Source organism: Heptranchias perlo, chromosome 2 (assembly GCF_035084215.1).
Source record: "Heptranchias perlo isolate sHepPer1 chromosome 2, sHepPer1.hap1, whole genome shotgun sequence".
Lineage (NCBI taxonomy): Eukaryota > Metazoa > Chordata > Chondrichthyes > Hexanchiformes > Hexanchidae > Heptranchias > Heptranchias perlo.
The window spans coordinates 4,402,402-4,473,015 of record NC_090326.1 but is presented as its reverse complement, the minus strand read 5'-3'; the positions used below and the strand labels follow the sequence as shown (position 1 = coordinate 4,473,015).

The window sequence follows — 70,614 nt, the reverse complement described above, 5'->3', positions numbered from 1 at the left end:
CTCTAACACTCTGCTGCAGTCTCTCCCTGTGAATCCCAGCCTCTCCTCCCATTGCATTGAATCCTCTGTCTCCTCATCCCTTGCTTCATTTTGTCCGCTTTCCCAAACCATCTGCTCCTGACTCCCCTCCAGCTCCTGCATGTCCTTTTCCTTGTCTCCTTTCCAATCTCACTCACTGGCTCAGTCTCCAGCTTTCTTTCCCGTTTGCAGCCTGCCTCGTCAGCTTTCTTAACCCTGAGCAATAAACCAGCTGCACCTCCCCCCGTCCCCTTCCCCCCGTTCTCCGTCCTCTCACGTTCCCTACACTTCGCTCTCTTTCCTCTCCTTCTGGAACTCAAATCCGGCTTTAATTCCGCTGGATTCCGAGTGTGTAAAACCCATTCTCCCTTCCCCACCGGCACTGCGCCCTCACTCAGCCCTTCCAGTGGATCCGGTGCTCACTTTATTCACTTTCTTTATTCATCTTCCAATTCATTATTGATCATTGTGTTTAAAAACATCTCTCTGTCTGAAAGCGCTGCCCAGGTCAATCAATCACTTTCCACCCTTCGACGTAGCAACAAAGCTGGAAATCTGACTGCAGATCCTCGCAAACTGCTGCTTTGTCTCCGGGTCTGATCAGTAATTTCTCTGCTTCATTTTCTCTCTCTTACAGTTAACTTGGTGGCGATTGTGATCCTGTCCCGAGGAAAGTGCGGTCTCTCAAAATGTATCAGTGTCTACCTGGTGGGAATGGCAGTGGCCGATCTCATGGTCGTTATCGTTGATGTGATATTGGTGCGGATTAAGGTGATTTATCTCCCATTGTCATTCCTGGACATTACGCCCGTGTGTAGTTTTATTAAGTTCTTGAGTTATGCAGCCACGGTGGTTTCTGTTTGGCTCACAGTGGCTTTTACCTTTGATCGATTTGTGGCCATTTGTTTTGAGAAGCTGAAAACTAAATATTGCACCGAGAGAACGGCGGCTGTGGTTCTGGGAACAGTGAGTGTGCTGGGCTGTTTCGAGAGTCTCCCCTGGTACTTTACATATAAACCTCGATATGTAATTTATAATGTTCCCTGGCGTTGTGTGACTAAAGCCAGCTTCTTTGCTTCCCCCAAGTGGGCCGCATTTGACATGTTTCATCTCATTTTAACCCCTTGTGTCCCGTTCTGTCTGATTTTGCTGCTCAATATTCTGACGGTCAGGCGTATTTTAGTGTCCAGTCGAGTCCGCAGGGGACTCCGGGGCCGCAGCAATGGAGAGAATCACAAGGACCCAGAGATGGAGAACCGAAAGAAATCCATCATTTTGCTCTTTAGTATATCGGGCAGTTTTATACTGTTATGGATGACACATGTTGCATTCTATATTTATGGACGAATTACAGACATTCAGTATTATTATTCCTACTCTGACCCTCGTTATATCACAGAACAGACATCAGTTATGCTGCAGCTTCTCAGTTCCTGCACAAACACGTGTATTTATGTCCTGACCCAGACCAAATTCAGAGAGGAGCTGAAGAACGCGATGAAATATCCATTCAATCTAATTGTTAAATTAATGAAATCATAGAAAGAGCTGAAGGGTTTCAAGCACTGGAATAAATCCCATTTCATCCTCCATCCCCTACACTTCCCAGGGGACGGAAAGTACATTTTATATTAACAGCACAGAGCCATGACATGACCTAAAATCTGGTTCTGATTTCATATTTATTGATAATCTGACCTATTGAGGCGGGATTTGCTCTGCGGACGACACATGAATTGTTGCTCGAAATGGCGGCATTGAAGAGTTCTGCTGGACTTCATCTCAATGGCCGCCCTGCAAAAAGGGCAAACCTGCCAATCAAAGGAGCTGCTGTGGGCCCGATCAGAATGTGTATGCTCCAGATAAAGGGAGAGAGAGAGGGAGGGTGACAGAGAGAGAGAGACACAGAGAGAGACAGACGCAGAAAGACAGAAACAGCGACAGAGGCGGAGACGGAGGAAGAGACAGAGATAGATCGAGAAAAACGAAGTATGAAAGAGAGCGAAAACCAGAAGGGCAGAGATGGAGACCAAAAGGGAAATTGAAATGTGTAGGTGGTGCCGAATCCTTCCAAGTATAATCAGTGTAATATCCCTCCTATATAGATTTCTCCTTCTATAATGCGGGCTCTAAATTACCCCTGACTAATATCCCGTATGCTTTTCAATGAGCCTTATCAATCTGTCATGCGATCTTTAATGGTTTGTGTACCTAAACCCCGGGTCTCTGTGTTCATACACCCCCATCAAAACTGTACCCTTTAGTTTAGATTGCTTCTCCTCATTCTTCCATCCAAAATGCACCAATTCACAATTATCTGCATTAAATTTCATCTGCCACGTTTCTGCCCATTTCACCAGTCTGTCTATATCCTCCTGAAATCTGCTACTATTCTACATTGTGCAGAAGTATCCCTGTAGGATATTCACCGCTGCTTCTGGAGAGTGTTTAGGTGCCTCTGTTCTTCAGCGTGCTTGGGTGAGAGAGCATGAGAGAGATAGAAAGTGAGTGAACGAGAGAGAGTGAGAGAGGAAGAGTGAGTGACGGAGTGGAAGAGAGAGATTAAGTGAGAGAGAGTTTGAGATTGAGCGAGTCAGTGGAAGATAACGTAGGAACATAAGAGCTTAGAAACAGGAGCAGGTGCAGGTCATACGGTCCCTCGAGCCTGCTCCGTCGTTCAATCAGATTATGGATGATCTTCGAGCTCAACTCCACTTTTATCTCCGATCCCCATATCCCTTGATTCCCTTAGAGTTCAAAACTCTATCGATCTCAGCCTTGAATATATTCAACGACTCAGCATCCACAGCCCTAAGGGGTAGATAATTCCAAAGATTCACAAGCCTCTGAGTGAAGAAATTCCTCCTCATCTTAGTCTTAAATGGACGACACCTTATCCTGCGACTGTGCTTCCTGGTTCTCGATTCTCTAGCCAGGGAATCAACCTCTCAGCATCTACATTGTCAAGCTTCTCATAATTTTATATGCTTCATCGAGATCACCGCTCATTCTTCTAAACCCCAGAGAGTATCCGCCCATTCTATTCAACCTCTCCTCATAATACAATCCTCCCATCCCAGGAATTAATCTAGTGACCCTTCGTTGCACCGCCTCTAAGGCAATTATATCCTTCCTTAGATAAGGAGACCAAAACTGTATATAGTACTCCAAGTGAGGTCTCACCAAAGCCCGCTACAATTGTAGTAAGAGTGAGTGAGTGAGCGAATGAGTGAATTTGATAGGAAGAGAGGCATGGAAAGTAAGAGGCACAGTTACACAAGGAGACAAACATACTAATACAAGCAGACAGAAAGGGTGATTGAGAGAATGGCAGAGTCAAAATCAGAAACCGATATAGAGAGAGAGAGATCAGGGAAGACAGAGATTGAAAGGAGAAGGACGGAAAATACAAAATAATAGAGTGACTGAGGAGGAGAAAGGTAAAGATAGGGAAAAAATATGAGACCACGAGAAAGACATGAAGTCAGATTGAGATATAGATGGACAAACACACAGAGATAGTTAGAAGAAAAGACAGAAAGGGAAAAGAAAGAAGTGAAGAGACAGAGAGAAGACAGAAAGTGGGCCTGAGGAAAGAAGTGAGATGGAGAGAGACAAAAATAAAAATAGAAAGTAAGACACGGAGAGAGAACACAAGGACAAAAGAAATGTAACGATTAAAAAGACAGAGAAAATTAAGACAGATTCACATAAAAGGGAGGGAGTGTGTGTGAGCGAGAGATAGAAACTAAGAGGGGTAGAGACAGTTACTCAGAGACGGAGAGCATTAAAGTGAGTTGTTAAGACAGGAGAGAAAATTAAAGAGAGGAAGAAAGCAGTTATGTAAATATATATAGATATTTATAGATATTAATATCTATATATATTAATTTATATATATACACACAGAGGGAAAGAGCGAGAAAGCAGACATGGATGGAAGGAGAGCGTGACACTGACAAAGAATTACAAAGTCATAGAAGCGGAAAGATAAATAGGCAGAAGAAATCAATTCAAAATATCTAGAGACTGAGAGAGAGGCGGAGCAGGAAAGTGGCAGACATAAAAAGACAATTAGAGAAAGAGAGAAAGAGGAATAGAAAGCCGTGAGAAAAATAGAAAACAGGAGAGAGGGGGAGAAACATAAAGTGTGAAGCAGAGATAGAAAGAAATGGAATGAAATACAGAAACAGATGGAAAGAAGTGTTCGAGAAATCAACTGGAAACAGAAAGAAAGAAGTCGACAGAAGCAGAGTTGGAGAGATCGAGAAAGAAACAGAATGAAACAAAGACAGTTGAAAAGGGGAGGAGGAAGAAAGAGATAGAGAGAAAGAAAAGGGAAAAGTAGAAACAAAGACAGAGATAAACAGAGGCAAACAGAAAGAGAGAGAAGGATACGGAGACAAAGGTGGAAAGACAAAAAGACGGATGAAATTAGGAGAGAGACAGCGAGCGATGGGGCTAGGGAGGCAAATGCAAAATACAGAGAAGGCAGAGATAGAAGACAGGCAGCGACATAGAGACAGAGAGACGCGCGTAGAAAAAAGCCAAGAGTAACAGATAGAAAAATATAGAGACATGAACAGCGACAGCGAGGTGAAAGTTAAAGTAGAAGTGGAAATAACAAAATAGAAAAACATACAGAAAAAAGAAGAGATAAATAATATACACAGAAAACAATGAAAGATGGACAAACATATAAAGTGAAAGGAGGGTAGAGAGGGTGACAATAGAACATAAATAAAAACATTAAATAACCAAACAAGCTGTATAACCTGGAGTGTGTGAGAGTTCTGACTAGCAGAACAGCAGCAGATGGAGCAGGCCAGACAGTTCATGTTTGTTCCGGGGTAACACTCTTGTGGATTTAATTTTGACATTTCTAAAAATGATTCCGGAAGACTGCACAATAAAGCCCCTCAGTCTTGTGTACCTGACCCTGACCATTACTTACTGCAGGAGTGTCCCCACTGCTCTGTGTAGTAAAAATTCTTTTGATAAACGAAAGTCTGATATTAATTCGGCTTCAGCATGTCTGAAGGGAAAAGACTGTCAAAAGATGGAAGGATTGTTAGAAAGATTGTTAACGACACAGTGTAAACAATCACACAGCAGACGATAAATAACCATAGCGACAAGAACGATGCCAGGACGGCTCGATGTCGTTTGAACACCTGCCGACTTAACCTGGTTGCGTTGTGGAAACTGAAAGAAAATAAATGAAGTGTCAATCAATCGTGGGCTGTATTTGTAGAAACCTTTTGTTGACAAGCCACCGTCCCAGAGGTGTGGTTCTGTGTTAAAAAAAAGGTCTTTAAAGGCTGGGCAGAAGTTGAGTGGGGCGAGACACAGATCCACCACGACTGCTTCAACCTCACCCTCGCTTCCTGGCGGCACCACCTCACCTGGGATCTTCCTGACTGCTGGCCACCTCCCAGTTCATGCCTCGATGCAGGTTAACAGATTGTCTTTGAATCAGATGACCTGGTTACAAGAGAGAGCCGTGTTACACTACAATGGTCTCCATCTTCCCGGTAAGCTTGAGCCAACCATAAGGAGATAATTTTCGTTATTGGTTTAGTCTAAGATAGACATTTGATTTCCAAACGGATATGTATTTTGGTAATTCAGAGTGTGTTGTTTTATTGTTGTTAAATCGAATGCTATCGAGCATAAACCCAAGATGTTGTTCAAATTCTAAAGTCAATTTTATAGTGTATTAATGATAAATGATTGTTTTTTTTAATAAAGCTATAGTTTGTGTTTGAAGTTTCTTTAGGATGAAAAGCCCATAACATTAAACCTTGGAGATAAAAAGCATTGCCCCAAATTATAATGTAAATTAACTTTGCCCCTTTTTTCTCCTCCATCTGGACCATATGTAACATTCCCAGTGAGCTGCTGGATTCTGTAATAAATCACAATGTACTCTTACCCCTTCTGCTGTGTTACTAAATTGGACAGGGCCCCGCAGCATTTTCCTGCTGTGTTACTGTTACAAATACGGTTATTGTTTCAGATTGAAGAAAAATATGAATATGGAGAAATTACCAGAATCCTAGATCCGATTGAGATTGAGTCCAATTTTACTCTGATTTATTTAATAGGAGCTAGAATTGCATTCTCTACATGAAATGGCTAATTTGACCTTTCCTCCGAATGTCTGGTCTGTCCTTCTCCATAAGCATTACATGGAAATAACCAAATATTAATTGATTATGTTTTTGGAGAAGTTCACATGGTAGTTTAATTACCACACTGCAAAGCTGTCTTTCTTTTAAACACTGGCTAATGCCATTCTCACTCAGTTTGTATCTTTAATTATAGTGCAACAGTGATTTGACAGGAACAGCAAATGAACCCTCTCTGTGTCTCACCATAACAAGCTTTAACTGAAATGTGTGTTTTGTTCATGTATAATATGAGACAATTTTGCATGGTTATAAACATCATACAGTTGACACGTAAGACATGTTGTCTCCAAACTAGATTTAATGTTTACACAAACCCTTTATTGCTTCATTTAATTGCATTAAACTGACACCTTCTTAATTTTCCTTCTCTGTGGAATCCTAACAACCTCTATCACACAGAATTCATTCTCGTAATACATTAATACTGACTTTTATATTCTTAACGCATTTTTCTTATATTACACACTGTGCTCCACATGGGTACAGAGATTTAAATATAAAACAAATCTCCGCCGGAAGGGAATAGGGGAAACATGGAGAGACGGTCTGAAACTGGGGGACAAACATAAACTTAAAGACAAAAATCACCAAAGGAAGGAAAAAAAGGAAATAACATACAGAGAGAGCCTGAAACTGGTCACGAACACTTCAGGAGAGAGAATGGGAATAACCTGCAGAGAGGGCCTGAAACTGGTCACGGACACCTCAGGAGGGAGAGTGGGAATAACCTGCAGAGAGGGAATGAATTAAGGAATGAACAGAGATTGAGAATGAAAATCACCCAGGAAGAAGAGAGCGAATAAATTAGTATAAGGATCTGATACTTGGAAATGACAAAGATTTAAATCTAAAATTGTGTTCGAGAGTGACACAAGGATAAACACAGCGATAGGGTCTGAAAGTGGGAATACTAATTTCAATAGCAAAATCACGATAGCAGGGAGAGAGGGAAAACATGAAGAAAGGGGCAAATATTGGGAATAAACAAGGACTTAAATATATAAATCACCTCAGGGAGCAGATGTGAAATAACAGAGTGTAGGGGACTGAAAGTGGAGATATGAAGAGAATTATATATAAATATCACCTCGGAAGGGAGAACATACGAACATAAGAATTGCTGGACATAAAATGAGTACGGTCCATCTTGTTCGATACAATGATAACGGAGTTGGTGATTAATCTTAACAATCGATCTCCATCAAAGGTGTAGATTGTGACATGTTGCGATAGTGTAAAACGGGTGAGAGTAAATCGATAGTTCCTGTTACAACTCTCCAATTTTTATTTCATTGAAGTCAATGGAAATAAAATGGGGAGAGATGTAAAACCAGCTGTGGATTCGCTATTACCGTTTTTCACTATCGCACAAGGTCACAATCTACCCCAATGAGTCTACAGCAGACAAAGACATGAGCTGTGGAAAGCTTCGTGAACCTTAGGGCATAAATTGGTCTCCAGCAGACCCAGACATGAACTGTGGAAAACTTTTTGAACCTTAAGGTATAAATTGGTCTTGGGCAGTAGTATAAAACGGACGGCACCAATCAGCAGCCCCTTCTACAATCAGCCCGATGTCCTTTTCCATTGAAGTCAATTGATGGGAAAATCAGACGAACAACAAAACGGGGTGCTGTTGCACTAACGCACATTTTGCACTGTCGCTCATTTTGCAATATCACTCATTTTTCACCATCGCTCATTTTGCACTATCGCTCATTTTGCAATATCACTCATTTTTCACCATCGCTCATGTTGCACTATCACTCATTTTGCACTCTCACTCATTTTACGCCATCACTCATTTTTCACCATCGCTCATTCTGCATCACTGCCGAAGACCGATTTTATCCCCAGTTTTTTTCAGATAGCATTGAATTCTGTAATTCATCCGGAGAAACAGTGTGCGATGGGATATCTTGCGATTGGGTTTACAGTCCGCCAGAGGGAAGCTTGTGATGGAATAATTTCATTCCGAAAGTGCTGTTGATGCCAGGGCTCATTCCAGGAACGGGCGCTCCGAGCGATGAGCGCCACTCTCGGGGAGAGCCGATCTATAAACCGCAAGGCCGCAGCTATTTATTTTCTACCCACTAATTTAAACCGGCTGGACACAGAAGAAACCCGTCTGTGGGCCAGAGATTTATCTACCCCGCTACTCGACTTCGATCAGGGCGCAGCACAGGCGGTAGTGGATGGGCCGCCTATCATACATCCAACTCAATTCTCCTTTCCACTGAATTCACGGGGTGTAAAACGGGCGGCCGATTAGCTACCGCCTGTAATTCCGCCCCGCCGAAGTTATATTCATCCATGATAATCCATAGGGCGCAGCCACCAGCCTCCGATTTGATTCGGGGCACTCAGCAGGATCACTGAACATCTGTCAAGCAGCCCAAAGTTTCAAGTCACTTTCCACATTTCGAATAGTCAGACACTTTATCCCTGTACCAATACACTGTTTATTTCTGGGTTCCTCAAATTGAGTCTGCGGAATATAACATATTACTTTTACCCCTATTATCAATGTAACGCAAACTATCTTCACTCGAGCCATTCCGTGTCAGGTCCAACACAGCAACAGCAATGGAACTTGGGCTGATGGGATGTTGATGCGCTTGCAGGAACTGTTTCTGCTCTCATCTCACTTATCCATGCAATGCCTACTGGGTTTAGTCCAGAAACACACACTGGAACGAAACTAGAAACGACGCCATCAGAAACAGTGAAATCTGCAACGGTTCCATGCAGGTCACTGGTGCTGGGATTGGGCTCGGTTGGGCTAAAGGTCAGAGTGAGACAGATCAAATTGTTACAATGAAGCTGTGAAAGCCCTGGAATAAGCGGTCATGGCTGCCACTCCCCAAGTAACGAACTCCCTTCGATTCTCCATCAGATCCCTTGCGGCTGCATGAATCACCTTGACTGCCATATTGTCCAGGTTGCTCTGCATGGCCTTACATATCTCCTGTGTTGTCTTACAAATGCGGATCTTGAACTCCCCCAAATGAACGGCCATCTCCAGAATGTGGGAGCTGACTGTCTCCACGGCCTGCACATTAGGTCTGTGCTACCAAGCCTTAGTTCTGTTGAAGACTGCGGTCCTGGGATCTGGGGCTTTGGGCTCTTCAGCCAAAGGCAGTTATTTCTCGGCCTCGCCAGGGGATGAACATAGAATTATTTCCAGCTCCTCCTGCTCATTGGTGCTCGGTGCTTCACCCTGTGATATACCCTCAGTCTCACTATAGACATCCTCTCGAGAAGGGGGCATCTGGGCTAGTAATGGAAACGGTGAATCTGGTGCCGCAAAAGATGCTTCGGAGTTACGAAGCTTACTGTCATATCTTTACTTCTTTAAATGGTGTGAGACCTTACAATTAACAACAACTTGCATTTATATCGCGCCTTTAACGTAATGAACCCCCCCAAGTCGCTTCACAGGAGCGTTAGCAGATAAAATCAGAGGACAGCATGTTGGTGACTGGTTGGTGAGTAATACATTTGTTTTGCTCTCTAAGCTAGGGGAGTGGGTTAAGAAGAAATCTATAACTTGCTAATATTGTATTAAATTAATAACTTAAATTAGATAAATAAATTAATTAAAAATAACCAAAAATAAACCGAGTGAATTAATTATATAAAGACTTTAATGAGGCAAATAAATAAAACAAGGTTCTATAGAGATGCCAAGGCAGGTGGTGTGCTATAACTGTAACATGTGGGAGTTTGTGGAAAACAACTTGATTCCAGGCAATACCATCTGCAGTAAATGTCTGCAACTCGCAGAACTTCGGCTCAGACTTGTCCAGCTGGAGTCTGAGCTGCAGTCATTGTGATGCATCAGGGAGCGGGAAGAGTTATGTGGACACTTTTGATTCAGGAAGCAGTCACACCCCTTTGGTTAGGTACTAGTTTAGATTTGGTCAGTGGTCAGGGACAGGTGGATGTGACTGCGAGTCATGGAGGTAAGGGAACCCCAGATGCAGTGCTGGAGGCGCCTCAGCCTTTGCCCTTGTCTAACAGGTGCAAGATACGGATGTGAACGAAAATATGCAGGGAGGATGGACAAATTGACCATGGAACCATGATAGAGGAGGTCATTCAAGTGGGGGGAGCGAAAATGAATGTTGTACTATTAGGGGGTAGTATAGTCAGGGAAATAGATACTGTTCTCTGCAGCTGCGATCGGGAGTCCCTAAGGATGTGTTGCCTGCCTCGTGCCAGGGTTAAGGATATCTATTTGCGGCTGGAGAAGAACGTGAGCAGGATGGGGAGGATCCAGTTGTCGTGGTCCATATAGGAACCAATGACATAGGTCGAACTAGGAATGAGGTTCTGCTGAGGGCATTTGAGGAGCTAGGGTCCGAATTAAAATGCAGAACCTGAAAGGTAATAATCTCTGGAATACTACCTGAACAAATTGCTTCCGGACAAAGAGAATAGATGGTTCAATGTGTGGCTGAAAGAGTGGTGTGGGAAGCAGGGTTTTCAATTCATGGGACACTGGCACTGGTGCTGGGAAGAGAGGGAGCTGTTGAATTGGTACAAGTTCCACTTAAACCAGGCTTGGGACCAGTGTCCTGGCGAAACAAATTGCGAGGTAGGTAGACAGGACTTGCAACACGTAAGGGGGGTGGGGGTGGGGTGGGTGGGGGTTAGGTAAAGGTAAGTTTATAAGTCTAAATAAAACAGTCACGGCTGTGGAGTAGAGTAGCGATTTGGGTAAAAGCATGCAGAGTGTGTCAAGAAGGGACAGAGTGTTTAACAAAGGTTTTCGGGCATTTGTGACTAAGGTCACATCACGGAAAATTTGTAAAAAGTTAGAATTAAAGGCTCTATATCTGAATGCACGACGAATTCGTAACATGATAGATAATTAATGGGGCAAATAGAGATAAATGGGTTTGATCTAGTAGCCATTATTAAGACGTGGTTGCAGGGTGACCAAGGTTTGGAATTAAATATTGCAGGCTACTTGACGTTTAGAAAAGATAGGCAAAATGGAAAAGGAGGAGTGGTAGACTTGATAATAAAGGATGAAATAAGGACAGTAGTGAGAAAGGATCTTAGCTCAGAAATTCAATATGGGTGGAGCTAAGAAATAAAAAGGTGCAGAAAACACAGGTGTCCCCCTCACAGTAGTTATTGTGTTGGACAGAGTATGAACCAGGAAATGAGAGGAGTATATAACAAGGTTAATTCAATAATCATGGGGGACTTTAATCTTCATAAATACTGTGCAAACCAAATTGGCAATGATAGTTTGGATGACGAGTTCATGGAATACATTAAAAGAAAGGCTTAAAATGTTGCCAAAAAAGAGTAGTAAGCGTGAGGATTGGGAGGGTTTTACAAGTCAGCAATGGCCAAGAAATCGATATTGAGAAGTATGTAAAAAGGAAGTGATTAGCGAAAGTAAACGTCGGTCCCTTAGATCCAGAGATAGGAGAAATTATAATGCGGAGTAAGGAAATGGCAGAGACGTTACACAAATATTTTGTATATGTTTTCACAGCAGAAGACACAAAACATACCGGAAATAGTGAGGAACCAAGGGGCTAATGAGTGTGAGGAACTTAAAGTAATTAAGATTAGTAAAGAAAAAGTACTGGAGAAATTAATAAACCTAACAAATCCCCCGGACCTGATGGCCTACAGCCTAGGAGTTTAAAATAGGTGGCTGCAGAGATAGTGGTGTTGATCTTCTAGAATTCCCTAGATTCTAGAACGTTCCCCGTAGATTGGAGAGTATTCAAGAAAGGAGGGAGAGAGAAAACAGTTAACCTAACATCAGTAGTAGGGAAAATGGTAGAATTTATTCTAAAGGACTTAGTAGTAGGGCACTTAAAAATCATAATAAGATTTGGCAGAGTCAACACGGATTTATGAAAGGCAAATCGTATTTGACAAATCTATTAGAGTTCTATGAGGGTGTAACTAGCAGGGTAGATAAGGGGGAACCAGAGGAGTTAGTATATTTGGATTTTCAAAAGACATTCGATAAGGTGTCACACAAGAGGTTGTTATGCAAAATTAGGGCTCAGAGATTGGAAGTAATATATTTGTATGGATTGAGGATTGGTTAATGGGCTGAAAAGAGGGATAAGGAATAAACGGGTTATTTTCGGGTGGCAGGTTATAACTAGTGGGGTGATGCAAGGTTCAGTGTTTGGGCCTCAGCTGTTCACAATCTATATCAATGACTTAGATGAGGGGACCGAGTGTAATGTATCCAAATTTGCTGACGATACAAAGCTAGGTGGGAAGGTAAGCTGTGAGGAGGACGCAAAGACTTTGCAAAGGGATATCGACAGTTTAAGTGAGCGGGCAAGAAGGTGGCAGATGGAGTATACTGTTGGGAAATGTGAGGTTATTCACTTTGGTAGGAAAAATAGTAAAACGGAGTATTTTTTAAATGATGAGAAACTATTAAGTGTTGTCAGAGGGATTTGGGTGGTCCTTGCACACGTAACACAGAAAGTTAACATGCAGTTACAGCAAACAATTACGAAGGCAAATGGTATGTTAGCCTTCATTGCAAGACGGTTGGAGTGTTAGAGTAACAAGGTCTTGCTACAGGAACGTAGAGATGACGTCGAGAGAGAGACAGAGAGAACAGAACGCCTGGCCAGTGTCAGCTCTCCTTTTCGGGTATTATCTTTTATATTCTGTGACCACTCAGGGAGTGTCAGAGAAACCTAGTGTGTGCGTTTAGATCCTATTTTGGGTATAAAACTGTATGATCTGGTGCAAACTGCATGTCTATATTTAACCAGACGTATAAGCTATATGTATATGATCTAACGACGTGAATAAAGCGAATTGAGAGTTAAGAGAGAATTGACTCTGCTCCTCTTTGTACTAAGCCAATAACTGTAACCGGTGACCTCCGGTCAACACCATAATGGGGCCCAAAAATGCACACTATATTCTGGAGCTACGGGCTTTGACAAAAGAGTATAAGTAATAAATGTTGATCCTAGTCACCAGTCCCAGGGAGCAGTAAAATGGGTTATAATCAAAGAGGAAAAAGACAAATAACTGATAAAGCTTCATCCTACTCAGTGTTGCTGGCCTCCTATTAGATAGAGGACTCCCTAAAGCCTGCCTCAGAGTTGTACAAACCTATTTCAGTGCGATGTCTGTACATAAGCCGAGTTATGTGGTTCCAAAAAAGCGGTGTCCACGAATAGTTGACAACGTTAATTTATTTCAACAAGTCCGTCTATGACATAAATCTTTTTCTTGTACAAGAATATGATCCCAGATATTACATTTGCTCATAAAATGGGCAACTAATGAACACGTTCCAATGAAAGTTAACAACAACTTGCACGCACAGATCGCCTTTCATGCAATCAACATTCCCGGGCGATTCATGGAGGAGTGAGGGAAAACAGGCACAAAAGGAATAAGAAGATATCAGGAGGACTGGCGAAAACCTTGGTCAAAGAGTGGGTTGAAGGAGGATTTAAAAGGAGGAAAAATAAATGGGGAGTCGGAGGGGATAGGATTGATATTCAAGAGGAGAATTCAGATGTCTGATGGACAAAAATGGACGCCTGGCCAAAGAAGGAGATATTAGGAGGGATGACAAAAGCTTGAAGCAAGAGATGGGTTTCATAGGAGGTCCGAAAGAAGGAAAGAACTTGCCTTTATATGGAGCCTTTCAAGATCTCAGAACGTCCCAAACAGTCAACGAAGTACATTGCGAAGTGTGGTCAGCGTGATAATGTAGGAAACGCGGCAGCCATTTTGCAAACAGCGAGCTCTCACACACTGCAATGAGATAAATGATCAGAAAATCGGTTTTAATAATTTTGGTTGTGGGAAAATTATTGGCCAGGACACTGGGGAGAACTCCCTGCACTTTTTTGAATAGTGCCATGGGATCTTTTACTTATACCTGAGAGGGGACCTCAGTTAATGTGTCATCCGAAAGTCAGCACCTCCTACAGCGCATCACTGCATTAGTACTACCCCTCCGACAGTGCAGTGCCCCCTCAGTACTGACCCTTCTACAGTACAGTGCTCCCTCAGTACTGACCCTTCTACAGTACAGTGCCCCCTCAGTACTGACCCTCCGATGGTGCAGGTCTCCCTCAATCCTGACGCTCCAACGGTGCAGCACTCCCTCAGCACTGCATTGCAATGTCAGCCGGGACTATGTGTTCAAGCCTGTGGAGTGGAACTTGAACTGACAACTTTCTAACTCAGAGACAAGACTGCTACCACTGAGCCACGGCTGACACCTGAATGTGGGGGAGGGGAATGGAGGGGCTCGTGGTGGGCATCCTGGAGCGTGGATATGGCTGAAGGCATGACTGTGAAATGTAGGGCAAAAGGAACTGCAGATTTACAAGCTCCCAGAGGTGGAGGAACACAGTGTTGGGAGGGGCTGCAGGGCTGCAGGTCGTCAGAGAGGTAGGGAGGGATGAGGCCCTGATAGATTTAAGTGTCAGAAAGAATATAAATAAACTACAGGCTTAGGATACTGGAATTCAATGCAGGTCAGAAAGGGCTTGCGTGATTGGTGAGCCAGGGGTGGGATGGAATCTGCGGCAAGGATTGTGGGACCCAAGTTCATGACTTCCCAATTGTTAACCGTAGGAAATTGTGTCTCATCTCAAACAGAATGTGGTTCTCACAACATAAAGTCATTGGATGGGTCATGAGAGGCGATGGTTTCGTCAGCGTTCATCTGAAAGCTGGTCCATGTCTGTGGACTATGTCACCAAAGGGCAGCATGTTGATGAGGGAGCGGAGGGAGCGAAGAATTGGACCTTTAGAGACATCAGAGATAACGATGATAGGGTGGGAAGAGAAACTCTCCTGGCTCTGTTCAGATATTGAGAGGAACCAAGCGAGTGCAGTCCCACCAAAAGAGGCCAGTGTCCGGTGAATGACGAGTTGACGGGTGGGTTACCTGTAGGAGTGGAGATGGGGAGGGGTGGCCCATGGAGGGATTTAAAACCAAGGATGAGAATTCCAAATTTAAGGGATATTGAATTGGGAGCCAGTGAGGGTCAATGAGGCGGAGCAGGACCTGGTGCTGGTTGGTCACGGACACCAGAGTTTTGGACGAGCTCACATTTATGGAAGGTGGAGTTTGTGTGGCCGATCAGGAGTGTATTGGAGGAGTGGAGTCTGGAGGGGACAGATGCATTGAGGAGAGTTTCAATGGCAATGGGCTGAGGAAGGAATGGAGTCGGTGAGGGAATCACGGGACCTTTGTGATGGAGATAAATTGGACCATGAGCTCAGCTCGGTGTTACAAGGGACCAATTTTACTGGAGCCGTTAACCAATGTTGGACAACGGGTAAACATTTGCAGTGAAATAGCGGAGAGAGGGATGACAATGTGGCACGTTCAGTGTCCGTCCCCTAATATTCCCCACAGGAATTTACAGGCTGCATTCCCCATCCCGCCCTTTAACTATTCTCGTGTCAGAGACTCACAATTCATATTTTAACTGGGAAATAGCAGGAACAGAGTGAAACGGGTCTGCTTGTGTCCCTGGATTCAGTCTACGCCCACGGAGAATCGGTAACATTTATAAGTGAATCACCAGAAGTGAACATGGTCCATAAAATTATATGGAAATTATAAATGAATCCGCTCATTATTATTGGTTCAGTCCTATACGAGCACGTATTTTAACTTTATTCCTGGGAGAGTTCTGATTAAGATAATGTCCTGGACTTTCAGATGTATGTGTTATATTCATAACATTATTTACATCGGAGTCAAAGCTGTGATGTAATGTGTTTGTTCAAGTAACTGTAACTAATAGCAGTGATCAGAAGTATAACCATGTCAGTGGAAACTTATCCTGTGTATAAATCAGGGCTTGTTGGAATGGATCATCTCAGAGTGCCTGCCGGAGCTGTGCTTTCCAGGCCAACAGAAGTCACTGCTTCTCACAGAAATGCATTCTTCGGTAATCGGTCAGATAATATTAATTTATTATCCTGTTCTTTCAGCCATTGGAGTTCCAGGTAAGCCGTTATCTTATCTGTTAATGGTGTAAATCGATGATAACTCTGCTGCTGTAATTGGCAAATTAGTTTTCTCCCTGCATGTTTTACACAGTAACATGTTCTATTCTACTGGCTGAATGATGTAATGTGTTAATTCTCTGCTCTTTCGGTCTTGTAGGAGTTGCATTATATCCGTAATGAACTCTCTGTATGCAACCCTGGCTTTGTTACTGGATTATTCTCCGTACTGAATGTATTGTTGAATAATGGTATCTCTTTAACGTCTAAACGTTCGGTCTTGTAGGAGCTGCAACATATTTGTAGTGACCTTTGTATATCCAAACCTGGCATTGTTACTAGATTATTCTCTGTAGTGAATGCAATGTTGAATAATGGTGTTCCCTTGGCTTCTAGACGTCCGGTATTGTAGGAGTTGCATTATATCTGTAATGACCTTTGCATATCCATTGTTACTGGATTATCCTCTGTACTGAATATATTGGAATCAAGCATTTGAGCTAAGAGCTGGTATCAGACCATCAGGAGTTGTTAACAGTTTCATATAGTGGAACTAACTCATCCTGGAATATGTTTTTATCAGTGTGTTTTCAGTGATTGATAATGAGACAGCTCACGGTCTCAGTGCTACAAGGAGGAGGCACAATATCCTCCCTCCCCAAATAACATGTTTCCCTTTAACTGGGATTGCAATGTATTTATTGGTTATCACAGTTATGAAATATTATTCCATTAGGTTTGTATCTGACGCCGCTTCAGATGTCTGGCCACTGAGCTGAGTTTGCTGCTGACTCTTGCACATCTCCTGCTCTGCTTCACTGTTGCTGAATTCACTGACGATCATTGGAATTCATTGTAAAACTGAAATGTTTTGATGTCATGTTGTCTCAGTTTGCACTGTATCTGTTGCAATCAGGAGCCCTTCTCTTTATTTGTAGATTATAAGTATGATGTTGGCGTTTTGTTAATTGAACAATCCCGCCATCTATCGCTTTACTGTATAATTACAGGAATCTCAATTATTTTGTGATCTATCTGAAAGAGGCTTTTGATGCTATTTATTCCATGATTTGTAGATGAAGTGAACAGTGTAGGTGAACAGGTGGAGACCCGAATGATCTGTAGAAACATGAAACTATTCCACAGAGGCTTCACTATTTAACAAACTGACAGTGAGAATAGGATCGGTGGAACATGGGACTGGTGAACAGAATGCAGGCACAGGATGATAGAATTTAATTAGATAAGAAAATGGACTTGAGAAAGAGAGTAGAGTGAGAGATAAAGAGGCTGTGGTGTGAATAATTCATCAGAATGAACTGCTGAATCTTCCAGTACAATTCAACATAAAAGAGGTGATTTGAAGGAGTTATTATGATGTGGTCAGATTGGGTGAGTTTTTATTGTGGGACTCGCTCCTCATGTTTATATCTCTGTCAGGTCCTCAGTCTGTTTCTATGAACGTTCCTTGTTTTCCAACTTAACACTAAAGGTAATTAAAGTTAACTTCAAGAATGGAATCAATAATTTCTTGATCATAAGAATTAATAGGATATTGTATTTTCAAAGCTTGGCTGATATCAATAAACAACGAGCTTGATTTAATTAATACTTCTAAATTTAATTTTAATTGAATGTACAAAGTAAATTTATTGAACACATTTTATACCCAACACAGGCTCACTGACACCAATAACCACAGAAGTGAACTGTTGAGTGTATCAGTTGAATTGTGTTAGTGGGGCCTATAGATTAAATTTCCTCTAACACTCTGCTGCAGTCTCTCCCTGTGAATCCCAGCCTCTCCTCCCAATGCAATGAATCCTCTGTCTCCTCATCCCTTGTTTCAGTTGATCCTCTTTCGCAAACCATCTGCTCCTGACTCCCCTCCAGCTCCGACATGTCCTTTTCCTTGTCATACGCCCAATCTCACTCACTGGCTGAGTCCCCAGCTGCCTTTCCCGATTTGCGTCAGCCCCTTTCGGCCCTCATGACCCAGTGCAACAAAACAACTGCACCTCCCCCTGTCCACTCACATTCCCGACACTTCGCTCTCATTCCCTTCCACCTGGAGCCCGAATCCGGCTTTAATCCGATGGATTCCCGGCGTGTAAAAGCCAATATCATTTCCCCACCGGCACTGCGCCCTCACTCAGCCCTTCCAGTGGATCCGCTGCTCACATTAATCGTTTTCTGTATCGATCGCCCAATTCATTATTGATCTTTGTGTTTAAAAATATCTCTCTGCCCAAAAACGCAGCCCAGATCAGTGAACCACTTTCCACCGTTTGATGATGAAACAAAACTGGAAATTTTCCCCCAGATCGTCTCAAACTGCTGCTCTGGCTCCGGGTCTGATCAGTAATTTCTCTGCTTCATTTTCTCTCTCTTCCAGTTAACTTGGTGGCGATTGTGATCCTGTCCCGAGGAAAGTGCGGTCTCTCCAAATGTATCAGTGTCTACCTGGTGGGAATGGCAGTGGCCGATCTCATGGTCGTTATCGCTGATGTGATATTGGTGCGGATTAAGGTGATTTATCTCCCATTGTCATTCCTGGACATTACGCCCGTGTGTAGTTTTATTAAGTTCTTGGGTTATGCAGCCACGGTGGTTTCTGTCTGGCTCACAGTCGCGTTCACCTTTGATCGATTTGTGGCCATTTGTTGTGAGAAACTGAAAACTAAATATTGCATCGAGAGAACGGCGGCTGTGGTTCTGGGAACAGTGAGTGTGCTGGGCTGTTTAGAGAACGTCCCTTGCAACTTTACATATGAACCTCGATATATAAGTTATAATGTTCCCTGGCGTCGTGTGACTAAAGCCAGCTTCTTTACTTCCCCCACGTGGGCCGCATTTGACATGTTTCACCTCATTTTAACACCTTGTGTCCCGTTCTGTCTGATTTTGCTGCTCAATATTCTGACGGTCAGACGTATTTTAGTGTCCAGTCGAGTTCGCAAGGGATTCCGGGGCCGCAGCAATGGAGAGAATCACAAGGATCCAGAGATGGAAAACCGAAAGAAATCCATCATTTTACTCTTCAGTATATCGGGCAGTTTTATACTGTTATGGATGACACATGTTGCATTTTATATTTATGCACGAATTACAGACATTCAGTATTATTACTCCTACTCAGACCCTCGTTATATCACAGAACAGGCATCAGTTATGCTGCAGCTTCTCAGTTCCTGCACAAATACGTGTATTTATGCCCTGACCCAGGCTGAATTCAGAGAGGAGCTGAAGAACGCGGTGAAATACCCATTCAATCTAATTGTTAAATTAGTGAAATCATAGAGAAAGTTAAAGGGTTTCAAGCAATAGAATTAAATCCCATTTCATACACCATCCCCTGGAGACTGAAAGTTCATTTTATGTTAGCAGCACAGAGCCATGAAATGACCTTAAATCTGGTTCTGATATATTTTATTGATTATCTGACCTATTGAGGCAGGATTTGCTCTGCAGGCAGCACATGAATTGTAGCTTAAAATGGCTGCACCGAAGAGCTCAGCTGACTTCATCTAAATGGCCGCCCTGCAAAATGGGCAAACCTGCCAATGAAAGTAGCTGATGTGGGGCTGATCAGAATGGGTGCACTCCACATAAAGGGAGGGAGAGAGGGAGAGAGACAGAGAGACAGAGAGCGAGAGAAAGAGGGAGGCAGAGACAGATAGACAGAGAGAGACTGAGAGACAGGGTGAGACAGAGACAGAGTGAGACGCAGAGAGACAGACAGAGAGAGAAACAGAGTGAGAGACAGAGACAGAGAGAGACAGAGAAAGAGAAAAAGAGAGATGGGGGAGAGAAAGAGAATGAGAAAGAGAGAAACAGCCACACACATAGAGAAAGGGATGGACACAGAGAAAGAGGCAGTGAAACAAAAAGAGAAAAATAGAGGAAAAGAGAGCCCGAATGAGAGAAAGAGAAAACGAGCGATAAACAGAGAGATAGTGAGAGAGGTGGGAGAGAAAGAACGAGGTAAACCGAGAGAGAAAAATAAAGTATGCAAAAGAGAAGGAGAGAGAAGTCCAGAGCAGTGGAGACGGAGACCAAAAGAGAAATGGAGTGTTGCAGGTGGTGCCTATTCCTTACAGTTATAATCACTTTTATATTCACCCTATATTGAACTCCCCTTCGATAATTCCCGCTCTAAATTTCCCCTGACCAATCTTTATAAAGTCAAGGATCCTGTATGTTTTTCTTGAGCATTATCAATCTGTCCTTTCATCTTCAATGATTTGTGTACCTAAATCCCGAGATCGATTTGTCCCTGCATCCCCTTTAAAATTGTACCATTTAGTTCATATTGCCTGTCCTCATGCTTCCATCCAAAATGCATCACTTCACACTTCTCTGCATTAAATTTCATCTGCCACTTGTCGGTCCAATTCACCAGTCTGTCTATGTCCTCTTGAAGTCTACTACTATCCTGTAACTGCATTGTGTAGTACAACAGCTGCAGGATATTCATCACTGCTTCTGGCGATTGAATGGGTGCGTCTGTTCTTGAGTGTGTGTGAGTGAGAGAGAGCGACTGCTAGAGCGAGAGAGAGAAAGTGTTAGAGAGAGCGTGAGGGAGTGTATGATAGAGAGAGCGAGAGAAAGTGAGTGAGAGAGAGAGTGAGAGAGCGAGAGAGTTAGAGTGAGAGAGGTTGACAGAGAGTGAGAGAGTGAGACGTGAGATAGTGAGTGAGAGAGAGTGAGAGAGTGAGTGAGTGAGTGAGAGCGAGTGATAGGGAGAGCGGCATGTAACGTAAGAGACATAGTTACACAAGTAGACAACATACCAATGCAGGCAGACAGAAAGGGAGAGTGAGAGAATGGCAGATTTAAAGTCAGAAACAGATATAGAGATTTAGAGAGGGAGATCAGGAAAGAGAGAGATAGAAATGAGGAGGGAGGGAAATGCAAGATAGTAGACAGTGACTGAGGAGGAGAAAGGTAAAGATAAGAAAAAAACACGAGAACACTAGAAAGACGTAAAGACAGACAAAGATCGAGACGGAGAAAGAAACACAGATAGTCAGAAAAAAGAAAGAAAGGGAAAAGAATGAAGTGAAGAGACATAGAGAAGACAGAAAGTGGGCCAGAGAAAAGAAGTGATATGAAGAGAGACAAAAATAAAAATAGAAAGATAGACACGGAGAGAGAACAAAAGGACAAAAGAAATGGAACGATTAAGAACGCAAAGAAAATTAAGAACGATTCACGTAAAAGGGTGGGAGTGTGTGCGTATGACAGAGATAGAATCAAAGAGGGGAAGGGACAGAGTTGCTCAGAGACGGAGATAAATAGAGTTAATAAGACAGGAGAGAAAAATAAAGACATGAAAAATGCATATATATATATATATCTATATTTATATATATATATATATATATGTATATCGAGAGAGAGAGAGAGAGAGCGAGGAAGGAGACATCGATGTTTCGAGAGCGAGACACTGACAAAGAATTACAAAGTGTTAGAAACGGAGGCTTAAATAGTCAACAAATCAAACCAAAATAATTAGAGACTGAGAGGGAGGCAGGGCAGGATAGCGTCCGGCGTAAAATAAATAGTAAGAGAAAGAGAGAAAGAGGAATAGAAAGCAAGGAGAAAAATAGGAAGCAGGAGAGGGGGATTATAATGATTAAAACTGAGATTGACAGAAATGGAATGAAATACTGATACAGATGCAAAGAAGAGTTCGAGAAATCAACTAGAAACAGAGAGAAAGAAGTGGACAGAAGCAGAGTTGGAGAGATTGAGAAACAAACAGTATGAAACAAAGGGGAGGAGGACGAAAGAGATGGAGAGAAAGAAAAGGCACACACAGAGAAACAAAGACAGAGATAAACAGAAGCAAACAGAAAGAGAGTGATGGATATGGAGACAGAGGTGGAAAGACAAAAAGACGGATTAAATCAGGAGGGAGAGAGAGAGAGAGAGAGGGGCACAGGGAGACAGATGTAAAAAAGGCAGAATCATAGAAAGTTACCGCAGAGAAGGAGGCCATTCGGCCCGTCGTGTCCGTGCCGGCCGAAAAACAGCTGTCCAGTTTAATCCCACTTTCCAGCACTTGGTCCATAGCCCTGTAGGCTACAGAACTTTGAGCGCACATCCAAGTACTTTTTAAATGACTTGAGGGTTTCTGCCTCTGCCACCCTTTCAGGCAGTGATTTCCAGACCCCCACCACCCTCTGGTTGAAAAAAATTCTCCTCAGCTCCCCTCTAATCCCCTTACAATCACTTTAAATCTATGCCCCATGTTCACTGGCACCTCTGCTAAGCGAAATAGGTCATCTCTCTTCACTCTATCTAGTCCTGTTATAATTTTACATACCTTAACATCACCCCTCAACCTCCTTTGTTCCAAAGAAAACAACCCCATCCTATCCAATTTTTTCTCATAACTAAAATTCTCTAGCCCTGGCAGCATCCTCGTAAATCTCCTCTGTACCCTCTCTAGTGCAATCACGTTTTTCCTGTAATGTGGTGACCAGAAGTGTACGCAGTACTCAAGCTGTGGCCTAACCAGTATTTTATACAGTTCTGTCATAACCTCCCTGCTCTTATATTGTATGCCTCGGCTAGTAAGGAAGGTATCCCTTATGCCTTTTTAACCACTTTATCTACCAGTCCTGCTACCTTCATGGATCTGTGGACGTGCACTCCAAGGTCGCTTTTGATCCTCTACACCTCGAATTATCCTCCCATTTACTGTGTACTGCTTTGTCTTATTTGCCCTCTCCAAATGCATTAACTCACACTTCCTTGGATTGAATTCCATTTTCTCTGCCCACCTGTCCGGTCCATTGATATCTTCCTGCAGTCTACAGCTTTACTCTTCACTATCAACTACACAGCCAATTTTTGTATCATCTGCAAACTTCTTGATCAAGCCCCCCACATTCAAGTCCAAATCATTAAAATATACCACAAAAAGCAAGGGACCTTGTATCACAGGGAACAGCCTTCCAGTCACAAAAACACTTGTCAACCATTACACTTTGCTTCCTGCCACTGCGATAATTTTGGATCCAATTAGCCACTTTCCCTTTCATCCCACGGGCTTTTACTTTTTTGACCAGTCTGCCATGTGGGACCTTGTCAAAAGCCTTGGTAAATCCATGAACACTACCTCAAATGCGTTACCCTCATGGCCCCTTCTTGTTACCTCCTCAAACAAATCAATCAAGTTAGTCAGACATGACCTTCCCTTAACAAATCCATGCTGACTATCCTTGATTAACCCGTTCCTTTTTAAATGACGATTGATGCTGTCCTTCAGAATCGATTCCAATAATTTGCCCACCATCGAGGTTAGACTGACTGGAATATAATTACTCGGTCTATCACTTTCTCCCTTTTTAAACAACGGTACGATGTTAGCAGTCCTCCAATCCTCCGGCACCATGCCTGTGTCCATGGGAGATTGGAATATGATTTTAGAGCCTCTGTTATTTTCTCCCTTGCTTCTCTTAGCAGCTGGGGATATATTTCCTCTGTGTCTGGCGATTTATCGACTTTCATAGATGCTAAACATCTTTACCTCATTCAATATTTCATAATCCTCCTCCTTAACTACATTCTCTGCATCGTCCCTCTCTTTTCTGAAGAAAGACGCAATGTATTCATTAAATAACATACACACATCTTCAGACTCCACACATAGGTTAACTGTACTTTCTTTAGTTATCTTTTTACTCTTTATGTATTTTCAAACATTTTTGGGTATTCCTTAATTTTAGTTGCAGGATTTCTTAATGCCCCCCCCCCCAACTTTGCTTTCCTAATTTCCTTTTTAATATCACCCCTGCACGTTCTATACTTGTCTTGGCTTTCTGCAGTATTGAGATCTCGCTGTCTGACATAAGATTCACTTTTTGACTTATCTTATCCTGTATGCTTCTTGTCATTCACGGGGCTTTAGATTTGGCAGTCCCGCCCTTTTTCTTTGTGGGAACATGTTTCCTCTGAACCCCTTGAATCTCCCTCTTGAATGCCTCCCACTGCTCTGACACTGATTTACCTTCAAGTAGCTGTTTCTGTCCACTTTTGCTAAATCACTTCTCAGCTTAGTAAAATTGGCCTTTCCCCAATTTAGAACAGTAATCCTGTTCTATTTCTGTCCTTTTCCATAACTATACTAAATCCAACTGAATTATGATCACTACCAGCAAAATGCTCTCCCACTGATACTCCTTCCACGTGCCCAGCTTCATTCCCCAAAACTAAGTCCAGAACTGCCCCTACTTGTTGGGCTTGCTTCGTACTGGCTAAAAAAGTTTTCCTGAATGCACTTTAAGAATTCTGTGCTCTCTATACCTTTTGCACCGATTCGATCCCAGTTAATATTAGGGTAGTTGACATCCCCTACTATTATTGCTCTATTGTTTTAGCACTTCTCAGAAATTTGCTTACATATTTGCTCTGCTATCTCCCTCTGAATGTTTGGTGGTCTATAGTACACTTCCAGCAGTGTGGCTGCCCCTTTTTTGTTCTCCAGCTCAACCCATGTGGCCTAATTTGATGATCCTTTTAACATATAATTCCTCCTCACAGCCATAATTGTTTTTTTGTCACCAATATTGCAACTCCCCCTATTTCTTTATCTCCCTCTCCATCTCGTCTGAAAACTCTGTAACCAGGAAGGTTGAGCTGCTATTCCTGCCCCTGTTTAAGCCATGCTTCTGTACTAGCTAAGATATCGTACTTCCACGTATCGATCTGTGCCTTTAGCTCATCTGCCTTATATTCACTATAATCCTTGCATTGAGGTATATACCATTAAGCATGGCCAAATACTTTTGTTGTCTAGTTTCTAACCTTTGTTTGCTCTGCCTTTAAAACTAATTTTCTGCCTTCCATTTCCAGCTCTGCTTCTCGCCCTTCTGAATCTATGCTCAGGTTCCCATCCCCCTGCCAAGCTCATTTGAACCCTCCCCAACATCACGAGCAAACCACACCACAAGGATATTGGTCCCGGCCCTGTTGAGGTGCAACCTGTCCGACTTGTACAGGTCTCACCTCCCCCTGAAGTGAACCCAATGCCCCAGGAATCTAAAGCCCCCCCCCTCCTTCCCCATCTCTCCAGCCACGCGTTCATCTGCTTTATCCTCCTATTTCTACAACCGATAGTGCATGGCACTGGGAGTAATCAGAGATTACTTCCTTTGAGGTCCTGCTTATTAATCTCTTTCCTAACTCCTTAAAATCTGTCTACAGGACCTCATCCCCCTTTCTATCTATGTCATTGGTACCAATATGGGCCATGACCTCTGGCTGTTCACCCTCCCCCTTCAGAATGTACTGCATCTGCTCGATAACATCTTTGACCCTGGCACAAGGGAGGCAATATACCATCCCGGAATCATGTCTGCAGCCGCAGAAACGCCTATCTGTCCCACTAACTATAGAATCCCCGATCACTATCGCTCTCCTGACCATGCTCATCCTCCCCTTACAGCTGAGCCACCCATGGTGCTGTGGACTTGGATCTGGCTGCACTCCCCAGAGGAACCCTCTCCCCCACCAGTATTTATATTTGAATACTGGCTAGAGAGTGAGATGCCCTCAGTGGAGATCTGCTCTACCTGCCTCGTCCTCCTTCTCTGTCAGGCGGTCACCGAGTCCCTCTCTGCCTGCACTCTCTTAAACTGTGGGGTAACCACCTTCTGAAACGTGCTATCCATGAAACTTTCAGCCTCGCGGCTGCACTGCAGTGACACCAGCCGCTGCTCAAGCTCCGAAAACCGGAGCTCAAGCTCCTCCAGTTGATGACACTTCCTGCACTCCAGGAGAGGGAAAGTTTCCTGGAGTTCCCACATGGCACAGGCCGTGCATTCAACTGGTCTGAGGTGCCCTGTATGACTCGATTTATTATATTATTAACTAAACTTAAAAAAACGAAAAAACTTTTAAAAAAACTCACCAGAAAAAATACTCACCAGCTACTCACCAATCAGCTCCTTCCCTTGTGCTGAATTCACTTCAGGTGTTTTTTTTTAACCTCTCTTCCCGCCGGTGCTCCGCTCTCCGTCCCTTCTCTTGTATTATCCATGATCCGGCGCTCCGCTCTCTCGCTCCTCCTTTTATCGCTGATCCCGCGTTCCGCTCTCTCTCTCCTCTCTCGCTCCTCCTTTTATCGCTGAACACGCGCTCATCTCCCTCTCCTCTCTCGCTCCTCTTATCGCTGATCCCGCCTTCCGCTTTCTCTCTCCTCTCTCGCTCCTCCTTTTATCTCTGATCCCGTGCTCCGTTCTCTCTGCCTGCAGAGAAGGCAGAGAGAGAAGACAGGCAGCGACATAGAAACAGAGAGAGAGAGATGAGTAGAAAAGAAGCCAAGAGTAACAGATAGAAAAGGTTGAGACATAAACAGCGGCAGAGAGATGGAAATTAAATAGAAGTAGAAATAACAAGATAGAAAAACAAACAGAAAATAAAAAAAGGATCAACGATATTACACAGAGAACAAACACAATAAAAGATGGACAACCATATATATTGACAGAAGGGTAGAAACAGGAATGAGAATAGAACACAGAAAGCATGCAATAACCAAACACACTGTGTAATCAGCCTGGAGTGTGTGAGAATGCTGACTAGCAGAACAGCAGCAGATGAAGCAGGCCAGACAGTTCATGTTTGTTCCGGGGTAATGCTCTTGTTTATATAATGTTGAGAGTTCTAAAGGTGATGCCTCGAGGCTGCAAAATAAAGTCACCCAGTCTTGTTCAACTGACCCTGACCATTACTTATTGCAGGAGTTTCCCCAGAGCATTTTTGTAGTAAAAATTCACCTGATAAACGAAAGCCTGATATTAAATCGGCTCCAGTATGTCTGAACAAAAAGGATTCTTAAAAAGTGAAAGGACTGTTAAAAGGAGTGTTAAGGACACATTGTAAAAGATCACACAACAGAGGATGGATCGCCAGAGCATCAAGAACGATTCCAGAAGGGCTAGAGGTCGTTTGAACACCAGCCTGCTTAATGTGGTTACGTTGTGGCCGCTAAGACAAAACAAGTGAAGTGTCAATCAATCGTGGGTTGTATTTGTAGCAACCTGTTGTGGAAAAGCCACCGCCCCAGAGGTGTGGTTCTGTGTTAAAAAGGTCTTTGAAAGCTGGCAGAAGTTGAGTGGGAAGAGACACAGATCCACCAGGACTGCTCCAATCTCGCCCTTCGCTTCCTGGCAGCGCCACCACACTTCAATCTTCAAGGCTGCTCCCTGCCTCCCAGTTTGATGCCTCCATGCAGGTTTAGAGACTGCCTGTGAATCAGATGAACTGGTTGCAAGAGAAAGCCATGCGACCCTACAACGGTATCCATCAAAATACCTGGAATCTTTCCGGCAATCTTGAGCCAACTATAAGGATATGACTTTCCTTATGGGGTTAGTCTAAGATAAACATTTGATTTCCAAACTGTTATGCATTTTGAGAATTCAGAATGTGTTGTTTTGCTGTTGTTAAAGCAATTCTAAATCGGGCACCAACCCAATATTTTGTTTAAAATCTAATGTCAATTTTCTAGTGTATTAATAATAAATGATTGTTTTTTTTTTATAAAACCCTGGTTTGTGCCTGAAGTTTCTTTAGAAAAAAGACTCCATAAAATTAAATCTTGTGGAGATAAAAAGACATTGCCCCAAATTAAAATGTAAAATCACTTTGCACCTTTTTGCTCCAACATCTGTACCATGTGTAACTTTCCCAGAGACCTGTTGGATTCTATAATAAATCACAATGTACTCTTACCCCCTCTGCAGTGTTAGTAAACTGGACAGAGTCCCGCAGCTCTCTTCTGCAATGCTACTGTTACAAATACTGTTATTGCATCAGATTAAATTGAAATATCAATAATGGAGAACGCAAACCTAGATCCGAACTACTTTAACGTTGAGTTCAATTTTACTTTGATTTATTTACTAGAAGCTGGAATTGCATTCTCTACACAAAATGGCTAATTTGACCTTCCCTCCGAATGTCTGGTCTCTCCATCTCTGTAAGCATTATGTCGAAATAACCAAATGTTAATCGATTTTATTTGCAGAAGTTCACGTTTTAGTGTTTAATTCACTCACTGCACCACTGTCTTTGTCTTAAACACCAGATAGTGCCATTCTCACTCAGTTTGTATCTTTAATTATAGTGCAACAGTGATTTAACAGGAACAGCAAATGACCCCTCTCCGTGGCTCTCACCATAACAAGTTTTGACTGGAATGTGTGTTTTGTTCATGACGAAGATGAAACAATTTTGCACGGTTATAATCATCACACTTTAATAGAATAGTAACGGTTGAAACATAAGATATGTTGTCTCCAAACCAGCTATGATTTTTACACAAAGCCTTTGATTCTTCATTAAATTTCATTAAACTGACACCTTCATCCTTACTTTGCCTACCCCGGCAGAATCCTAACGACCTAATCTAAAACAAGTGTAGCCTCTATTAAAATAATACATTCTCATAATACATTAATACTGACTTTTGTATTCATATTATTTTTTTACTATATTATACACATGGATATAGAGATTTAAATATAAACTAAATCTGCTCCGGAAGGAGAGAGTGTAAACATGGAGAAACGGTCTGAAATTTGGGAACGACATAAAATTAAAGACATAAATCACCAAAGGAAGGGAAAAAATGAAATTACAAACAGAGAATGGCCTGTAACTGTTCACGAACACTTCAGCAGTGAGACTGGGAATAAGCTGCGAAGAGGGCCTTAAACTGATCACAGGCACGTCAGGAGAGAGACTGGGAATAACCTGCAGAGAGGGAATGAAATTAGGAATGAACAGAGATTAAACATGGAAATCACATCAGGAAGAAGAGAGCGAATAAATTAGTGGAAGGATCTGATGCCAAGAATCAGCAAAGATTTCAATCTAAAAATGACTTCTGGCAGAGACACAAGGAAAAACACAGAGATAGGATCCGGAAGTAGGAATACAGATTTAGCAGCAAAATCATGATAGCAGGGAGAGAGGGAAAACATGAAGATAGGGGCAAATATTGGGAAGAAACAAGGACCTAAATATAAAAATCACCTCAGGGAGCAGATGTGGAATAAAAATGTGTAGGGGACTTGCGAAAAATAGAGAATTAACCGTAAATATCACCCCGGAAGGGGGGAATTAAACACATAATAATCGCTGGACAAAAGATGAGCAAGGTCCAGCTAGTCCGATACAATGATAATGAAGTTGGTGATTAATCATAGCACTCGATCACCATCAATGGGCTCGATTGTGACACATTGTGATCGTGTAAAAGGGGTGAGAATGAATTGACAGTCCCTTTTACATCTCTCCAATTTTTATTTCATTCAGATGTAAAACCTGCTGCGGATTCCCTGTCACCCGTTTTACACGACCGCACAAAGTCCCAATCTACCCCAATGAGTCGACAACAGACCCAGATATGAGCTATGGAAAGCTTTGTGAACCATAGGGCATGAATTGATTTCCGGCCGTAGTGTGAAACGTTCGGTAACGAATCAGCAGCCCCTTCTACAATCCGCCCGATTTCCTTTAACATTGAAATCAATTGTTTGGAAAATCGGACCAACAATAAAACGGGCTGCTGGTGCTCTATCGCTCATTTTACACTGTCGCTCATTTTGCGCTTTCGCTCATTTTGCACTACTGCCGGAGACCAATTTCAACCCCAGTTTTTTTTCAGAGAGCATTGAATTTTGTAAGTCATCTGGGGAAGTAGTGTGCGATGGGATACTCTGCGATTGTGTGTACAGTCTGCCAGAGAACAGTTTGTGATGGAAAGATTTCATTCTGCAAGTGCTGTTGATGTCAGGGCTGATTCCACGAATGGGCGCTCCCAGCGATGAGCGCCACTCTCGGGGAGAGCCGAGCTCTCAAACACAAGGCCGCAGCGCTTTATTTCCACCCACTAATTTAAACCGACTGGAGTCAGACGCAACCCGTCTGTGGGCCCGAGATTTCCCCATCCCGCCACTCCACCAGTTGTGTCAGACCTTTAGTTTCTAAAGAAGCAGATTCTAAACGTGCAAAGACAGAAAACCCTGGTGAAAGCAACTCAGAAACAAGGAGGGTAAAATTCAACTTCGACCAGGGCACAACACAGACGGTAATGGATGGGCCGCCCATTATACATCCCACTCAATTCTCCTTTCCATTGAAGTCATGGGGTGCAAAACGAGCGGCCGATGCACTGCGGCCTATAATTCCGCCCCGCCGAAGTTACATTTCATCCCTGATAATCCACAGGGTGCAGCCACCAGCCTCCGACCTGATCCGGGGCACTCAGCCGATTGACTCCAGACTGAAATCATTGAACACCTGTCAAGCAGCCCATATCTTTCCACATCTCTGATAGTCGAACACTTAATTCCTGCACCAAAACATTGTTTAAGCCTGGTCAACTTGAGTATAAGGAATATAACATTTTAATTTATGACTGTTATCAATCTAACGCAAACTATCTTCCCGTCAGCCATTCTGTGTCAGGTTCAATACCGGAACAGCAATGAGACTTGGACATGAGATAAAGGATCAGCCATGATCATATTGAATGGCGGAGCAGGCTCGAAGGGACGAATGTCCTACTCCTGCTCCTATTTTCTATGTTTTCTATGTTTATGTTTTCTAAGGAATTCAGGAGAAACTTCTTTATCGAGAGAGTGGTTAGAATGTGCAATGTGCTACCACAAGGAGCAGTTGAGGCGACTAGCATAGATGCATTCAAGAGGAAGTTAGATAAGCACACGAGGGAGAAAGGAATAGGAGGATATTCTGATACGGTGAGGTGAAGTAGGGAGGGAGGAGCGTAAAAACTGGCTGGACCTGTTGGGCCGAATGGCCTGCTTCTGTGCCGCAGCTTCTACGAGATAGAATGTTGATGTGCTCGCAGGGCCTGCTTCTGCTCTCATCTCACTTGTACTTGCCATGCCTACTGGGTTCAGTCCATAACCACAAACTGGAATGAAACAACCTCATTAACCACGTCATCAGAAACACTGAAATCAGCAACCATTTCTTGCATGTCATTGGTACTGGGAATGGGCTCGGTTGCGCTGAAGGTCAGCGTGAGACAGACCAAATTGTTACAATGAAGTTGTGAAAGCCCTGAGATATGATGTTGTTAAAGGCATCACACAATTAATCTATGGAAGCCGTAATAGCTGCCATTCAGAAGTAACGAACTCCCTTAGAATCTCCACCAGATTCCTTGCTGCTGCTGGATTCACCTGGACTGTCACATTGTCCAGAGTGATCTGCCTGGCCTTACATACCTCATGCGTTGTCTTACAAATGCGGCTCTTGAACTTCTCCAACTAATCGGTCATCTCCAGAATGTGGGAGATGAATGTCTCCACGGCCTGCACATTAGGTCTGTGCGAGCAAGTCTTAATTCTCTTGAAGACTGGGACCCTCAGCCAAGGACAGTTGTTTCTCGGCCTCCCCAGGGGAGAAATATAGAACTATTTCCAGCTCCTCCTGCTCGCTGGTGCTTGGTGCTTCACCCCGTGATATATCCTTAGCCGCACTTTATACATCCTCTCGAGAGGGTTCATCTGGGTTGGTGATGGACACGGTGCAGCAATAGATGCTTCGCAGTTATCAAGCTCACTACCATATCCTTACTTCTTTAAATGGTGGGAGACCTTACAATTAACAACAACTTGCATACATAGCGCCTTTAACTAAAGAAAACACCCCAAGGTGCTTCACAGGAGCGTTATCAGATAAAATTTGGTACCGATCCACAAAATGAGATATTAGGGCAGGTGACCTAAAACTTGGTCAAAAAAAGTTACGTTTTAAGGGGCGTCTTAACGGATGAGTGAGAGGTAGAGAGGCTGAGAGATTTAGAGAGTGAATTCCAGAGCTTCGGGCCGAGGTATTTGAAGGAACTGCCGCGATTGGTGGAGCGATTAAAATCGGGGATGCGCAAAAGGCAGTAATTGAAGGTATGCAGAGAGGGTTATAGGGCTGGAGGAGGTTACAGAGATAGAGGGGGATTTGAACGAAAGAATGTTAATTTTAAATCGAGCCGTTGTCGGAATGGGAGCTAATGTATGTCAACAAGCATAGGGGTGAAGGGTGAACGGGCCTTGGTGTGAGTTTGGATATGGACAGCAGGGTTTTGGATGAGCTCAAGTTTATGGAGGGTGGGATACTGGAGGTCGGCCAGGAGAGCATTGGAATAGTCAAGTCTAGAGGTAACAAAAGCATCGATGAGGGTTTCAACGGGAGATGGGCAGGGTGTAGACGGGCGATGTTACAGAGGTGGAAATAGACCGACTTGGTGAGGAGAGACTATATGGTCAAAAGCTCAGCACAGAGTCAGATAGGACTCCGACGTTGTGAAAAGTTTGGTTCAGCTTGAGACAGTGGCTCAGCAGGTGGATCGAGTCGGTGGCTATGGAATGGAGTTTGTGGTGGGGCCAAAGACAATGGTTTCGGTCTTCCCAATATTTAATTGGAGGAAAATTCATTACTGAATTTCGGACAAGCAGCGTGACAAATCGAAGGCAGTGGAAGGATCGAGAGAGGTAGGTAGGTGAGGTAGAGCTGGGTATGGTTAGAGTACATGTGTGTATCTGATGCTGCATGTAGCGGAGAAATCGGAGGGTGTCAAGGATAGATCCTTGCGGGCTGTTGACCTTCTTCCTCCTAAGTTTCACCACCACATGCTTCGAGTAAGTACAAGACACTTGATGGTGGAATATACAGAACAGACTGTAATCCTTTACAGTGCAGGTGGTCAATTTATACCGGATACAGGAATAGCTCCGGATCCCTCTCTCTTTCGAGCTCTCCCAACTAACTCTGGAACTATCCACCCTTCTTATACACTTCAGTTTTCTGACTTCAAAGGTATACCTCACAGATAAGACTTCATGACTGATCTGTTCTTGGATTCTTTCAAGAACAACTTATTAAATAAACAGTCTTAGTTGAGTACATTCCATAAGCAAGACTTCCTGACAAACTGTCCTCGGAACCTTTCAAGAACAGTTTATTGACAGCTTATTTACCTAAACCACCACTCTATACCATGGTTAATTGATCCCTCTACCTATGTTTATTACACTAATCACTAAGTTGTACAATAATCACTCATGGTCGATGCAATCCCAAACACTATCTCTTTGCAACACCCCTTTGTAGATTGTTATCAGACATTTGAAGAAGTCCATCGCCTCTTCTCCCAATTCCCTTCTAGTTTCCTGTTTATCTTATAAAGCCTGTTGCTTTCATAACCATTTGTAGTTATACAGGTTATTTCGATTATTAACCATTAACTCTCCAACATTTCCAACATATTCACCACTTTTTATTTCTTCTTATGCATCATATAGTGAGGTGGACTGTGTATGATGAGATGGACTGTGTATGGTGAGGTGGACTGTGTGTACATTACAGGCTTCAGTTGCTCTTCTGACAGTTGGGTCAATGACATTATCTTCTTTGCCCAACTGCAAAGTGTTAACATGATGATCAGTAACAGAATCTGAGAGGTCACAATGCAAACTATGGGGTGCAATGCAATATTCGAAATTTCCAGTGGCTGATGGTGACCACGCTAGTTACTGCTCCCACTTAGAAATGACTCCCACCCTTGTAATATCTCCCACCCTAGTAACAGCTCCCACCCTAGCAAAGACTCCCAGCCTAGTAACAATGCGACCCAGTAAAGGCTCCCACCCTCTTAACGGCTCCCACCCTAGTAACGACTCCCACCATGAGTGCTTAAACTCACGCTCTGTTCTCGTTTGGATCACCTTTATCTGATCCATATCGTCTTCAGTTCCCAAATCTAACCTCCAATCACTATATTTCAACTTGTTCAGTTCCATCTTCACATGCTCATTACCTATTAATTGTCTACTTTTCTTGATATTTAGTCCCACCTCCATATTACTAATCGAATAGTTAAACTGTCCCACAGTCTTACAATATACCATTGTGGAGCATTCAACAAGGAACCGTCATACATTGATATCGATCGAGTACCGTGTACACAATACAATACATATATATAGTCTGACAATCGATCAGATCAATAGTCACAATATTACATTTAGTTCTAAAACATAACAGTCCACGTCTAGCACTATATAACATAGGCTCACAAGTTTCCACACATGGGTTACAATCACCCGAGTTACGTTCTCTCTAATCGGCTGAGTGGGTGGAAAGCTTATCCATCCAAACTTATTATCCAGGCAACTGGTTACATGATAGTGCAGATAGCTGCCTGTTGCGGTATCAAAGGTGGATCCCCAGTCTTCTCGGTCTTTACAAACGTATCGGAGCCCCCCTATAATTAGTCTCACGTCAACATAAGAGTATAGCATTAACATCCTGTGGGATTCACCAGAACTATTGGCAAACCATTTCAGTACACAGTCCGGACAGTAGGGCCCAGGAGCGCAGGTTACCATTAGCAAACTGGCTAAGATGACTAGAAAGTTGACTCCAGCCCAGTAGGGTAATTGAGTGCCTATGGTCTGTTGTAGTGACATTTTCTAGCCATCCATGACAGCTTGAATATCGAGACAGACCACAGCCCAAGATATCTTTAAAGGATCCGAAGTAATTGCTCTTAATTTTATCCCATAAATCTTATGATTCAGTAATTACCATATTTACAAGCTCCTGAGCCATGGCTGATTCAGCCCCGAGCTCACCTTTCATGGAGTGGGCCACTGCTTGTACATCTTACAACGCTTGTAATTTGTTCACGAGGACCTCATTACTCAGCATTAAGGGACGCCGCTCCCAGTGTTACTCAGGCCGCTTGGGTATCTAGACGGTCATGTTTTACTCTAATTTGGACACTGGACAAGGACCGTGAACATTTATTATACTTCTGCGACAAATCACATTAGGATAGGATAAATGGTTCACCCTTATAGGAAACGATATCATATTGCCTGCTCTCCCACACAAAAATGTCAGGAGAGTGGAAGTGTTACGTGCAACCTCCCAATATTGCCTGTGTACGTATGTGAAGTATTTACACAGATGTTCATGGCAATATTCTATTGTTGGTTGAAAAGTTTTACGTGTAAGAGGTTTCATTACCATGCCACCACGCAGTGAGAAAGTGACTGAGGATGGTTCCATCATTACCCCAGACCATTGATATCACTCCACACGGAGGCCGAGCCCCTTTTGTGAACTATCTGAGAACGGACTTTTTATTGTAAACAATCATCGTGTCCCATACATTCGTCACTGCATCACATAAAAGGCTGCAGCTGCGACGCGCAATCCTCTTTCTTAATACACGTACAAAGTTGTTATTTAATTTACACCGTAAGCACCCTGGCGCAAACATAACAGAAATATAATATTGTCCCCGCATTCCATTGTTGTAAGGACCTTAACTCTGCCGTCCAAAACTGATTCATTGATTCTCAAAGCATTTCACCGAGCAATTATACCAACACAAAGACTCATCTCGGGTCACATCGGTAAAAGCAGTCCCAGAGATACGACAGTGATCATTTACTTCTTCCACCCATTCAGCCCGATGGATAACAAGGCTCGGTTGGACAAAGGCAAACGTTTCATAGGTGAGAGTTTTATTCAGTACCATTGTAAACCAACCATGAGCAAAAACATACCACAGACAAGAGAGTATAACCACGATGCCATTTCTCTCAATCGCATTGGATTGTGGCTCGATTCACTACCAGGGATTCTTTATTAGCGCTCATCTGTAAGAGTAACAACGTTTTCATCGTTCACTTCAACATTTTCTCCTTCTTCTGATTGTTGACAAGGTTCAAGCAGAGTCAAGCACATACTAGAAACCAAAAAAAAAAGATACACAATTTTTTGTGGAAGCCGTCAACTTCTTAGCAGGAAGAAGACGGACACAGGCATCACCAACCTGTGCCACACAGCCGTTCACAGCTTTCAAGTTAACTTAAAAAAAAAACTTTGCCAAATGAAGAAGAGCAACATTCCATTCTTCTCTTATAAAGATTTCATGTCTGCTAAACATGCTCAAAGTTCCGAATACAACTAAACCCAGATTTTTTTTTCGAAGTCGTCTACTCTGACTTTAACACTGTGCAACAATGCTATAGTCCATTTCACTAGATTTCATCAGATTGTTATCACAGAGACAGCAGTAGATCCTTTAAACTTGAGGGAAGGAAACGGAGCGACAGCCAACAGCATCGAAATATTGACAAAGGCTTTTAAAGAGACAATACCATTCAGACAGTCTTTTTACAGAGACAGTGAAAACAAAATAATTTGTACGATGGAATAATGTGTCTCACTCCTGATTTTTTCTCATTTCCCCCTTTTGTGTTCCAAGTGGTTTAATTTGTGTTACACGCGACCATGAGACTCCCAATTACCCAATGTTGACAGCATCTTCAGACAGAAAATCTTCCCACAAACTTTGATCAGCGTCAACACTTTTTAAAGAAAAATAGGCATTTTACAGAAGGCATCAAAGTGCATTGTGTGTCGCTCGAATGGCTTGTTAGATTAAAGAATGTTCGGCTGCCCGCTGCTCGATTCGCATTTATGGTGGCGAAAAAGCAAATGTTGATCAGGAACAAGCATTGGGCTCAGTGGTGAGACATTCGTTGGGACCAGAACGACGAGCACCAAGAAAGCAATGTTCCCTGAACGGGAATCGAACCCGGGCTGTGGCGGTGAGAGCACCAAATCCGAACCACGAGACCACCAGGAAAGCTACGGCTGATGCATGCGAGAGAGGAGTCCAACCTTTTCTTTCCTAATTGTCCCTTTGAAATTCAGGTCTCTTTCGATCCAAAAAAAAGCTGCTGGCCCAAAATGGCATTTTCTTTTAGCACATTGGAACATGGAACATTCACGGCACAGCGGGAGGCCATTCGGCCCATCGTGTTTGTGACGGTCATCGAACAACATAAAACACTGGTTCAGACAATGACAGCACCAAGTTCGGGTCTGCATGCACACAAAATGGATGAAAGATGATGGACTTTGAGAGACGATGGGTTTTGCAGATGCCAGGATAAATAAACTGAAAGAGCTCATCAGCCTGCTTCTTTCAGATACTGAATGTCTTTATGCTCAAGAGATGTTCTCACTGCCTCAGGCCCATTATATCCAGTCGCACACTCCTTCCAATTTTGCACACCTCCCTTCGCTTTGAAACCGTGCATTTTTTTTTACACTGGGCCTCATTTTGAAGAAAGCGGTGCTGTGATCAGCTGGTGTTGTTAAGGAGATGTAGTGGCAGAAGAGACATAAAAGTCTAAAAAACAGTGACTGTTCTGACACTGTGAGCTATAGTTAAAGGTTGGCGACAATTAGAGTGTCAGGCAGCAGATCTTTTCCAAATCTGTTAGAAATGGCAACAAAAACCTTCCCACAAACTTTGATCAGCGTCACGACTCTTTAAAAATAAATACTGGCATTTTACAGAAGGCAAGAAAGTACATTGTGTGTCACTCTAATGGGTTGTGAGATAAAGGAATGATGGGCAGCCCCTTGTTGCAACCACAGCAGTGTAAAACTAATAGCGATCAGGAGCAATCACTGGCATCAGAACGAACAGCACTTTGCAAATAACGTTCCCTGACCAGGAATCGAACCCGGGCCGCGGCTGTGAAAGCGCCGAATCCTAACCACTAGACCACCAGGGAAGCACATGGCACGATCTTGCAGGCCATCAGTCCAAGCCTCTTTTTCCTATTTGTCTCTGCATTTCACGTCCCTTTCTCCCCAAACAAGCTGCTCGGCCAAAATGGCATTTTCTTTTCGTACACAGAAACACAGAATATTCAGGGCACAGAAGGAGGCCATTCGGCCCATCGTGTCTGCGACGGTCATCGAAGAACATGAAACACTTGTTCAGACAATGACAGCACCAAGTTCGGGTCGGCATGCACTCGAAATGGATGAAAGATGTTGGGCATTGAGGGACGATGGGTTTTGCTGATGCCAGGAGAAATAAACTCAAAGATCTCATCTCCCTCCTTTCAGGTACTGATAATGTTCAAGAGATGTTCTCACTGCCTCAGGCCCATTATCTCCAGTCGCACACTCCTTCCAATTTTGCACATCTTCCTTAGCTTTGAAAACGCTCATTTTTTACACTGGAATTCAATTTGAAGAAAGAGGTGCTGTGATTAGTTGGTGTTGTTAAGGAGATGTCGTGCCAGGAGAGACATAAATGGCTAATGAGAACAGTTACTGTTCTGACACTGTGAGCTACAGTTAAAGGTTGGCGACAATTAAAGTGACAAGCAACAGGTCTTTTCCGAATCTTGGGAGAAATGGCAACAAAAATCTTCCCACAAACTTTGATCAGCGTCAACACATTTTAAAGAAATGTAGGCATTTTACAGAAGGCATGAAAGTGCATTGTATGTCGCTCTAATGGCTTGTTAGATTAAAGAATGATCGGCTGCCCGCTGCTCGATTAGCATTTATGTTGGCGAAAAAGCTAATGTTGATCAGGAGCAAGCATTGGGCTCAGTGATGGGACATTCGTTGGCACCAGAACGACGAGCACCAAGAAAGCAATCTTCCCTGACCGGGAATCGAACCCAGGCCGCGGCGGTGAGAGCGCCGAATCCTAACCACTAGACCACCAGGGAAGCTACGGCTGATGCATGCGAGAGAGGAGTCCAACCTTTTCTTTCCTAATTGTCCCTTTGAAATTCAGGTCTCTTTCGATCCAAAAAAAAGCTGCTCGCCCAAAATGGCATTTTCTTTTAGCACATTGGAACATAGAACATTCACGGCACAGTGGGAGGCCATTCGGCCCATCGTGTTTGTGACGGTCATCGAACAACATAAAACACTGGTTCAGACAATGACAGCACCAAGTTCGGGTAGGCATGCACACAAAATGGATGAAAGATGATGGACTTTGAGAGACGATGGGTTTTGCAGATGCCAGGATAAATAAACTGAAAGAGCTCATCAGCCTGCTTCTTTCAGATACTGAATGTCTTTATGCTCAAGAGATGTTCTCACTGCCTCAGGCCCATTATATCCAATCGCACACTCCTTCCAATCTTGCACACCTCCCTTCGCTTTGAAACCGTGCATTTTTTTTTACACTGGGCCTCATTTTGAAGAAAGCGGTGCTGTGATCAGCTGGTGTTGTTAAGGAGATGTAGTGGCAGAAGAGACATAAAAGTCTAAAAAAACAGTGACTGTGCTGACACTGTGAGCTATAGTTAAAGGTTGGCGACAATTAGAGTGTCAGGCAGCAGATCTTTTCCAAATCTGCTGGAAATGGCAACAAAAACCTTCCCACAAACTTTGATCAGCATCACGACTCTTTAAAAATAAATACTGGCATTTTACAGAAGGCAAGAAAGTACATTGTGTGTCACTCTAATGGGTTGTGAGATAAAGGAATGATGGGCAGCCCCTTGTTGCAACCACAGCAGTGTAAAACTGATAGCGATCAGGAGCAATCACTGGCATCAGAACGAACAGCACTTTGCAAATAACATTTCCTGACCGGGAATCGAACCCGGGCCGCGGCGGTGAAAGCGCCGAATCCTAACCACGAGACCACCAGGGAAGCACATGGCACGATCTTGCAGGCCATCAGTCCAAGCCTCTTTTTCCTATTTGTCTCTGCATTTCACGTCCCTTTCTCCCCAAACAAGCTGCTCGGCCAAAATGGCATTTTCTTTTCGTACATAGAAACACAGAACATTCAGGGCACAGAAGGAGGCCATTCGGCCCAGCGTGTCTGCGACGGTCATCGAAGAACATGAAACACTTGTTCAGACAATGACAGCACCAAGTTCGGGTCGGCATGCACTCGAAATGGATGAAAGATGTTGGGCATTGAGGGACGATGGGTTTTGCTGATGCCAGGAGAAGTAAACTCAAAGATCTCATCTCCCTCCTTTCAGGTACTGATAATGTTCAAGAGATGTTCTCACTGCCTCAGGCCCATTATCTCCAGTCGCACACTCCTTCCAATCTTGCACATCTTCCTTAGCTTTGAAAACGCTCATTTTTTACACTGGAATTCAATTTGAAGAAAGAGGTGCTGTGATTAGTTGGTGTTGTTAAGGAGATGTCGTGCCAGGAGAGACATAAATGGCTAATGAGAACAGTTACTGTTCTGACACTGTGAGCTACAGTTAAAGGTTGGCGACAATTAAAGTGACAAGCAACAGGTCTTTTCCGAATCTTGGGAGAAATGGCAACAAAAATCTTCCCACAAACTTTGATCAGCGTCAACACATTTTAAAGAAATGTAGGCATTTTACAGAAGGCATGAAAGTGCATTGTATGTCGCTCTAATGGCTTGTTAGATTAAAGAATGATCGGCTGCCCGCTGCTCGATTAGCCTTTATGTTGGCGAAAAAGAAAATGTTGATCAGGAGCAAGCATTGGGCTCAGTGATGGGACATTCGTTGGCACCAGAACGACGAGCACCAAGAAAACAATCTGCCTTGACCGGGAATCGAACCCGGGCCGCGGCGGTGAGAGCGCCGAATCCTAACCACTAGACCACCAGGGAAGCTACGGCTGCTGCATGCGAGAGAGGAGTCCAACCTTTTCTTTCCTAATTGTCCCTTTGAAATTCAGGTCTCTTTCGATCCAAAAAAAAGCTGCTCGCCCAAAATGGCATTTTCTTTTAGCACATTGGAACATAGAACATTCACGGCACAGTGGGAGGCCATTCGGCCCATCGTGTTTGTGACGGTCATCGAACAACATAAAACACTGGTTCAGACAATGACAGCACCAAGTTCGGGTAGGCATGCACACAAAATGGATGAAAGATGATGGACTTTGAGAGACGATGGGTTTTGCAGATGCCAGGATAAATAAACTGAAAGAGCTCATCAGCCTGCTTCTTTCAGATACTGAATGTCTTTATGCTCAAGAGATGTTCTCACTGCCTCAGGCCCATTATATCCAGTCGCACACTCCTTCCAATCTTGCACACCTCCCTTCGCTTTGAAACCTTGCATTTTTTTTTACACTGGGCCTCATTTTGAAGAAAGCGGTGCTGTGATCAGCTGGTGTTGTTAAGGAGATGTAGTGGCAGAAGAGACATAAAAGTCTAAAAAAACAGTGACTGTGCTGACACTGTGAGCTATCGTTAAAGGTTGGCGACAATTAGAGTGTCAGGCAGCAGATCTTTTCCAAATCTGCTGGAAATGGCAACAAAAACCTTCCCACAAACTTTGATCAGCGTCACGACTCTTTAAAAATAAATACTGGCATTTTACAGAAGGCAAGAAAGTACATTGTGTGTCACTCTAATGGGTTGTGAGATAAAGGAATGATGGGCAGCCCCTTGTTGCAACCACAGCAGTGTAAAACTGATAGCGATCAGGAGCAATCACTGGCATCAGAATGAACAGCACTTTGCAAATAACGTTCCCTGACCGGGAATCGAACCCGGGCCGCGGCGGTGAAAGCGCCGAATCCTAACCACTAGACCACCAGGGAAGCACATGGCACGATCTTGCAGGCCATCAGTCCAAGCCTCTTTTTCCTATTTGTCTCTGCATTTCACGTCCCTTTCTCCCCAAACAAGCTGCTCGGCCAAAATGGCATTTTCTTTTCGTACATAGAAACACAGAACATTCAGGGCACAGAAGGAGGCCATTCGGCCCATCGTGTCTGCGACGGTCATCGAAGAACATGAAACACTTGTTCAGACAATGACAGCACCAAGTTCGGGTCGGCATGCACTCGAAATGGATGAAAGATGTTGGGCATTGAGGGACGTTGGGTTTTGCTGATGCCAGGAGAAATAAACTCAAAGATCTCATCTCCCTCCTTTCAGGTACTGATAATGTTCAAGAGATGTTCTCACTGCCTCAGGCCCATTATCTCCAGTCGCACACTCCTTCCAATCTTGCACATCTGCCTTAGCTTTGAAAACGCTCATTTTTTACACTGGAATTCAATTTGAAGAAAGAGGTGCTGTGATTAGTTGGTGTTGTTAAGGAGATGTCGTGCCAGGAGAGACATAAATGGCTAATGAGAACAGTTACTGTTCTGACACTGTGAGCTACAGTTGAAGGTTGGCGACGATTAAAGTGACGAGCAACAGGTCTTTTCCGAATCTTGGGAGAAATGGCAACAAAAATCTTCCCACAAACTTTGATCAGCGTCAACACATTTTAAAGAAATGTAGGCATTTTACAGAAGGCATGAAAGTGCATTGTATGTCGCTCTAATGGCTTGTTAGATTAAAGAATGATCGGCTGCCCACTGCTCGATTAGCATTTATGTTGGCGAAAAAGCTAATGTTGATCAGGAGCAAGCATTGGGCTCACTGATGGGACATTCGTTGGCACCAGAACGACGAGCACCAAGAAAGCAATCTTCCCTGACCGGGAATCGAACCCGGGCCGCGGCGGTGAGAGCGCCGAATCCTAACCACTAGACCACCAGGGAAGCTACGGTTGATGCATGCGAGAGAGGAGTCCAAACTTTTCTTTCCTAATTGTCCCTTTGAAATTCAGGTCTCTTTCGATCCAAAAAAAAGCTGCTCGCCCAAAATGGTATTTTCTTTTAGCACATTGGAACATAGAACATTCACGGCACAGTGGGAGGCCATTCGGCCCATCGTGTTTGTGACGGTCATCGAACAACATAAAACACTGGTTCAGACAATGACAGCACCAAGTTCGGGTCGGCATGCACACAAAATGGATGAAAGATGACGGACTTTGAGAGACGATGGGTTTTGCAGATGCCAGGATAAATAAACTGAAAGAGCTCATCAGCCTGCTTCTTTCAGATACTGAATGTCTTTATGCTCAAGAGATGTTCTCACTGCCTCTGGCCCATTATCTCCAGTCGCACACTCCTTCCAATCTTGCACACCTCCCTTCGCTTTGAAACCGTGCATTTTTTTTTACACTGGGCCTCATTTTGAAGAAAGCGGTGCTGTGATCAGCTGGTGTTGTTAAGGAGATGTAGTGGCAGAAGAGACAGAAAAGTCTAAAAAACAGTGACTGTTCTGACACTGTGAGCTATAGTTAAAGGTTGGCGACAATTAGAGTGTCAGGCAGCAGATCTTTTCCAAATCTGTTAGAAATGGCAACAAAAACCTTCCCACAAACTTTGATCAGCGTCACGACTCTTTAAAAATAAATACTGGCATTTTACAGAAGGCAAGAAAGTACATTGTGTGTCACTCTAATGGGTTGTGAGATAAAGGAATGATGGGCAGCCCCTTGTTGCAACCACAGCAGTGTAAAACTGATAGCGATCAGGAGCAATCACTGGCATCAGAACGAACAGCACTTTGCAAATAACGTTTCCTGACCAGGAATCGAACCCGGGCCGCGGCGGTGAAAGCGCCGAATCCTAACCACTAGACCACCAGGGAAGCACATGGCACGATCTTGCAGGCCATCAGTCCAAGCCTCTTTTTCCTATTTGTCTCTGCATTTCACGTCCCTTTCTCCACAAACAAGCTGCTCGGCCAAAATGGCATTTTCTTTTCGTACATAGAAACACAGAACATTCAGGGCACAGAAGGAGGCCATTCGGCTCATCGTGTCTGCGACGGTCATCGAAGAACATGAAACACTTGTTCAGACAATGACAGCACCAAGTTCGGGTCGGCATGCACTCGAAATGGATGAAAGATGTTGGGCATTGAGGGACGATGCGTTTTGCTGATGCCAGGAGAAATAAACTCAAAGATCTCATCTCCCTCCTTTCAGGTACTGATAATGTTCAAGAGATGTTCTCACTACCTCAGGCCCATTATCTCCAGTCGCACACTCCTTCCAATCTTGCACTCCTTCCTTAGCTTTGAAACCGCTCATTTTTTACACTGGAATTCAATTTGAAGAAAGAGGTGCTGTGATTAGTTGGTGTTGTTAAGGAGATGTCGTGCCAGGAGAGACATAAATGGCTAATGAGAACAGTTACTGTTCTGACACTGTGAGCTACAGTTGAAGGTTGGCGACAATTAAAGTGACAAGCAACCGGTATTTCCGAATCTTGGGAGAAATGGCAACAAAAATCTTCCCACAAACTTTGATCAGCGTCAGCACATTTTAAAGAAATGTAGGCATTTTACAGAAGTCATGAAAGTGCATTGTATGTCGCTCTAATGGCTTGTTAGATTAAAGAATGATCGGCTGCCCGCTGCTCGATCAGCATTTATGTTGGCGAAAAAGCTAATGTTGATCAGGAGCAAGCATTGGGCTCAGTGATGGGACATTCGTTGGCACCAGAACGACGAGCACCAAGAAAGCAACCTTCCCTGACCGGGAATCGAACTCGGGCCGCGGCGGTGAGAGCGCCGAATCCTAACCACTAGACCACCAGGGAAGCTACGGCTGATGCATGCGAGAGAGGAGTCCAACCTTTTCTTTCCTAATTGTCCCTTTGAAATTCAGGTCTCTTTCGATCCAAAAAAAAGCTGCTTGCCCAAAATGGCATTTTCTTTTAGCACATTGGAACATAGAACATTCACGGCACAGTGGGAGGCCATTCGGCCCATCGTGTTTGTGACGGTCATCGAACAACATAAAACACTGGTCCAGACAATGACAGCACCAAGTTCGGGTTGGCATGCACACAAAATGGATGAAAGATGATGGACTTTGAGAGACGATGGGTTTTGCAGATGCCAGGATAAATAAACTGAAAGAGCTCATCAGCCTGCTTCTTTCAGATACTGAATGTCTTTATGCTCAAGAGATGTTCTCACTGCCTCAGGCCCATTATATCCAGTCGCACACTCCTTCCAATTTTGCACACCTCCCTTCGCTTTGAAACCGTGCATTTTTTTTTACACTGGGCCTCATTTTGAAGAAAGCGGTGCTGTGATCAGATGGTGTTGTTAAGGAAATGTAGTGGCAGAAGAGACATAAAAGTCTAAAAAACAGTGACTGTTCTGACACTGTGAGCTATAGTTAAAGGTTGGCGACAATTAGAGTGTCAGGCAGCAGATCTTTTCCAAATCTGTTAGAAATGGCAACAAAAACCTTCCCACAAACTTTGATCAGCGTCACGACTCTTTAAAAATAAATACTGGCATTTTACAGAAGGCAAGAAAGTACATTGTGTGTCACTCTAATGGGTTGTGAGATAAAGGAATGATGGGCAGCCCCTTGTTGCAACCACAGCAGTGTAAAACTGATAGCGATCAGGAGCAATCACTGGCATCAGAACGAACAGCACTTTGCAAATAACGTTCCCTGACCGGGAATCGAACCCGGGCCACGGCGGTGAAAGCGCCGAATCCTAACCACTAGACCACCAGGGACGCACATGGCACGATCTTGCAGGCCATCAGTCCAAGCCTCTTTTTCCTATTTGTCTCTGCATTTCACGTCCCTTTCTCCCCAAACAAGCTGCTCGGCCAAAATGGCATTTTCTTTTCGTACATAGAAACACAGAACATTCAGGGCACAGAAGGAGGCCATTCGGCCCATCGTGTCTGCGACGGTCATCGAAGAACATGAAACACTTGTTCAGACAATGACAGCACCAAGTTCGGGTCGGCATGCACTCGAAATGGATGAAAGATGTTGGGCATTGAGGGACGATGGGTTTTGCTGATGCCAGGAGAAATAATCTCAAAGATCTCATCTCCCTCCTTTCAGGTACTGATAATGTTCAAGAGATGTTCTCACTGCCACAGGCCCATTATCTCCAGTCGCACACTCCTTCCAATCTTGCACATCTTCCTTAGCTTTGAAAACGCTCATTTTTTACACTGGAATTCAATTTGAAGAAAGAGGTGCTGTGATTAGTTGGTGTTGTTAAGGAGATGTCATGCCAGGAGAGACATAAATGGCTAATGAGAACAGTTACTGTTCTGACACTGTGAGCTACAGTTAAAGGTTGGCGACAATTAAAGTGACAAGCAACAGGTCTTTTCCGAATCTTGGGAGAAATGGCAACAAAAATCTTCCCACAAACTTTGATCAGCGTCAACACATTTTAAAGAAATGTAGGCATTTTACAGAAGGCATGAAAGTGCATTGTATGTCGCTCTAATGGCTTGTTAGATTAAAGAATGATCGGCTGCCCGCTGCTCGATTTGCATTTATGTTGGCGAAAAAGCTAATGTTGATCAGGAGCAAGCATTGGGCTCAGTGATGGGACATTCGTTGGCACCAGAACGACGAGCACCAAGAAAGCAATCTTCCCTGACCGGGAATCGAACCCGGGCCGCGGCGGTGAGAGCGCCGAATCCTAACCACTAGACCACCAGGGAAGCTACAGCTGATGCATGCGAGAGAGGAGTCCAACCTTTTCTTTCCTAATTGTCCCTTTGAAATTCAGGTCTCTTTCGATCCAAAAAAAAGCTGCTCACCCAAAATGGCATTTTCTTTTAGCACATTGGAACATAGAACATTCACGGCACAGTGGGAGGCCATTCGGCCCATCGTGTTTGTGACGGTCATCGAACAACATAAAACACTGGTTCAGACAATGACAGCACCAAGTTCGGGTAGGCATGCACACAAAATGGATGAAAGATGATGGACTTTGAGAGACGATGGGTTTTGCAGATGCCAGGATAAATAAACTGAAAGAGCTCATCAGCCTGCTTCTTTCAGATACTGAATGTCTTTATGCTCAAGAGATGTTCTCACTGCCTCAGGCCCATTATATCCAGTCGCACACTCCTTCCAATCTTGCACACCTCCCTTCGCTTTGAAACCGTGCATTTTTTTTTACACTGGGCCTCATTTTGAAGAAAGCGGTGCTGTGATCAGCTGGTGTTGTTAAGGAGATGTAGTGGCAGAAGAGACATAAAAGTCTAAAAAACAGTGACTGTTCTGACACTGTGAGCTATAGTTAAAGGTTGGCGACAATTAGAGTGTCAGGCAGCAGATCTTTTCCAAATCTGTTAGAAATGGCAACAAAAACCTTCCCACAAACTTTGATCAGCGTCACGACTCTTTAAAAATAAATACTGGAATTTTACAGAAGGCAAGAAAGTGCATTGTGTGTCACTCCAATGGGTTGTGAGATAAAGGAATGATGGGCAGCCCCTTGTTGCAAACACAGCAGTGTAAAACTGATAGCGATCAGGAGCAATCACTGGCATTAGAACGAACAGCACTTTGCAAATAACGTTCCCTGACCGGGAATCGAACCCGGGCTGCGGCGGTGAAAGCGCCGAATCCTAACCACTAGACCACCAGGGAAGCACATGGCACAATCTGGCAGGCCATCAGTCCAAGCCTCTTTTTCCTATTTGTCTCTGCATTTCACGTCCCTTTCTCCCCAAACAAGCTGCTCGGCCAAAATGGCATTTTCTTTTCGTACATAGAAACACAGAACATTCAGGGCACAGAAGGAGGCCATTCGGCCCATCGTGTCTGCGACGGTCATCGAAGAACATGAAACACTTGTTCAGACAATGACAGCACCAAGTTCGGGTCGGCATGCACTCGAAATGGATGAAAGATGTTGGGCATTGAGGGACGATGGGTTTTGCTGATGCCAGGAGAAATCAACTCAAAGATCTCATCTCCCTCCTTTCAGGTACTGATAATGTTCAAGAGATGTTCTCACTGCCTCAGGCCCATTATCTCCAGTCGCACACTCCTTCCAATCTTGCACATCTTCCTTAGCTTTGAAAACGCTCATTTTTTACACTGGAATTCAATTTGAAGAAAGAGGTGCTGTGATTAGTTGGTGTTGTTAAGGAGATGTCGTGCCAGGAGAGACATGAATGGCTAATGAGAACAGTTACTGTTCTGACACTGTGAGCTACAGTTAAAGGTTGGCGACAATTAAAGTGACAAGCAACAGGTCTTTTCCGAATCTTGGGAGAAATGGCAAAAAAAATCTTCCCACAAACTTTGATCAGCGTCAACACATTTTAAAGAAATGTAGGCATTTTACAGAAGGCATGAAAGTGCATTGTATGTCGCTCTAATGGCTTGTTAGATTAAAGAATGATCGGCTGCCCGCTGCTCGATTAGCATTTATGTTGGCGAAAAAGCTAATGTTGATCAGGAGCAAGCATTGGGCTCAGTGATGGGACATTCGTTGGCACCAGAACGACGAGCACCAAAAAAGCAATCTTCCCTGACCGGGAATCGAACCCGGGCCGCAGCGGTGAGAGCGCCAAATCCTAACCACTAGACCACCAGGGAAGCACATGGCACAATCTGGCAGGCCATCAGTCCAAGCCTCTTTTTCCTATTTGTCTCTGCATTTCACGTCCCTTTCTCCCCAAACAAGCTGCTCGGCCAAAATGGCATTTTCTTTTCGTACATAGAAACACAGAACATTCAGGGCACAGAAGGAGGCCATTCGGCCCAGCGTGTCTGCGACGGTCATCGAAGAACATGAAACACTTGTTCAGACAATGACAGCACCAAGTTCGGGTCGGCATGCACTCGAAATGGATGAAAGATGTTGGGCATTGAGGGACGATGGGTTTTGCTGATGCCAGGAGAAATAAACTCAAAGATCTCATCTCCCTCCTTTCAGGTACTGATAATGTTCAAGAGATGTTTTCACTGCCTCAGGCCCATTATCTCCAGTCGCACACTCCTTCCAATCTTGCACATCTTCCTTAGCTTTGAAAACGCTCATTTTTTACACTGGAATTCAATTTGAAGAAAGAGGTGCTGTGATTAGTTGGTGTTGTTAAGGAGATGTCGTGCCAGGAGAGACATAAATGGCTAATGAGAACAGTTACTGTTCTGACACTGTGAGCTACAGTTAAAGGTTGGCGACAATTAAAGTGACAAGCAACAGGTCTTTTCCGAATCTTGGGAGAAATGGCAACAAAAATCTTCCCACAAACTTTGATCAGCGTCAACACATTTTAAAGAAATGTAGGCATTTTACAGAAGGCATGAAAGTGCATTGTATGTCGCTCTAATGGCTTGTTAGATTAAAGAATGATCGGCTGCCCGCTGCTCGATTAGCATTTATGTTGGCGAAAAAGCTAATGTTGATCAGGAGCAAGCATTGGGCTCAGTGATGGGACATTCGTTGGCACCAGAACGACAAGCACCAAGAAAGCAATCTTCCCTGACCGGGAATCGAACCCAGGCCGCGGCAGTGAGAGTGCCGAAACCTAACCACTAGACCACCAGGGAAGCTACAGCTGATGCATGCGAGAGAGGAGTCCAACCTTTTCTTTCCTAATTGTCCCTTTGAAATTCAGGTCTCTTTCGATCTCAAAAAAAGCTGCTCGCCCAAAATGGCACTTTCTTTTCGCACATTGGAACATGGAACATTCACGGCACAGTGGGAGGCCATTCGGCCCATCGTGTTTGTGACGGTCATCGAACAACATAAAACACTGGTTCAGACAATGACAGCACCAAGTTCGGGTAGGCATGCACACAAAATGGATGAAAGATGATGGACTTTGAGAGACGATGGGTTTTGCAGATGCCAGGATAAATAAACTGAAAGAGCTCATCAGCCTGCTTCTTTCAGATACTGAATGTCTTTATGCTCAAGAGATGTTCTCACTGCCTCAGGCCCATTATATCCAGTCGCACACTCCTTCCAATCTTGCACACCTCCCTTCGCTTTGAAACCGTGCATTTTTTTTTACACTGGGCCTCATTTTGAAGAAAGCGGTGCTGTGATCAGCTGGTGTTGTTAAGGAGATGTAGTGGCAGAAGAGACATAAAAGTCTAAAAAACAGTGACTGTTCTGACACTGTGAGCTCTAGTTCAAGGTTGGCGACAATTAGAGTGTCAGGCAGCAGATCTTTTCCAAATCTGCTGGAAATGGCAACAAAAACCTTCCCACAAACTTTGATCAGCGTCACGACTCTTTAAAAATAAATACTGGCATTTTACAGAAGGCAAGAAAGTACATTGTGTGTCACTCAAATGGGTTGTGAGATAAAGGAATGATGGGCAGCCCCTTGTTGCAACCACAGCAGTGTAAAACTGATAGCGATCAGGAGCAATCACTGGCATAAGAACGAACAGCACTTTGCAAATAACGTTCCCTGACCGGGAATCGAACCCGGGCCGCGGCGGTGAAAGCGCTGAATCCTAACCACTAGACCACCAGGGAAGCACATGGCACAATCTTGCAGGCCATCAGTCCAAGCCTCTTTTTCCTATTTGTCTCTGCATTTCAGGTCCCTTTCTCCCCAAACAAGCTGCTCGGCCAAAATGGCATTTTCTTTTCGTACATAGAAACACAGAACATTCAGGGCACAGAAGGAGGCCATTCGGCCCATCGTGTCTGCGACGGTCATCGAAGAACATGAAACACTTGTTCAGACAATGACAGCACCAAGTTCGGGTCGGCATGCACTCGAAATGGATGAAAGATGTTGGGCATTGAGGGACGATGGGTTTTGCTGATGCCAGGAGAAATCAACTCAAAGATCTCATCTCCCTCCTTTCAGGTACTGATAATGTTCAAGAGATGTTCTCACTGCCTCAGGCCCATTATCTCCAGTCGCACACTCCTTCCAATCTTGCACATCTTCCTTAGCTTTGAAAACGCTCATTTTTTACACTGGAATTCAATTTGAAGAAAGAGGTGCTGTGATTAGTTGGTGTTGTTAAGGAGATGTCGTGCCAGGAGAGACATAAATGGCTAATGAGAACAGTTACTGTTCTGACACTGTGAGCTACAGTTAAAGGTTGGCGACAATTAAAGTGACAAGCAACAGGTCTTTTCCGAATCTTGGGAGAAATGGCAAAAAAAATCTTCCCACAAACTTTGATCAGCGTCAACACATTTTAAAGAAATGTAGGCATTTTACAGAAGGCATGAAAGTGCATTGTATGTCGCTCCAATGGCTTGTTAGATTAAAGAATGATCGGCTGCCCGCTGCTCGATTAGCATTTATGTTGGCGAAAAAGCTAATGTTGATCAGGAGCAAGCATTGGGCTCAGTGATGGGACATTCGTTGGCACCAGAACGACGAGCACCAAGAAAGCAATCTTCCCTGACCGGGAATCGAACCCGGGCCGCGGCGGTGAGAGCGCCGAATCGTAACCACTAGACCACCAGGGAAGCTACGGCTAATGCGTGCGAGAGAGGAGTCCAACCTTTTCTTTCCTAATTGTCCCTTTGAAATTCAGGTCTCTTTCGATCCAAAAAAAAGCTGCTCGCCCAAAATGGCATTTTCTTTTAGCACATTGGAACATAGAACATTCACGGCACAGTGGGAGGCCATTCGGCCCATCGTGTTTGTGACAGTCATCGAACAACATAAAACACTGGTTCAGACAATGACAGCACCAAGTTCGGGTAGGCATGCACACAAAATGGATGAAAGATGATGGACTTTGAGAGACGATGGGTTTTGCAGATGCCAGGATAAATAAACTGAAAGAGCTCATCAGCCTGCTTCTTTCAGATACTGAATGTCTTTATGCTCAAGAGATGTTCTCACTGCCTCAGGCCCATTATATCCAGTCGCACACTCCTTCCAATTTTGCACACCTCCCTTCGCTTTGAAACCGTGCATTTTTTTTTACACTGGGCCTCATTTTGAAGAAAGCGGTGCTGTGATCAGCTGGTGTTGTTAAGGAGATGTAGTGGCAGAAGAGACATAAAAGTCTAAAAAACAGTGACTGTTCTGACACTGTGAGCTATAGTTAAAGGTTGGCGACAATTAGAGTGTCAGGCAGCAGATCTTTTCCAAATCTGCTGGAAATGGCAACAAAAACCTTCCCACAAACTTTGATCAGCGTCACGACTCTTTAAAAATAAATACTGGCATTTTACAGAAGGCAAGAAAGTACATTGTGTGTCACTCGAATGGGTTGTGAGATAAAGGAATGATGGGCAGCCCCTTGTTGCAACCACAGCAGTGTAAAACTGATAGCGATCAGGAGCAATCACTGGCATCAGAACGAACAGCACTTTGCAAATAACGTTCCCTGACCGGGAATCGAACCCGCGCCGCAGCGGTGAAAGCGCCAAATCCTAACCACTAGACCAGCACATGGCACGATCTTGCAGGCCATCAGTCCAAGCCTCTTTTTCCTATTTGTCTCTGCATTTCACGTCCCTTTCTCCCCAAACAAGCTGCTCGGCCAAAATGGCATTTTCTTTTCGTACACAGAAACACAGAACATTCAGGGCACAGAAGGAGGCCATTCGGCCCATCGTGTCTGCGACGGTCATCGAAGAACATGAAACACTTGTTCAGACAATGACAGCACCAAGTTCGGGTCGGCATGCACTCGAAATGGATGAAAGATGTTGGGCATTGAGGGACGATGGGTTTTGTTGATGCCAGGAGAAATAAACTCAAAGATCTCATCTCCCTCCTTTCAGGTACTGATAATGTTCAAGAGATGTTCTCACTGCCTCAGGCCCATTATCTCCAGTCGCACACTCCTTCCAATCTTGCACATCTTCCTTAGCTTTGAAAACGCTCATTTTTTACACTGGAATTCAATTTGAAGAAAGAGGTGCTGTGATTAGTTGGTGTTGTTAAGGAGATGTCGTGCCAGGAGAGACATAAATGGCTAATGAGAACAGTTACTGTTCTGACACTGTGAGCTACAGTTAAAGGTTGGCGACAATTAAAGTGACAAGCAACAGGTCTTTTCCGAATCTTGGGAGAAATGGCAACAAAAATCTTCCCACAAACTTTGATCAGCGTCAACACATTTTAAAGAAATGTAGGCATTTTACAGAAGGCATGAAAGTGCATTGTATGTCGCTCTAATGGCTTGTTAGATTAAAGAATGATCGGCTGCCCGCTGCTCGATCAGCATTTATGTTGGCGAAAAAGCTAATGTTGATCAGGAGCAAGCATTGGGCTCAGTGATGGGACATTCGTTGGCACCAGAACGACGAGCACCAAGAAAGCAATCTTCCCTGACCGCGAATCGAACCCGGGCCGCGGCGGTGAGAGCGCCGAATCCTAACCACTAGACCACCAGGGAAGCTACGGCTGATGCATGCGAGAGAGGAGTCCAACCTTTTCTTTCCTAATTGTCCCTTTGAAATTCAGGTCTCTTTCGATCCAAAAAAAAGCTGCTCGCCCAAAATGGCATTTTCTTTTAGCACATTGGAACATAGAACATTCACGGCACAGTGGGAGGCCATTCGGCCCATCGTGTTTGTGACGGTCATCGAACAACATAAAACACTGGTTCAGACAATGACAGCACCAAGTTCGGGTAGGCATGCACACAAAATGGATGAAAGATGATGGACTTTGAGAGACGATGGGTTTTGCAGATGCCAGGATAAATAAACTGAAAGAGCTCATCAGCCTGCTTCTTTCAGATACTGAATGTCTTTATGCTCAAGAGATGTTCTCACTGCCTCAGGCCCATTATATCCAGTCGCACACTCCTTCCAATTTTGCACACCTCCCTTCGCTTTGAAACCGTGCATTTTTTTTTACACTGGGCCTCATTTTGAAGAAAGCGGTGCTGTGATCAGCTGGTGTTGTTAAGGAGATGTAGTGGCAGAAGAGACATAAAAGTCTAAAAAACAGTGACTGTTCTGACACTGTGAGCTATAGTTAAAGGTTGGCGACAATTAGAGTGTCAGGCAGCAGATCTTTTCCAAATCTGCTGGAAATGGCAACAAAAACCTTCCCACAAACTTTGATCAGCGTCACGACTCTTTAAAAATAAATACTGGCATTTTACAGAAGGCAAGAAAGTACATTGTGTGTCACTCTAATGGGTTGTGAGATAAAGGAATGATGGGCAGCCCCATGTTGCAACCACAGCAGTGTAAAACTGATAGCGATCAGGAGCAATCACTGGCATCAGAACGAACAGCACTTTGCAAATAACGTTCCCTGACCGGGAATCGAACCCGGGCCGCGGCGGTGAAAGCGCCGAATCCTAACCACTAGACCACCAGGGAAGCGCATGGCACGATCTTGCAGGCCATCAGTCCAAGCCTCTTTTTCCTATTTGTCTCTGCATTTCACGTCCCTTTCTCCCCAAACAAGCTGCTCGGCCAAAATGGCATTTTCTTTTCGTACATAGAAACACAGAACATTCAGGGCACAGAAGGAGGCCATTCGGCCCATCGTGTCTGCGACGGTCATCGAAGAACATGAAACACTTGTTCAGACAATGACAGCACCAAGTTCGGGTCGGCATGCACTCGAAATGGATGAAAGATGTTGGGCATTGAGGGACGATGGGTTTTGCTGATGCCAGGAGAAATGAACTCAAAGATCTCATCTCCCTCGTTTAGCGAGTTGGTCACACCGCAGGTAAAGGGTATACAGGCAGGAAGTGAATGGGTGACCACCAGGAAGAGTAAGAGATGCAGGCAGGTAGTGCAGGGGTCCCCTGTGTCCATCCCCCTCTCAAACAGATATGCCACTTTGGATGCTGTTGGGGGGGATGACTTATCAGGGGAAGGCAGCAGCAGCCAACTTCCTGGCACCACGGGTAGCTCTGCTGCACAGGCTGGGAGGAAAAAGAGTGGCAGAGCTATAGTGATAGGGGACTCAATTGTCAGGGGAATAGACAGGCGTTTCTGCGGCCGCAACCGAGACTCCAGGATGGTGTGTTGCCTCCCTGGTGCAAGGATCAAGGATGTCTCGGAGCGGCTACAGAACATTTTGGAGGGGGAGGGCGAACAGCCAGCTGTCGTGGTGCACATAGGCACCAACGATATAGGTAAAAAAGGGGATGAGGTCCTAAAAGCAGAATATAGGGAGTTAGGAGGTAAATTAAAAAATAGGACCTCAAAGGTAGTAATCTCAGGATTGCTGCCAGTGCCACGTGCTAGTCAGAGTAGAAATAGGAGGATATTTCAAATGAATACGTGGCTAGAGGAATGGTGTAAGGGGGAGGGATTCAAATTCCTGGGACACTGGAAACGGTTCTGGGGGAGGTGGGACCAGTACAAACCGGACGGTCTGCACCTGGGCAGGGCCGGGACCGCTGTCCTAGGAGGAGTGTTTGCTAGTGCTGTTGGGGAGGGTTTAAACTAAAGTGGCAGGGGGTTGGGAACCTGAGCAGGGAGAGAGAGGAAAGCGTAACAGGAAGGGACAGAAGGTATGGAGTAATAGGTAAAGTGTTAAAAAAGGAAAAAGCAAGAACTAAGCATCACAAAACAGATTTGAAAGTTCTTTATCTGAATGCACGTAGCATTCGTAATAAAATGGACGAGTTAACGGCACAAATAACTACGTATGGGTATGATCTTGTGGCCATTACAGAAACATGGCTGCAGGGTGACAACGACTGGGAATTAAATATGCCAGGGTATTTAACAATCAGGAAGGACAGGCAGGAAGGAAGGGGAGGTGGGGTGGCTATGTTAATAAAGGAAGGAATCACTGTAATACAGAGAAATGATATTGGGACAAAGCATCAAGATAATGAAACAGTTTGGGTGGAGATAAGGAATAATAAGGGAAAAAAAACATTAGTGGGCGTAGTATATAGGCCTCCTAATAGTTGCAACTCTGCTGGAAGAAGTATTAATCAGGAGATAGTCGGGGCATGTAATAAGGGAACAGCCATAATTATGGGGGATTTTAATTATCATATTAACTGGACAAATCAAATTGGGCAGAGCAGCCTTGAGGACGAGTTCATTGAGTGCATCAGGGATGGATTTCTTGAGCAGTATGTAACTGATCCTACAAGGGGGCAGGCAACCTTGGACCTGGTCCTGTGTAATGAGTCAGGATTAATTAATAATGTCCTAGTTAAGGATCCCCTTGGAACGAGCGACCACAACATGGTTGAATTCCATATCCAATTAGAGGGTGAGAAGGTTGATTCTCAAACAAGCGTACTGAGCTTGAATAAAGGAGACTATGATCGTATGAGAGCGGAATTGATTAAAGTGGACTGGGAAAATAGATTAAAGGGTAAGACGGTACATGAGCAGTGGTGTTCATTTAGGGAGTTATTTTACAACTTTCAAAATAAATATATTCCACTGAGGAAAAAAGGGTGTAAAAGAAATGACAGCCACCCGTGGCTAAGTAAAGAAATCAAGGATAGTATCCGACTAAAAACAAGGACATACAAGGTAGCCAAACTTAGTGGGAGGATAGAAGATTGGGAATTCTTCAAAAGACAGCAAAAAGTAACTAAAGGATTGATTAAGAAAGGGAAGTTAGATTATGAAAAGAAATTAGCAAAAAATATAAAAACAGATAGCAAGAGTTTCTATAGTTATATAAAAAGAAAAAGGGTGGCTAAGGCAAACATAGGTCCCTTAGAGGATGAGACCGGGAAATTAATGGTGGGAAACATGGAGATGGCAAAAATGCTGAACAAATATTTTGTTTCAGTCTTTACAGTAGAGGACACTAAGAATATCCCAACACTGGACAAACAGGGGACTCTCGGGGGGGAGGAGCTAAATACGATTAAAATCACTCAAGAGATGGTACTCAGTAAAATAATGGGACTCAAGGCGGATAAATCCCCTGGACCTGATGGCTTCCATCCTAGGGTCTTGAGGGAAGTGGCAGTAGGGATTGTGGATGCTTTGGTGATAGTTTTCCAAAATTCCCTGGACTCAGGAGAGGTCCCGGCAGATTGGAAAACTGCTAATGTAACACCGTTATTTAAAAAGGGTAGTAGGCAGAAGGCTGGAAATTATAGGCCAGTTAGCTTAACATCTGTGGTGGGTAAAATTTTGGAGTCTATTATTAAGGAGACAGTAACGGAACATTTAGATAAGCATAATTTAATAGGACAAAGTCAGCATGGCTTTATGAAGGGGAAGTCATGTCTGACAAATTTGCTTGAGTTCTTCGAGGATATGACGTATCGGGTGGATAAAGGGGAACCAGTGGACGTAGTGTATTTAGACTTCCAGAAGGCATTCGACAAGGTGCCACATAAAAGATTATTACTTAAGATAAAAAATCACGGGATTGGGGGTAATATTCTGGCATGGGTGGAGGATTGGTTATCGAACAGGAAGCAGAGAGTTGGGATAAATGGCTCATTCTCGGACTGGCAACCAGTAACCAGTCGTGTTCCACAGGGGTCGGTGCTGGGTCCCCAACTCTTTACAATCTATATTAACGATTTGGAGGAGGGGACCGAGTGCAACATATCAAAATTTGCAGATGATACAAAGATGGGAGGGAAAGTAGAGAGTGAGGAGGACATAGAAAACCTGCAAGGGGATATAGACAGGCTGGGTGAGTGGGCGGAGATTTGGCAGATGCAATATAATATTGGAAAATGTGAGGTTATGCACTTTGGCAGGAAAAATCAGAGAGCAAGTTATTTTCTTAATGGCGAGAGACTGGAAAGTACTGCAGTACAAAGGGATCTGGGGGTCCTAGTGCAAGAAAATCAAAAAGTTGGTATGCAGGTGCAGCAGGTGATCAAGAAAGCCAACGGAATGTTGGCTTTTATTGCTAGGGGGATAGAATATAAAAACAGGGAGTTATTGCTGTAGTTATATAAGGTATTGGTGAGACCGCACCTGCAATACTGCATACAGTTTTGGTGTCCACACTTAAGAAAAGACATACTTGCTCTCGAGGCAGTACAAAGAAGGTTCACTCGGTTAATCCCGGGGATGAGGGTGTGGACACATGAGGAGAGGTTGAGTAGATTGGGACTCTACTCATTGGAGTTCAGAAGAATGAGAGGCGATCTTATTGAAACATGTAAGATTGTGAAGGGGCTTGATCGGGTGGATGCAGTAAGGATGTTCCCAAAGATGGGTGAAACTAGAACTAGGGGGCATAATCTTAGAATAAGGGGCTGCTCTTTCAAAACTGAGATGAGGAGAAACTTCTTCACTCAGAGGGTGGTAGGTCTGTGGAATTTGCTGACCCAGGAAGCTGTGGAAGCTGCATCATTAGATAAATTTAAAACAGAAATAGACAGTTTTCTAGAAGTAAAGGGAATTAGGGGTTATGGGGAGCGGGCAGGAAATTGGACATGAAGCTGAGTTCGGATCGGTCAAGGCCCTGTGGGTGGCGGAGAGGGCCCAGGGGCTGAGTGGCCGTGTCCTGCTCCTACTTCTTGTGTTCTTTAGATTTGTGGTTGGGATCAGATCAGCCATGATCTTATTGAATGGCGGAGCAGGCTCGAGGGGCCGATTGGCCTACTCCTGCTCCTATTTCTTATGTTCTTATGTTCTGACTATGCTTAAATTAGATAAGTCACCGGTTCAGATGGGATGCATCCTAGGTTGCTGAGGGAAGTAAGGTAGGAAATTGCAGAGGAATTGGCCGTAATCTTCCAATCCTTAGATACGGGGGTGGTGCCAAAGGATTGGAGAATTGAAAGTATCACACCCTTGCTCAAAAAAGCGTTTATGGATAAACCCGGCAACTACAGGCCAGTCAGTTGAATCTCGGTGGTGGGAATCAGTTCGAAACGATAATCCGGGACAAAGTTAATAGTTAATTTGACAAGTGTGGATTAATAAAGGAAAGCCAGCACGAATTTGTGAACCTCAGTCCGTACTATAGACGATTTCATCATTCAAGAATGCTGCTGCATAGCAGGTACGAGGTCTCTTCACTTGGTTTCCGAGTCTTTGGAAGGTGGCTGCAAATGGCAAATGGCAAGACGGCGTACTGGGAGAGCCCCCCGGGGGCCTTTTTTATTTCGCCTGCTCTGTTAAAGGGACCTGCCTAACTAACTTGTTTAACTTGATTGAGTTTTTTGATGATGTAACGGAGAGGGTTGATGAGGGCAATGCGGTTGATGTGTATATGGAGTTTCAAAAGGCGTTTGATAAAGACACAAATAAAAGGCTTGTCAGCAAAATTGAAGCCCATGTAATAAAAGGGCAGTGGCAGCATGGATACAAAATTGGCTGAGTGACAGGCAACAGAGAGTGTGGTGAACGGTTGTTTTTCGGGCTCGTGGAAGGTATACAGTGGTGTTCCCCAGGGGTCGGTAATAGGATCATTGCTTTTCTTGATATATGTTGTAGACCAGAACCACGATGTATTCACCTCTCGAGTCAACTGACTGAGGATTAGTATCGACAGGCTCAGCACATGGTAGATTAGTACAACGATATATTTCCATATATTCGGGAGGATGAGAGCGATCTGCTATTACCTGGTGACGCCACCAGTAGTGACAATGAAGATAAGACCGTACCAAATCCCAGAAACTAAACGGAGGGAAGTTAACCATGAGATTCAGAGGATGTTGGAACCAGGTGTGATTGAAGAATCACATGGTGAGTGGAATAGCCCGTTGATTTGGTTTCGATACCCGAAACTGAACGAGGATCTAAGTTTGATGCTTTCCCGAGGATGTGTTTGATTGAGAGATTGGGAAAAGCCAATTATCTTACCACTTTCGATATGGGCAAAGCTTACTGGCAGGTCCCTTTAACAGAGTAGGCGAAAGAGAAAAATGCGTTCAGGCCCCGGGGTGGGGGGGGGGGTGGGGGTTGGCTCTCCCAGTACGCCGTCTTGCCATTTGCATTGTATGGAGCACCAGCCACCTTCCAAAGACTCGTGAACTAAGTGATGAGACCTCGTACCTGCTATGCAGCTGCATACCTGAATGATGAAATCGTCGATAGTCCGGACTGAGGTTCACATTTACATGGAGTAGAGGCTGTATTAGACAGCCTAAGGATACTTGGGCTCACAGCAAACCCAGCGAAGTGCCACATGGGTTTGTCGGAGGCCAAATACCTCGGTTATCCTGTAGGGGGCGGGATGATGAAGTCTCTGGTGAATAAAGTTGAAGTTATGAAGACTTGCCCCGAATGGTGAATAAGAAGCAAGTCGGGGCCTTTTGGGGTGTCGTCGGTTACTACCAGCGCTTTATTCCTGATTTTGCTTCCCAAGCCGCCCCCCACCCCCCAATTCATACGGACCTGACTACATCAAAGGTACCAAACCTGGTACAGTGGGAGCCTGAGACGGAAGCTGCTTTAAGGGTCCTGAGCCAAGTGCTGTGTAATGATCCTGTGCTTATGGTCCCAGACTGTAGTCAAAAGTTTGTCTTGCAAACCAATGCCTCCAACGTAGATTTGGAAGCCATACTCTCAAATAGTGAAGGGAGAGGAACATCCTGTGCTTTACCTGAGCAGGAAACCGTTGCAGTGATACGTTATGTTGGAGAAGGAGTGCCTGTCGATTAAATTGGCGGTAGAAACTTAAAATGCTACCTGTTGGGGCGCCGGTTTCTCCTAGTGGCCAATCACGCACCCCTCAAATTGATGCGGTCGAACAGGAAGAAAAATGTCCGGGTTATCCGGTCGCTTCTGTCACTCCAGCCCTTTTGTTTCGAGGTGGCACACCGGACGGGAGGAGCTCACGGGAATTCCGATGCCTTCTCCCGAGTGTATTGCCTCGTGGCGCAGGCCATCAGAGCCCATGGCTCTATGCTGGGGTGGGGGCGGGGGTGGTGGGGGGCGTTGGCGGAGGAGGATGTGCAGTAGAGCAACTGAGGACTCTGATCCCTGAATAAGAGTATGGACCTTTTAAGGAGAACTCCTCTTTAAGAGGAGGGGTATGTTCCTTTTTAAGACACCTCACCCTTAAGAAGTAATTGAGGCTGGAGTGGGTGGAGACCTTTCTCAGTCAGGTGAGAACAAAAGTGAGAGGTCAAGAGAAGTAAAGGTCCACCCCTGAAAAGAGCCCTTGAGGAGGAAGCTGGAAGGAAGCTGGGGTTTGGCCTGGGCTCTGAGACCTGTAAGGAAGCGCAGGAGCTGGAGGGTAGTTACAACGTAGTTGCGGACAGCTGGAAGATCCGTTGACAGTGTTTGTATATGCATATGTATGAAGAATTATCCATCGACTGTGTAGTGTATGTGCAGTTAACCATCGACTGTGCAGTGTACGTAGCGATGCCCATCGACTGTACAGTTGATGCAGTGTTACCCATTGACTGCAGTGCTTGTAGCGTTTCCCATCGACTGTACAGTGTGTAGCGTTTCCCATCGACTGTACAGTGTGTAGCGTTTCCCATCGACTGTACAGTGTGTAGCGTTTCCCATCGACTGTACAGTGTGTGTAGCGTTTCCCGTCCTTTGTACAGTGCATATACTTAGAGCCTTCCAGAGAGTTGCACCGACATTTCCGACGGCTCTGTTACCAGTGTTGGAGCCCAGAAGAGAGAATGGATAGAAGGCTGTTCTCAAGGAAGCAAGTTGTTCAGGAAAGTGTGCAGGAGGTATAGGCCTGGAGGGGATTAAAGATAGGATGGTTTGAAGCTATGGAGGGCCTCACATCAAGATGAGAATTGTAAATTGAATTCATTGAGGGATAGAGTGCGATCGTAGATCAGGGTGGATGGTATTGATGGTGAGCAGGAATTGGTGCAGGACAGGGTACGGACAGCAGAGCTTTGGACATGGACGAATTTATGGAGGCTGGTGGATGGGAGGCCAGCAAGGCTGAATTCGCGCAGTGAAGTTTGAAGGTGACAAAGGACGGTGTAAGGCTTTCAGCAGGGGAAGGCTTGTGGCAGCGTAGAGTTGACAGTACTCCATACATGGAAGTATGTATTCATGGTGAAGGAGATTACGTGGGATTTAATATTCAGCTCAGGCTCAAAGGGGATGGCAACATGGCAAATTAGGAACATTGCAACAGGAGTTGGCTATTCAGCCTCTTAAGCCCATTCCAACATTCAGTAAGATAATGGCTGATCTGTATCTTAACTCCAACCACCCGTCTTAGCTCCATACCCCTTAATAGCCTTGCACAGCAAAAATATATTGATGTCAGATTTAGAATGATTAATTGAGCTAGCATCTACTGCTTCTTGCGAGAGAGAGTTCCACACTTTTACAATCTGTTGTGTGACGAAATGTTTCCTAACTTCTCTCCTGAACGACCTGACTCTGATTTTAAGGTTATGCCCCTTTTTACTAGACTCCCCCACCAGAGGAAAATGTTTTTCTCTATCTACCCTATCAATTCCTTTCAAAATCCTAAAAACCTCAGTCAAATGAAGACTGAACCATATATATTCCAGGCAATACAAGCCTAGTTTATGAAATCTCTCCTCATAATCTAAACCTTGCAACCCTGATAACATTCTCATGAATCTGCACTGTACTTCTTCCAAGGCCAATATTTCCTTTCGAAGGTACGGTGCCCAGAACTGAACACAGTACTCCAGATGTGCTCTAACCTGGGCTTTATATAGCTGCAGCAAAACTTCTTTCCCTTTATATTCTAGCTCTCTAGATATAAAGGCTAGTATTCCGTTAGCTTTTTTGATTATTTGAAGCCTTTCCTGATAAGTATATCCTCTCAGATCTGGTATCATCCTTGTGAAATATTTCTGCACCTTCTCCAGTGCATCTATGTCCTCTTTATGAGTCTTTGGTGCCGTTATTTTTGCTAATGTTGTTTTATTGTTTACTTTAACTTTAGTACGTTACAGTCTTTGATGTATTAATAGTTTTGCTGGAATGTAAGGTATATTATCCTCTTCCTCTACTGTGACACAAAATAATTATTCAACAAGTCTGCCATTTCCATATTTTTTTTGCAATATTACCCTTCTTTGTTTTTAAAGGGCCCACATTATCTTTGACAACCCCCTTTTCTTCTAATATAATTGTAAAAACTCTGTTAATCTTGACAACCCTCACAACTTTCTTTCGTGTTCCATTTTTGCAGCTCTTACTATCTTTTTGACTTCCTTTGTTGTTCTTCATATCTCTCCCATTCCCTGGATCTACACTATTCTTCACACTTTCGTATGATCTTCACTTTAGCTTTGTTATCACTCACACGTTTTGTCGCTCGTGGCTGTTTTATATGGTAAGTCCAGCTCTTGCCCCTTAGGGATATATACTGGACCTGTATTAAGCTAAATTCTTTTTTGAACACCTCCCACTGTTCATCAGTAGTTTTACCCGATAACAGTTTTGACCAGTTTGCTGTGGTCAGTCTCTGTCTCATCCCGTTAAAGTTAGCCGTACCAAAATCTACAACCTTAGTCACTGTGTTAAGTTTTTCCTTTTCAAACCTAACATTGAATTGGATTATATTATGATCACTGTTAGATAAATGTTCCCTTACTGTTAGATTATTAACTAAGTCTGGCTCATACTCATTACTAAGTCTAATAAAAAGAGCAGGCTAATTGATGTCCAGATACCGACTGTTCCTTTTTTGGGCCTTTCCTCATGTTTTATTTGTAGGAACATAAAAATAGGAGTTGGCCATTCAGCCTATCAAGCCTGTTCCGCTATTCAATAAGATCATGGCCGATCTATATCTTATTTCCATAACTCCTAATGCCCTTGCCTAACATAAATCTATCAATATCAGTTTTGAAACTTTCACTTGACCCTCAGCCTGAAAAGCTTTTTGGGGGAGAGAGTTCCAGATTTCCACTACCATTTGTGTGAAGAAGTGCTTTCTGACATCAACCTTGAACGGCTTAGCTCTAATTTAATGTTATGGCCCCTTGTATTGTTCTTCCCTACCAGAGGAAATAGTTTCTCTCTATCTACTCTATCAACTCCCTTGAACATCTAAAACTCCTCAATTAAAGTACCCCTTAATCTCATATACTCAAGGAACATTCATCTCTGGCCCCTCCTACGCTGTAAATCCCTTTCCCAAACACTCTCCCCCCTTGCCCCTCCTAAACTATAAATTCTCCGTCCCACGCACTCTCCCTCTTTGCCCGTCCTAAGCTGTAAATTCCCCTTCCCACACGCACACCCTCCTTGCCACGACCTCACTGTTCCAAATCCAGATTTATCGCAGGCTTTAATTCTCATCCCTTTCTTTCCTGAAGGTGCTGTGTGACGATGAGGCTCGGTCCCTGTCACCGTTTATCCCTTGAAGGTGCTGTTTGATGATGGGGTTCGGTCCCAGTCACTGTTTCTCCCCCTGAAGGTGCTGTGTGATGATGGGGTTCAGTCCCAGTCACTGTTTCTCCCCCTGAAGGTGCTGTGTGATGATGGGGTTCAGTCCCACTCACTGTTTCTCCCCCCTGAAGGTGCTGTGTGATGGTGGGGTTCAGTCCCAGTCACTGTTTCTCCCCCCTGAAGGTGCTGTGTGATGATGGGGTTCAGTCCCACTCACTGTTTCTCTCCCCTGAAGGTGCTGTGTGATGATGGGGTTCAGTCCCACTCACTGTTTCTCTCCTGAAGGTGCTGTGTGATGATGGGGTTCAGTCCCAGTCACTGTTTCTCCCCCCTGAAGGTGCTGTGTGATGATGGGGTTCAGTCCCACTCACTGTTTCTCTCCTGAAGGTGCTGTGTGATGATGGGGTTCAGTCCCACTCACTGTTTCTCCCCCCCTGAAGGTGCTGTGTGATGATGGGGTTCAGTCCCACTCACTGTTTCTCCCCCCCTGAAGGTGCTGTGTGATGATGGGGTTCAGTCCCAGTCACTGTTTCTCTCCCCCCTGAAGGTGCTGTGTGATGATGGGGTTCAGTCCCACTCACTGTTTCTCCCCCCTGAAGGTGCTGTGTGATGATGGGGTTCAGTCCCATTCACTGTTTCTCCCCCTGAAGGTGCTGTGTGATGATGGGGTTCAGTCCCAGTCACTGTTTCTCCCCCCTGAAGGTGCTGTGTGATGATGGGGTTCAGTCCCACTCACTGTTTCTCCCCCCTGAAGGTGCTGTGTGATGATGGGGTTCAGTCCCACTCACTGTTTCTCCCCCCTGAAGGTGCTGTGTGATGATGGGGTTCAGTCCCACTCACTGTTTCTCCCCCCTGAAGGTGCTGTGTGATGATGGGGTTCAGTCCCATTCACTATTTCTCCCCCCTGAAGGTGCTGTGTGATGATGGGGTTCAGTCCCACTCACTGTTTCTCCCCCTGAGGGTGCTGTGTGATGATGGGGTTCAGTCCCAGTCACTGTTTCTCCCCCCTGAAGGTGCTGTGTGATGATGGGGTTCAGTCCCACTCACTGTTTCTCCCCCTGAAGGTGCTGTGTGATGATGGGGTTCAGTCCCAGTCACTGTTTCTCCCCCTGAAGGTGCTGTGTGATGGTGGGGTTCAGTCCCACTCACTGTTTCTCTCTCCTGAAGGTGCTGTGTGATGATGGGGTTCAGTCCCACTCACTGTTTCTCCCCCCCTGAAGGTGCTGTGTGATGGTGGGGTTCAGTCCCACTCACTGTTTCTCTCCCCCTGAAGGTGCTGTGTGATGGTGGGGTTCAGTCCCAGTCACTGTTTCTCCCCCCTGAAGGTGCTGTGTGATGATGGGGTTCAGTCCCACTCACTGTTTATCCCCCCTGAAGGTGCTGTGTGATGATGGGGTTCAGTCCCAGTCACTGTTTCTCTCCCCCCTGAAGGTGCTATGTGATGATGGGGTTCAGTCCCAGTCACTGTTTCTCCCCTGAAGGTGCTGTGTGATGGTGGGGTTCAGTCCCAGTCACTTTTTCTCCCCTGAAGGTGCTGTGTGATGGTGGGGTTCAGTCCCAGTCACTTTTTCTCCCCTGAAGGTGCTGTGTGATGGTGGGGTTCAGTCCCACTCACTGTTTCTCCCCCCTGAAGGTGCTGTGTGATGATGGGGTTCAGTCCCAGTCACTGTTTCTCCCCCTGAAGGTGCTGTGTGATGATGGGGTTCAGTCCCACTCACTGTTTCTCCCCCCTGAAGGTGCTGTGTGATGATGGGGTTCAGTCCCAGTCACTGTTTCTCCCCCTGAAGGTGCTGTGTGATGATGGGGTTCAGTCCCACTCACTGTTTCTCCCCCCTGAAGGTGCTGTGTGATGATGGGGTTCAGTCCCACTCACTGTTTCTCCCCTGAAGGTGCTGTGTGATGATGGGGTTCAGTCCCACTCACTGTTTCTCTCCCCCTGAAGGTGCTGTGTGATGATGGGGTTCAGTCCCAGTCACTGTTTCTCTCCCCCTGAAGGTGCTGTGTGATGATGGGGTTCAGTCCCAGTCACTGTTTCTCTCCCCCTGAAGGTGCTGTGTGATGATGGGGTTCAGTCCCAGTCACTGTTTCTCCCCTGAAGGTGCTGTGTGATGATGGGGTTCAGTCCCAGTCACTGTTTCTCCCCCCTGAAGGTGCTGTGTGATGATGGGGTTCAGTCCCACTCACTGTTTCTCCCCTGAAGGTGCTGTGTGATGATGGGGTTCAGTCCCAGTCACTGTTTCTCTCCCTGAAGGTGCTGTGTGATGATGGGGTTCAGTCCCACTCACTGTTTCTCCCCCCTGAAGGTGCTGTGTGATGATGGGGTTCAGTCCCAGTCACTGTTTCTCCCCCCTGAAGGTGCTGTGTGATGATGGGGTTCAGTCCCACTCACTGTTTCTCCCCTGAAGGTGCTGTGTGATGATGGGGTTCAGTCCCACTCACTGTTTCTCTCCCTGAAGGTGCTGTGTGATGATGGGGTTCAGTCCCAGTCACTGTTTCTCTCCCTGAAGGTGCTGTGTGATGATGGGGTTCAGTCCCACTCACTGTTTCTCCCCCCTGAAGGTGCTGTGTGATGATGGGGTTCAGTCCCACTCACTGTTTCTCCCCCCTGAAGGTGCTGTGTGATGATGGGGTTCAGTCCCACTCACTGTTTCTCTCCCCCTGAAGGTGCTGTGTGATGATGGGGTTCAGTCCCACTCACTGTTTCTCCCCCCTGAAGGTGCTGTGTGATGATGGGGTTCAGTCCCAGTCACTGTTTCTCCCCTGAAGGTGCTGTGTGATGATGGGGTTCAGTCCCACTCACTGTTTCTCTCTCCTGAAGGTGCTGTGTGATGATGGGGTTCAGTCCCAGTCACTGTTTCTCCCCCCTGAAGGTGCTGTGTGATGATGGGGTTCAGTCCCAGTTTCTGTTTCTCCCCCCTGAAGGTGCTGTGTGATGATGGGGTTCAGTCCCACTCACTGTTTCTCTCCCCTGAAGGTGCTGTGTGATGATGGGGTTCAGTCCCACTCACTGTTTCTCCCCCCTGAAGGTGCTGTGTGATGATGGGGTTCAGTCCCACTCACTGTTTCTCCCCCCTGAAGGTGCTGTGTGATGATGGGGTTCAGTCCCACTCACTGTTTCTCTCCCCCTGAAGGTGCTGTGTGATGATGGGGTTCAGTCCCAGTCACTGTTTCTCTCCTGAAGGTGCTGTGTGATGATGGGGTTCAGTCCCACTCACTGTTTCTCTCCCCCCTGAAGGTGCTGTGTGATGATGGGGTTCAGTCCCAGTCACTTTTTCTCTCCCCTGAAGGTGCTGTGTGATGATGGGGTTCAGTCCCAGTCACTTTTTCTCTCCCCTGAAGGTGCTGTGTGATGATGGGGTTCAGTCCCAGTCACTGTTTCTCTCCTGAAGGTGCTGTGTGATGATGGGGTTCAGTCCCAGTCACTTTTTCTCCCCCCTGAAGGTGCTGTGTGATGATGGGGTTCAGTCCCACTCACTGTTTCTCTCCCCCTGAAGGTGCTGTGTGATGATGGGGTTCAGTCCCAGTCACTGTTTCTCTCCTGAAGGTGCTGTGTGATGATGGGGTTCAGTCCCACTCACTGTTTCTCCCCCTGAAGGTGCTGTGTGATGATGGGGTTCAGTCCCACTCACTGTTTCTCCCCCCTGAAGGTGCTGTGTGATGATGGGGTTCAGTCCCACTCACTGTTTCTCTCCCCTGAAGGTGCTGTGTGATGTTGGGGTTCAGTCCCACTCACTGTTTCTCTCCCCCCTGAAGGTGCTGTGTGATGATGGGGTTCAGTCCCAGTCACTGTTTCTCCCCCCTGAAGGTGCTGTGTGATGGTGGGGTTCAGTCCCACTCACTGTTTCTCCCCCCTGAAGGTGCTGTGTGATGATGGGGTTCAGTCCCAGTCACTGTTTCTCCCCCCTGAAGGTGCTGTGTGATGATGGGGTTCAGTCCCACTCACTGTTTCTCCCCTGAAGGTGCTGTGTGATGATGGGGTTCAGTCCCACTCACTGTTTCTCCCCTGAAGGTGCTGTGTGATGATGGGGTTCAGTCCCCGTCACTGTTTCTCTCCCCTGAAGGTGCTGTGTGATGATGGGGTTCAGTCCCACTCACTGTTTCTCCCCCCTGAAGGTGCTGTGTGATGATGGGGTTCAGTCCCACTCACTGTTTCTCCCCTGAAGGTGCTGTGTGATGATGGGGTTCAGTCCCAGTCACTGTTTCTCCCCCCTGAAGGTGCTGTGTGATGATGGGGTTCAGTCCCACTCACTGTTTCTCCCCCTGAAGGTGCTGTGTGATGATGGGGTTCAGTCCCACTCACTGTTTCTCCCCCTGAAGGTGCTGTGTGATGATGGGGTCAGGCCCAGTCACTGTTTCTCCCCTGAAGGTGCTGTGTGATGATGGGGTTCAGTCCCAGTCACTGTTTCACCCCCCTGAAGGTGCTGTGTGATGGTGGGGTTCAGTCCCACTCACTGTTTCTCCCCTGAAGGTGCTGTGTGATGATGGGGTTCAGTCCCAGTCACTGTTTCACCCCCCTGAAGGTGCTGTGTGATGATGGGGTTCAGTCCCACTCACTGTTTCTCCCCTGAAGGTGCTGTGTGATGATGGGGTTCAGTCCCAGTCACTGTTTCTCCCCTGAAGGTGCTGTGAGATGATGGGGTTCAGTCCCACTCACTGTTTCTCTCCCCCCTGAAGGTGCTGTGTGATGATGGGGTTCAGGCCCAGTCACTGTTTCTCCCCCCTGAAGGTGCTGTGTGATGATGGGGTTCAGTCCCAGTCACTGTTTCTCCCCCCTGAAGGTGCTGTGTGATGATGGGGTTCAGTCCCAGTCACTGTTTCTCCCCCCTGAAGGTGCTGTGTGATGATGGGGTTCAGTCCCAGTCACTGTTTCTCCCCCCTGAAGGTGCTGTGTGATGATGGGGTTCAGTCCCAGTCACTGTTTCTCCCCTGAAGGTGCTGTGTGATGATGGGGTTCAGTCCCAGTCACTGTTTCTCCCCCTGAAGGTGCTGTGTGAGGATGGGGTTCAGTTCCACTCACTGTTTCTCCCCCTGAAGGTGCTGTGTGATGATGGGGTTCAGTCCCACTCACTGTTTCTCTCCCCTGAAGGTGCTGTGTGATGATGGGGTTCAGTCCCACTCACTGTTTCTCCCCTGAAGGTGCTGTGTGATGATGGGGTTCAGTCCCACTCACTGTTTCTCCCCTGAAGGTGCTGTGTGATGATGGGGTTCAGTCCCAGTCACTGTTTCTCCCCTGAAGGTGCTGTGTGATGATGGGGTTCAGTCCCAGTCACTGTTTCTCCCCTGAAGGTGCTGTGTGATGATGGGGTTCAGTCCCACTCACTGTTTCTCCCCTGAAGGTGCTGTGAGATGATGGGGTCAGGCCCCTGTCACTGTTTTCCCTCCGGTACCTTGTCAAGTGATAATTCTGAACTTGTGGGCCTGTTCAGCGAGCTGCCAGTTTAAGGGGAGCATCGCAGCCATAATTCCTGGCTGATATTGTCTGGCAAATCTGAGGCCAATGGAAGCACAGCAACAACAACTTGCATTTGCATAGCGCCTTTAACGTAGTAAAACGATCCAAGGCGCTTCACAAGAGCGTTATATCAAAAAATTGAAACCGAGCTGGTTGAAGGCGATATCAGGACAAGTGACCAAAATTGGTCAACGAGCTCGGGGCCGAGGCAACTGAAGACACAGCCGCCAACGGTGGAGCGAAGGATGTGGGGGATGCACAGGTAAGAGTTTGTGTCACACAGACTTCTCGGAGGTGTGTAGGGCTGGAGGAGGTTACAGAGACAGGGAGGGATGAGGCCTTGGATGGAGGTCAAACAATGTCTACCCGCTATTTTGTTTTACTTGGGCCCACCCTGGCGGCCGCCTGAAATCAAGGCCTTCGGATAGATTGACAGTTGCAAATGAAAGTCACTGCTATTAAACTGAAGCCTGAGGCCAACTTCAGATGGGCCTCGGCCCTCCTCTCTCTTCCTCCACCTCCGCCCCTCCCCTCTTCCTGGCTACAATCATGGCCCGATCCCGAGTGAGAAGGCAACAGTTGTGACTGGGGGCGAGGGCATCGGCCCCAGGGAGGGGTTTTGTTTTGTGGGGGTTCATTGCCTCCCCCCATACCACCACCGAGAGAGGAGATAGCGAAGTAAAATCAGACCTTGCAATTCCTCGCAACTCACTCTCCATCCCCTGGATCCCCTCATTGGGTCATAAATAGGTCAGCACATACAGGGGACGTGTGTTACTGACTATTCAATATGTGTGTGTATCAGTGTCACTGCTCGCATAATGCAACCCAGGAGCCTCACACAGCCTGTCGCCCCCTCTCCCTGTAGCCCAAACCCTCCAGGGACTTCTCACAGCCTCTCTCTCCCTCCTCCTGTGGCACAAACCCTCCAGGTCTTTTCGCAGGCTATCTCCCCCTCCCCTTGGGGCCCTAGCAGCCCACGGACACCTGGCGCATCCCACACTGTCCAGCGACGATAATAAAGGAACTAAAGTTAAACAGAATCTTCTCCAAAGATACAATGCATGCAGAACTGGAATTGGAGCTGACACCTTCCTTCTGCTTTGGTCTGGCCCTTAGGTTTTGTATGTTTCACTGTCTCAGGCTGTATACTGCAAACAGCTTCAATCCTGTGCAGATGTGAGGGACACAATTTAATTGCAACTCTATTTAGTTGAACAAATCTTCCATCTCCATAGAACAATCCCATCTCCTGTCTTTGTAACGATAACAGGG

General features: G+C 44.9%; 1 protein-coding gene and 17 non-coding genes across 18 annotated transcripts in view; 1 reads left to right on the top strand and 17 right to left on the bottom strand.

The window, feature by feature from the left end:
• LOC137331599 (probable G-protein coupled receptor 139) overlaps window positions 1–1,542 on the top strand; it is a gene marked incomplete at its 3' end in the record, with an annotated part of 4,226 nt that extends 2,684 nt beyond the window's left edge. The window contains exon 2 of the mRNA XM_067995506.1: window positions 623–1,542. Within this exon, the coding sequence (XP_067851607.1) occupies window positions 623–1,542 (920 nt within the window). The remainder of the gene's footprint in view (window positions 1–622) is intronic.
• A 36,247-nt stretch (window positions 1,543–37,789) lies between these two features.
• trnae-uuc (transfer RNA glutamic acid (anticodon UUC)) lies at window positions 37,790–37,861 on the bottom strand. Its single transcript has one exon. It is a non-coding gene; the product is annotated as a tRNA-Glu (tRNA).
• An 885-nt stretch (window positions 37,862–38,746) lies between these two features.
• Window positions 38,747–38,818, bottom strand: trnae-cuc (transfer RNA glutamic acid (anticodon CUC)). The gene has a single exon. It is a non-coding gene; the product is annotated as a tRNA-Glu (tRNA).
• An 869-nt stretch (window positions 38,819–39,687) lies between these two features.
• Window positions 39,688–39,759, bottom strand: trnae-uuc (transfer RNA glutamic acid (anticodon UUC)). The gene has a single exon. It is a non-coding gene; the product is annotated as a tRNA-Glu (tRNA).
• Window positions 39,760–40,644: 885 nt separating this feature from the next.
• trnae-cuc (transfer RNA glutamic acid (anticodon CUC)) lies at window positions 40,645–40,716 on the bottom strand. Its single transcript has one exon. It is a non-coding gene; the product is annotated as a tRNA-Glu (tRNA).
• An 869-nt stretch (window positions 40,717–41,585) lies between these two features.
• Window positions 41,586–41,657, bottom strand: trnae-uuc (transfer RNA glutamic acid (anticodon UUC)). The gene has a single exon. It is a non-coding gene; the product is annotated as a tRNA-Glu (tRNA).
• Window positions 41,658–42,542: 885 nt separating this feature from the next.
• trnae-cuc (transfer RNA glutamic acid (anticodon CUC)) lies at window positions 42,543–42,614 on the bottom strand. Its single transcript has one exon. It is a non-coding gene; the product is annotated as a tRNA-Glu (tRNA).
• An 868-nt stretch (window positions 42,615–43,482) lies between these two features.
• On the bottom strand, window positions 43,483–43,554 carry trnae-uuc (transfer RNA glutamic acid (anticodon UUC)). Its single transcript has one exon. It is a non-coding gene; the product is annotated as a tRNA-Glu (tRNA).
• An 884-nt stretch (window positions 43,555–44,438) lies between these two features.
• Window positions 44,439–44,510, bottom strand: trnae-cuc (transfer RNA glutamic acid (anticodon CUC)). The gene has a single exon. It is a non-coding gene; the product is annotated as a tRNA-Glu (tRNA).
• Window positions 44,511–45,378: 868 nt separating this feature from the next.
• Window positions 45,379–45,450, bottom strand: trnae-uuc (transfer RNA glutamic acid (anticodon UUC)). Its single transcript has one exon. It is a non-coding gene; the product is annotated as a tRNA-Glu (tRNA).
• An 885-nt stretch (window positions 45,451–46,335) lies between these two features.
• On the bottom strand, window positions 46,336–46,407 carry trnae-cuc (transfer RNA glutamic acid (anticodon CUC)). Its single transcript has one exon. It is a non-coding gene; the product is annotated as a tRNA-Glu (tRNA).
• Window positions 46,408–47,275: 868 nt separating this feature from the next.
• Window positions 47,276–47,347, bottom strand: trnae-uuc (transfer RNA glutamic acid (anticodon UUC)). The gene has a single exon. It is a non-coding gene; the product is annotated as a tRNA-Glu (tRNA).
• Window positions 47,348–48,232: 885 nt separating this feature from the next.
• Window positions 48,233–48,304, bottom strand: trnae-cuc (transfer RNA glutamic acid (anticodon CUC)). Its single transcript has one exon. It is a non-coding gene; the product is annotated as a tRNA-Glu (tRNA).
• An 885-nt stretch (window positions 48,305–49,189) lies between these two features.
• On the bottom strand, window positions 49,190–49,261 carry trnae-cuc (transfer RNA glutamic acid (anticodon CUC)). Its single transcript has one exon. It is a non-coding gene; the product is annotated as a tRNA-Glu (tRNA).
• Window positions 49,262–50,129: 868 nt separating this feature from the next.
• On the bottom strand, window positions 50,130–50,201 carry trnae-uuc (transfer RNA glutamic acid (anticodon UUC)). Its single transcript has one exon. It is a non-coding gene; the product is annotated as a tRNA-Glu (tRNA).
• Window positions 50,202–51,086: 885 nt separating this feature from the next.
• On the bottom strand, window positions 51,087–51,158 carry trnae-cuc (transfer RNA glutamic acid (anticodon CUC)). The gene has a single exon. It is a non-coding gene; the product is annotated as a tRNA-Glu (tRNA).
• Window positions 51,159–52,975: 1,817 nt separating this feature from the next.
• On the bottom strand, window positions 52,976–53,047 carry trnae-cuc (transfer RNA glutamic acid (anticodon CUC)). The gene has a single exon. It is a non-coding gene; the product is annotated as a tRNA-Glu (tRNA).
• An 868-nt stretch (window positions 53,048–53,915) lies between these two features.
• On the bottom strand, window positions 53,916–53,987 carry trnae-uuc (transfer RNA glutamic acid (anticodon UUC)). The gene has a single exon. It is a non-coding gene; the product is annotated as a tRNA-Glu (tRNA).
• Between the last annotated feature and the right edge of the window lie 16,627 nt (window positions 53,988–70,614).